General features: G+C 45.8%; 1 protein-coding gene across 1 annotated transcript; it reads right to left on the bottom strand.

The window, feature by feature from the left end:
* Positions 1-46,397: 46,397 nt before the first annotated feature.
* On the bottom strand, positions 46,398-47,897 carry Pou3f3 (POU class 3 homeobox 3). Its single transcript, XM_076832806.1, has one exon. It carries the CDS (start codon positions 47,895-47,897, stop codon positions 46,398-46,400), a length of 1,500 nt encoding a protein of 499 aa, XP_076688921.1.
* Positions 47,898-72,089: the final 24,192 nt, after the last annotated feature.

Raw genomic sequence — 72,089 nt, 5'->3', positions numbered from 1 at the left:
GGAGGATGAATATGAGCAGCTAGCCAGCCCCGAGCTCCGGGGTCCTTATGTTCATTTTCAAATCCACCATGGCCCCAGCTGGACCTTGTCGCCGTGGTGGTGGGTGTCCATGCTGCTTAAAATCCATGGGGTTGATTTCTAGGTCTTGAGTCCTGCTGGGAGCTGGGGATAATGACTCTCCTCCTGACATTTCCCAGTTAGTTAGCACCTGTTTTGTGGCTTCCGCTGGAGGCGCTGGCCTGCGGAATTCATCAGAACCAGGGACCCGGCCTCTCTCCTCCCAAGACTACATTGCCTGGCAAGGTCTGCCATCCTCTCCACATTCTTCTCTATAACCCATGGCTCTGTAGTCTTGAGAGCTCCAGCCTGTCCCCCTCTGAGAACTTGGATACATAAAGGACAAAAGCCAATAGCCATTCAGTACACCTCCGGGTGCCTTTCTATAAGAGATGCTAAGGAAGTGTGTGCGCCATTTTATATATCACACCACAACTTGGATAAGAAACACTGTAAAAGAACAATTAGTATTACCATATCTTATATAATTCAAAGGCTTAGTTCAGCTATTTTAAACATTTAAATGTTTTAAATATTCCTGTTCTAGACTCGTTTTTCATTGATGATTGATTATTGGCTTGGTTAGTTCTACCACATTGTCATTTGCCTTATATGATCATTAATAGTTTACCACTCAATTGTTTGGCCAATTTTATACAGCAGTCTACACTTATCTGCAGTTTCAATTTACTTTTGTCTAATATTAAATGATCAATTCCAGAAATAAACAATTCACAAGTTTTAAATTATGCACTGACCTGAGTCATGTGAAGAAATCTCAGGTCATCCCACCCTATCTCGGCTGGGACATAAATCATCCCTTTGTTCAATGTATCCATATTATGTATGCTACCTGCCCGTTAGTCACTTCTTAGTTGTCTGGGATATCAGATTAACTGTCAAGGTATGGCAATGCTTGTGTTGGAGTTATCAATATGTAGTAGCCTTATGTAGTCGTCTAAGACTGCATCACAATACCTATGTCATCTAGCTCACTTCATCTCCTTACATAGGCATGGTTTCATCCAACATTATCACAAAAAAAATAGGGTACAATAAGATATTTTGAGAGAGAGATAGAAATCACATTTATAAACATTTTATTACAATATATTGGTATAACTGTTATTTTATTGTTATTGTTATTAGTTTCTTACTGTGTCTAATTTATAAATTAAGCTTTATGACATATATGTATACATAGAAAAATGTAGTCAATTGAGAGTTTGGTACTGTCTGTGGTTTCAGGCACCCCCTGGGGGCCTTGGAAAACATCTCCTGAGGATAAGGGGTGGGGTAACTACTATATATAAATATCAACTCATTTTCCAGAAATTTTTTTTTTTTTACCTTTTTCAACCCACCTTACAAGTGGCCCTCTCAGCAGAACTGCTAGAATAAAATAGGTTTACCTGAACTGAAGGTATATAATTGGATCACTTGGCAGGGTTTTATAACTGTTAACTCTATGATTATTAACTGACCCTCCAACAGTCCCAGAGGAAAGGGGTGTCCCTTTAACATGCCACTTTGGACTACCTAAAATATTGACAACTCCAATTGCTAACAACTTGCTTTTCTTACAAAAAAATATCGCCTTTGTAGATCTTTGTAAATGCTTCACTCCCCATTGTACCCCGCCAAGTCCTGTTTCATCCATGACAAAGCCCTCTGGAATCTTCTCTAACCCAGAAAAATCTAAGGCCCTTCCATAGCGTTTGACCTGAATTCTCCCTTTGACTTTCAATCATTCCAACTGACCAAAACCTGTGCTTGAATTAGAGGGGCCCAGTAGCCCTGGCCCTGCCTCCCCCGGACCAACTGAGCGTTCAAGCAAAGTCAAAAGGTCCAAATCTTAGCATGGTCCATCTAGGTACAAGCCAAGTAATGGGAAGCCCTCCAGCCCCCCACAAACAAACCTCTCTCCAGCAGGAAGGTCACAGGAAGGAGAGGCTAAACGCATTCACTGTCTCCTTGGCCTGCTGCTGCTCGACTTCCTTTGGGCTCACCAGACGATATTTAGGCGCCAGACACATAGCATGGTGCCATTTGCGTGTCTGTGTTAAAGTTGACTTAATTAGGAGATTCTACCTCAAATGCATGCTTAAATGAATTCTCTTAGTGGTGAAACATTTTTTGTCTGCTGCCTATCGCTGTCCTGAAAAAGAACAGAACACACAAATTGCGCAGCAGCTCTGAAGTCATGTTTACACGCATTGATGTGCAGTAGGAAAAGAAAACGGGACTGGGGTCGAGTGAACTCCTGTAGGATAAATAGAGATAAATAATTCAGATTCTCATTATAATAGAGGCATATAGCTGGGGCGCACGGGAGCGCCGGGCCTTTGTGAGAATCGGTATGCCGCGGGAGTTCAGAGGCTATAGCATGTAATCTAGCATTAATATTAACATAAATCAGAGGCAGGAATTAGCAATATTTCTAAAGTCTTATAGGATAACTGAATTCACACTATATTGTCGAGTCCTCCTGGGCATTTTAGTAATCGGGTAATAGAAATGTTGAAGTAGTTGAGATGTTCTTTATATTACTCTATGAAAAGATCTTTAACACAATGTCTTTAGTAGACAGTTTTGATAGAACACGTTGAACAAAAAGAAATATGCCTATTTTGGTAATATGGGTATGTTTCATTAGCTCAGCCTGCAGCGATATGACATTACATTCTAAAAGGAATACAATTAATAACAATGAGAGATTTTTAGCTCTCAGAGTGTAGCTGGAGGAACGGAGCAGGATGTCAGGGCAATTAAGCGGAGGCACTGCATTACCTTTGTCTGCACACCCTTAACATCACCCTGTCTCAATGTGTTGAATAGTTATTTCTTTAGTGGAGAATTTGTAATTTATTTTGATGTTTCCTATAATTCAGACCACTATTATAAAAAAAAAAAAATGATTTCCCCCCCCCCCTCTCTCTCTCTTTCCAGGTAAGGAAAAAAAATCTTTTAAAATAACTAGCTAGTAGAAATTAACATTTCTTTGGATTGGCATAGCTTCCATTTTTTTTTTTTTCTAGAAGGGAATAAATGACTGCAAGGGAGATGCATACAATGACTGTTGGGGATGAAAGCCAACAGAAGCATCCTCCCCGGTGGGTGTGGCAGAAAAGTATACAACCACCCAGCAGCTCCTGAACTCTGTAAGAGCAATCCAGGGGAAAGAGTTGCACTTTGAGACTATTCAAATAATCAGGCAGGGTCGTGCTTTACTCAGTGCTCACCTTTAAGTTTTATGTTAAATGACAGTGAAGGTTCCGGAACACGGTGATTCACCAGAGTCTCGGCAGCAGAGATTTCCTTTATCTGTAAAGAGGCTTCATTCCACTTGGCAATTCCAGAACTGCTCTGGGCTCCGCTCACTGGTCAGTTTTATTGGGAACACAAGATGAAGTGTATCACAACATGAAAATACTGATTTTTCAAGACGGATGAGAAGGGGCCAGTTTGAAATCCCATTTGGGGGCTTCAAGCTTTCAGTCTCATGGCTGGTTTGGTCCAAGTGGAGGAGTCTTCAAGTAACGGGGGCGGGGGAGGGGACAAATGAGAAAGAGAGGGATGGAGGGCTGGTGGGGGTCGGGGGAGACCCACTAATCACCCCTGCTGGCCTTCCCTGGTGAGCACCCACAGTGGGTAAGCAGGTGTCTGGGAACCCTGCTGAGCTGAGCCTTGGGGGCATTCAAACGCAACTCCATTTCCACTCATGAGTAATGTATTAAAATGTTGTAGCTAATAAATTGTTAATCCGAGGAACTCCAGGTTATTTCTTCCTGGCACAGCGACTTAGTTAATGTAACACCAACCTGGCCATCGCTCTGGCCGCCTGTTATTTTCTGTGCTCTTTTCCCAAGGCTTTCCACACGCAGCCAAGTCCCCCTGCCTGTGACCACTGCTTAGTTCCTGCATATATGCAGACGCACACACCTCTTCAGACAATTAAATCACACCGCACTGCCCAGGGACGGGAGACTGCGAGTGTTGTGCGAGCGGTCCCCCACCCCCGCTAAGTATTATTGACGAATCCATCAAGAGCAGTGATGCATCGGCTTCCCCCTTACCTAGAAGGACACTAGGGCAACGGTGACATGCTGTCACCGTGGTAACTGCGGCTGAAGTGAACAGCCTGTTAGGATAGGTGACCTCTGTTGGCAGTGCGCCTAGAGATGTAGCACTCGCCCGGCTGCCATGTCATGGGGACCCCAAGGAGCAGCCCAGTGCCCTCAAATTGATTCATTAGGCCCTAAACGTATCGATCGCTCCAATTTGCAGGAATTTATTATATTGATATTGGACTGATTAACATTTTGTGCCAGACTGGTTCGATATGTGCTTGTAACAGCTTTTAATGATTAATTGACTTTTATGATTCCATCTCAGGGCTGTCAGTGAGCTGTGAACTGTGGGCAGGCTCGCTCCCGGGCTGTCTCTCCAGTGGCACTGGGCAGTGATTGAATACCTAGGAAATTAGTGTCCTTGCTGTCTCATTTTATGAAAGATAAATGCTATGACATTTAATGCAGACCTTAATTTAGAACAGAACTAAGCAGATCATTTTGCAATTTAATCATAAACAGGTAAATATCAAAACTTGTTTAGCATTTTACAAGTTAAGCACACAGAAAACAGAGGCAAAGTGGACCAGGCAACCAGGGAGCCGGCAAAAGGTAAAATAAAATAATATGGGTTGGAACTGTGCAGCATTTTAATAATCACGTAATTTATGAGGGCCAACATCCGAGCCCGTTTTTCAGCCCAGAATATACTGCTCTCATTCACTCGGTGGTGAGCCGAGGGCGTGGCGCCTGGCCCAAGCTGAACAGTTAGCATTTACCTTCCTGGCCTAGTGGGCCCTGTAATATTGCCTGGTGAGTCGAGGAAAATACATTGACTGATTTGCCTCAAAAGTAAATAGCAGGATAAGGGACAGGCTCTAGTTTAATATGTGCCCCTGACATGTAATAAGGGGAATATCACATTCAGCATGGTTTATGTGTTACCTAAAACAACCATAAACATTATGAAAAGACGGCAGGAAGAAGACGAGATTTTATTGTGTTCGCTAACAACAGAGAAAGAGGAATAGGAAGGCTGGGGGCTGTCAGCTCACACCTCTTGCATTCATATTTAAAGCATATTTCCTTCCTTTCATTTTAATTAAAAGACTTAAGTTAGGGAGAAACTGTCTAAACATCATGTCAAATTATTCATGTTTGTACATATAAGGAATAAAATGAAATGGTTCTGTGCGTGGTTCTTCTTTCTTCTTTACCATTCCATATTTTTTTCCCTATCTATTTGTGCAGACTGAGGACACCTTTATTTGATGTGCAGTTGTCACTTGCTAATGTGTAACCTCACCCTATGCAGTCTACATATTTTATGGCCCTCGTCTGAGGTATGCTCATTCCACGGCGTCTTTATTTGCTCCAGTCCTCCAGTGGTGCCACCCAATCCTATGGTGCATAGGCAACAGAAACCATCTTGCTGCCTTGCTCATTTTTTTGGAGGGGGGTGGTACAAGGAATTGAACTCAGAGGCACTCGACCACCGAGCCACATTCCCAGCCCTATTCTGTATTTTATTTAGAGACAGGGTCTCACCGAGTTGCTTAGCACCTCGCTTTTGCTGAGGTTGGCTTGGAACTCATGATCCTCCTGCCTCAGCCTCCTGAGCTGCTGGGATTACAGGCGAGTGCCTTGCTTGGTATTGATGGGTGGGGGGGGGCCTTAGGCCACCACCCTTATTCAATCTGTGGGCAAGCTACCTTATATGGCTTCTACTTGTGTTTGTAATGATGGTTTTTGCTTTTTTGATTCTTATATCTGATGCAAATCAAGGATTGATTTAGCTCCTGAATAGAGATGCACATACAGGCCTATCTGGGAATAGACGTATCTCACCTGTATGGTCAGGAGTACCTTGAACTTGCTGTCCGTCCCAGACGACCGAGTCCCACTGGGTATCAGTAGTCCTTGTCTAGCATGGCATCGTGATTCCCTGCCCCCTGTCAAATGCAGGAAGCACAGCTAGGACAAGAGCATTGGAAAAGCTCTGAGTGCCTCCCTCCTGTTTGTAAATTGGGAAATCACACACATCCTCCCTTTTTGTTGGATCACAATCCCAAACAGCAAAACAAACTTTCTCCCTGCCTCTAACCTAAACAATTATGTCCCCTAAACAATAATGACTGGCTTTCCACCTTCTCTCTTGATGGCCAGTCTTCAGTATCCCGCCTGATATTCATTTCTGACAAATCTTGTCCAAGCCAACATTTTCATATGCCGAAGGATGACCGGGATTTGGGGTATTTAATCCGATACAGCCCCCATGCAAACCCATTATAGCGTGTGACATGCCACATATAGACCGATTCTACAGAGACCTGTGTTTTGTTGCTTAGGGATCTGATTTTCTTCATTCTGCCAAAATACCATATCCCCAAGCTCAGAGGGGGAAAATTGGTCCTTTTCCAATTGCTCCCATTATTGTTAGAAAAGGGAAATGAGAAACAAGGGGCTGTCCCAAGGCTCTGCTCTGGAATCCTCTGTGTCACACACACACACACACACACACACACACACTGGCGCACACAAATACTGACTGTATGTTGGTTCTGCCCAGTCCTCCCCTCAGGGAGGGGTCAACCTCATGAGGGCCTTGTCCACATCACTTGCTCATTCTGCTCCTCCGAGTAGAACCTGGATTTCTTGACTTGGTCAAAACTCATTGGTTTTATCTCTCCTGCATTCATTCTGCAGGGAGAAATTTTCAGGACTCGCTGAATACTCTCCTGCCTAATTCTTTCCTATCACTAATGGAATAGCTTTCTGTATCTATTTTATCTTCTGGTTCTGCTGTCAGATACCTGTCATACTATTAGCAGGAAACCCATGAAAAATTTAACAGGGGAAAAAAAAAATGTTGATTTCCCCAAGTGGACTGCTAGAATACATTCTCCCTGTATCCTGTGTTAGCTTTCAAAATCCTTACCTCTTAGTAAGCACTTTAACTCAGAGAAAGGTACAGAAATTGTGGGACACGATGTTATTCCAATCTGGCACCTAAGGAAAATATTCAAAAGTTTAAGCAAACAAAATTCAAAGTTTCTTATTTAGAAACAATTTTTTTTTTTTTTGCTCCATACATTTTCCTCTATACAATTTTCCTCTGTCTTTTTAAGGCCTACTAAAGGACCATTATGTTATATTCTTTACTTCATAATCCTAAAATATGCAAAAGACCTGTATGGAATTATTTATACGTACTAAAAACCCCAGTGCCAAATATTTTATATTTTTGATTCCAGATTCTATTATATATTGAAATCTTACTTAATAATTGCTCCTAAAATTGATGACATAATTGGTCACTGGTTTGAAAATTTATTTTCTCTTATAATTATATGAGTGTGTCTCTAACCTAAACAATAATGTCCCAGGGGGGGAAATCTCTTCACTTAGTGTCTTGGTCCACTTGGACTGTTATAACAAAGTACCATGGATTAGGTGGCTTATATACAGTGGGTATTTACCTCTGACAGTTCCAGAGATTGCAATTCTAAGATCAGGATGCAGCATGGCTGGGTTCTGGTAAGGGCCCTCTGGGTTGCAGTCTGCCGATTTCTCCTTGTGTCTTCACATGGTGGAAAGGTTGGAGCTAGTTCTCTGATCTCTTCTTTGAGGACCCTAATCCCTTTCATGAAGGCTCCACCTTGGCATTCATCATCTCCCAAAGTCTCAACCTCTAAAAACCACCACTGGTGGGGAGGAGATTTCAACATACGTATTTTGGGGAGGACGTGGACATTCAGTCCATAACACTTAGGAAAACATATTTTTTTCTTAGCTATTTCAAGTAGCCACATAAGTTAAACCTCGCCAAGTCTATCTCTTCGTCTATCTTTATAAGGTCTCAGAAAGGAAGCGTTTATTGGCTTCTATGTTTTGGTCTTTGAAAAGATACTGAAATGTCGGTACCTATTTAGTGTTTCCAAATATCGAAACTTGGTGGAAATGCCTAGAAAACATCTGGCTTGAAGCGATGTCTCATGTTTGATCCAAGTGTTTCCACACTCTGCAGACGAAAAGACCGATTTTTTCCTGCCCCCCCCCAATTCTTCATTCCTTTCCAGCACCAACGGTTCCTTTGCCTGAGACCAAGAGGCAGCCTAATCATTGCATGGATGCCTCAGTGGGGCCAGCCTGCCTGGCTCTGGGGCTGTCCTGTGCTTTTCTGAGGACTGTGCATTGCTCAGCATGCAGAGGTTTGAGGGCTGACAGATCATGCTCCCAGGGATGGGTTGGCAGGCTGAAAGGTGGCTCCCATCCCTAAACTCCTCCCTCCCCTCTCCTCCCTGTTCTAGGTTGGAAGATAAAACCAGGTGAGCAAAGGAAAGCTCCTTTTCCCTCTCTCCCAGGTGTGCCTCTACCAAAATGAATAATTTGTAAGCAGCTGCGAAGTTTGGGCAACAGCGGCCTCAGGTCCCCCCGTTCTGGGTGAAGAGGTAACTAGCGGCTTCTCTAGGAATAAAGGCTTAGTACAATCCAGATCTGGGTTTTCATTCTGATCCTGAGTAGCCTGGGATCACCCTATGTGGCTGGATTCCTTTTCTTCTCTTTTTTCAACAACATACAAAATAGACAAATTCAGTTCTAAGAAGAAAAGTCAGAATTCCTTAGGAGGCTTGCTGTTGAGTGGTCCCGAATCAGAGAGAATAAGAGAGATACCTGGGAGGCGACACCAGACGTCTTGGTCTGAGTGACGGTGACAGACGTGCTCTAGAGTGAGGTCCCTCCAGCTCCCCAATGCAATGCCCGGTCTTACTTCTGTGCTGGTGCTAGTCCTCCCGCTGCACAGAGCTATTCTGGATACAGGTGGGCTGGGGTTTCAGTGATGAGCTGGGACAGAAAGCCTCTTGGGCAGGGGCTTCGGGGTGCAAATGCAGGTTTGTAGGGCTGATCCTGCAGGAGGGTGGGCAACAGAGTTCAAAGTTCCTGATGCCCCGAGGACTAATATGCGCTGCACCCACATCAGGAGGCCTGACTGGGTGACCCATGTGAGGCATCTGGATCCACAGGTGCAGGCCATGCCTGCGGTCAAGTGTGAGACCGCGGTGTTCCAGAGAAGCCATCTTAGTTGGAAGAGGTCTCTCCAGCAGGTGTGGGACAGAGATCAGCAGGGGCTTCACCCAGGTTCAAGGAGGAGTGAGGTGGGGAGAGGTGAGGTGGGGAGAGGTGAGGCAGAGCACTCAAGGCCATTAAGCAGAGGGGTAGACACAACCGTCAGTCAGTCTCTGAGACAGGTGGTGCAGTGGCGCAGTCTCACCATTTCCCCCCGAGGTGATCCGTGTGCCGCTGATGGACAAGGTGATGCGAAAAAAAACTAAGTAAAATGGAGGGAATAAAAAACACGGGGTGTTTGGTCAGGACTGAACTTTGGAAGATACCACAATCTCTCACGGGACCTCCAACCCAAGCCGCTAGGAATTGGAGGTGTTTGCTTGGGCTCTTAGTCCAGATGAAATCTGACCTCATCCGGCCTCCAGTCCACATTCTTCAGACTGTGCCAGGCTGGCTGGGGGTGCAGGCCCCTGGGACCATCATTCCCCCGAAGGCAGGCTGAGGGCAAGAGGACAAATGCAGGGACCTCCTTCTCAGCTAGGTTTGGATCTAACAGGCATGAGGATTTGGAAGGCTGAGAAACATAGACCTGGAGGAACATTCTGAGTCCTTACAGCTGCCTTGGAAGGGGAGGAAGCCCTTGGCCCAGCACCCTTTTGCTTCTTGCTGTCTCACTCTCAGTTCTCCGCTGTTGAGATCCTGCTCCCTGTAGCCAGGCTTCTGAGTGCTGACGGCCAACCCCTCTGCCTCCCTGACACTGTGCCCCAGCGACCTACCTGCCAGAGTACACTGATTCACCCACCTGCAGGTCAGAGCTGGCCCTCCTTGGAGACTGTTCTAGAAGCTTCCTAGCGAGGTATCCACTTTCTCCAGGATGGCCCGGCCTTCAACCCTGTGGTCTCTCAGGGCTGACACTTTATGGTTTCATCATGCTCACTCTGGACACAGCCAACACTATGTGGTCATAAGAACACTCAAAAACTTCCCGAATTAACCAGTTTCCTTCCCATATTTTTATCCAATGGACCCATCGTTACCTCTGAGGTTAAAAAGAAAACCAGGCAGAAAAAGTGGAGAGCAAGGTAAATAACGGCAGGAGCAGGGTGGCAGAATTTCCCATTTGGGCTCATTTGTCTCCTATGGCCGCTCTGTTCCTCCAATGTGTCTCTGTACCTGGGAATGAATTCTTCAAATGTGTTTCTGTACCTGGGAATGAATTCTTCAAATTGTGCCTTAACTATCACAAGTGCAACGTCTTCCGTATCAAGACATTTGCAGGAAATATTACAGTTATAGTTTCTAGGTCAATAAAACTGAAAACAATGTTGATCCGGTTGACATAATTTACTCCACTTTTCAGAGAGCTTCTGGGAAGGCCCTTCCAAAAAGACTCTGAAAGAAAATAAACAATCTTAAGGTGGAGAGCATCTCACAGAGACGAACGTAAAGAGGTAAAGAGGTTCATGGTGGCCTGGCAGTATCTGGTTGTTTACCTAAAATAGATGGGCAATTGGTAGTGAAGATTCTTTTTTTTTTTTTTTTTCCAAAAAGTACCCCTTGAGTTTCCACCCAATGTGATTGGTTTTGAAATTGTCAGGCCCTTTAGAGACATATAAAAAAAAAAACAGGGACTCTGAACTCAGCTCAGTACAACAGGTGTGGCTGCATGTGACGTTTGGGAGACACTTGAGTAAGGCCAGCAAGAAAACACACACACACACACACACACACACACACACGTGCATGCACACATAATACAGATCCATGTAGACACATATACACATATGCATGTGCACACACACACACACACACACACATCTGAATACACTAGCGATCAGGCTGCTAAGTCTAATATATTAGAATTCTTTCGTAAAGCACTAGATAAGGCCCCCAAGGAAAACAGTGCATTTTGGGGAACAGACGTACATTACATTTGCATAAAAATAGAAACTTTGGGTCCATGAAAAGACTAAGCAGTCCTAGGAGATACCTGGAACCCCCAGTTTGCTCACTGCCTTGAAAGGTGGGAGAAGGACTGAGGCTAATTCTCTAGGAGGCCCAGGTCCCTTCGCCTGTCTACCAGCGTAGGCAGGGTAGAAGGAGTCTAATCAGAGTTCTCAAGCATCAGCTTTTTACTGAAATGTCCAGGGGCCTTCATTGAAGGGGCTCTTGTGTCTGGATTTTGTTCATTTTGTCTTTAGGGGCACATGCAACTGAGCTACCCAGTGAGCTTCTTGGGGGTGCGTCTCTGGGTTGTGAGGGGAGCAAAGAAATGGTGAGGTGGTCTCGGTACCTCTTCTACCCCATGGTGGAGGTCAACCCAGAGGGGCCAAGGAAGGGTGCAGTCCAGGATGAGGGTCTGGCCTCCACAGGCCTGAACAATATGCCCCACCTGCCACCATGAGCTCACTGGCCAGGGAACTCACTAGGACTTACCATCTTGATTTTTTTCCCCTCTAAGTGGAAATTCTTGGTCTATGTATTTTACAAAAACCATGGGGGGGGGGAGAAATAAATAAATCTTTTCTTATAAAGATTAAAAGACAGTTGTAAAAATCAGGTCATTAATAAAAGCAATGTGTCCTTACAGTGAGTGCAGAGAAGGGCAGTAACCCAAGCTGTCCGTCCTGGGTTGAGTGGACTCACTGGGTGGCAACGGTAGGCAGGGGACGTGTGACTGGAGGCAGCTCACTGGGGTCCACCCTAGGAGGATCCATCTTTCCTGTGGCCCCTTCCTCTCACTCTGTTCCCTGGCCACCATCATGGAGAGGTGCTTCTCCACTTCACCCTTCCACCATGATGTTCTGCCTCGCCTCAGGTCCAGAGCAATGGAGTCAGCCAGTCATGGATAGAATCTCAGGAAACTTGTCCTCCTCTAAATTGTTCTTATTAGATATTTTGGGCCCAGTGGCGAAAAGGTGGCTAATACTTCCACCATCTCAACCTGTTGGGATTTGGATCTTAGATTCTCCAAAGGCTCATGTGTTAAAGACTTGGTCTCTGGTTAAGTGGCGCCATTGGGAGGCGGTATGACCTTTAAGAGGTGAAGTTGTGTGGGAAGAAGTCAGGTCATTGGGGGATGCCCTTGAAGGAGACACCGGGTACCTTCCTCTCCCTCTATTTCCTTCTAGTCATCATGAAGTGAGCAGCTTGGCTCCATCATGTGTTCCCCCGACGAAGTTCGGCCTCACTATAGGTCCAAAGTGATGGGGCCAAGTGACTATAAAATGGAACTTCTAAGACAAACTTTTCCTTCTTTAAGTGATTTTATCAGGTATTTTGTCACAATAACGGACAGCTGACTGACTCACAGCCTAAAGCGCGAATCTTTTAAGTGGCAAGTCTTCACAACTGAGATCATTAAATACTAAAATGACTCTAGTTGCTCAGAAGCTGAAGCTCCTCACTGATTCGTACACCAACCAAATAAATGAGCCTGAGGAAAATCACCTTGAATGTGACGCTTGGTGGTTCTTGGCCTCTTATGAAGGCTCCAGGTCTTCTAAGCACTTGCTCTCCCAGCTATGGGTCATCTTCACCCAGAACAAGACAATTAAGATGCTGGAGTTAGAAAGAATGCCTCCCTCCACCACTTGACAGGGAAGAAGCCCATGTTCCAGAAACCTAGAAAAGATTCCTAGCACAGTGGGGCATTAGGCCCAGGTCACTGTCACAGACTCGGGGTCCAGATGCATGGTACATAAAGGTTTGAAATGAGCACAAGTATATGCTCAAGTCACCTGAAAGAAAAACCCCCCGCGAGTATTTCTCTCTCAGTACCACAGGAATGCTATTTTTTTCAGTGAGCTCTGAGCATGATGTGCTCTAGGCTGTGTCTAAGTGATGTATTTCTTCACCCAAAAAGTGAAAACTCAGATGGTTTGCACCATATTTTTGGAAACAGCTGGCTGATTGACTAGATTTTTAATTTTTCACAGGAATGTTTGATGTTGGGGAGACTGTACCACTAAAGTCCTCTGAGGAAAGAAAAGATTTATATAATTTTTCCATAAATATTTCATATTTCACTTTAATGACTATGAACAGAAATCCAGTGACTGAAGAGATGATCCTTATTTCCCTACATACCCACCAACTAAAGATCCAGCTTCCAAACTCTTGGCAATCCTCTCCCACTTTGGGAATCTGAATTCTTTAGAATTCAGCTGTTTCCAAACTCATCTGCCACATTTTCAAGGGAACTTTCAGTTAATTTGTGATATGCTTCATTGCCATTTTTGAATAAACATGCCTGAATATTTGGTCAAAATGCTTAAGTCACCTGAGTTGCAATGAATGGGCCAATGATTTTCATGCTTCACACATAATAGACATCCAACAGATGTTCATTAGGTGTGTTTGACCAATATCAAATTTTCATTATTTTAATATAGTAAAATATTAACATATGATCACTGTATGTTACATAGTAATAAGATATTGATATAAATGCGTAATAACAAATATATTAAATTGAATTGAATGATATCTCTCAAGGCTACTATATATGAGTAAGTAAGTGATTCAAAGAGCTCCAAGACATGAAAAGGAATTAATATCTATCAGATATGTAGTAGATGTTAGTCATGGCCCTAGATGCTTAATAAATGATCTTACTTAATTCTTACAGAAATCTATGGGTAAAGCCTACTTTGTATAGCATGCAGATAGGGAAAATCCAGGCTCAGAGAGGTGAAGGAATTGTTCAAAATTACACAGCAAGTAGCCAAAGAAGCCTGAAAGTTAACTTGAGACTGTTTGGTTCCAAAGGCTCTGTCTTTATCCCCTGATGCTCCCTTAAGTGAGCGCTCTTCAGGAGTGTCTCTACCCTGCTTGAAAATTCTCCCACCAGGTTCTCCCAAGTTCACAGTGAAGGTGCATCCATGTTGCCCACAGATGAACAGGTACAGCTGAAGAGATGGAGGGGGGATCTCTCTGCCTCTTTCACTCTCTCTGTAAAGGAACACATCGGATGGGCTGCCTGTCCTCTTACAACCAAACCCGATGGGTTTGCCCCAAGCTGATCATCCCAACCATGAGTGAAGAGAGTAAGGAAAGGTGTATTACTTGCAGCAGGTAAGAAGTGCACTGGAGGGAAGTCTCAAAGCAGTAGCTCCCTGAACAAAGAAAGTAAAGGGCTGTTATGGGGGAGACTTCATGCAGATTCATGTATTCTACAGATTCATCAGCATACGTGGAGGTGGGCAGTTACTGTGCATGCTCAGTTCATGGTCACCCATCACATGATCAAAAAAAGTGGTGCCCAGAGATGCCTCTGGGTGCGCAATTTAGTACTACAATGGACAGAGTTTACACTAGGTCCCCTAAAAAGAGTGCATTGAATGACTCAGCCAACTTGGCCGGCTCCTCTAAGTGTCTCTGGATGGCTTTATCTGAAATAAATACAAACAACTTTGACTAAGCCAGTTAACAGCCTTTGAAGGGGAAGCAGCCCTTTCCCGTGGAAGCACAGGCAATCTTCTCTAATAGTACTGCCTAGTGACTAACACCTGGCATGTGTCCTAGGGTCCAGCAGGTTGGACAGGATGAGATCCTCACTTCCCAGCCTTGTTGAGAAAACACTGTATTAGGCCAGACTCAGACCAGAAAGGAGGAATGGGAACCACACAGAGGAGGGGACACCAAACACCTGTGCACCTAGCAACATTTGGCTCCATTCACCTTCACGGGAGTGCTTGCTGTCACTCTGTCAGACCCAGGCTGACCCTAAGACAGAGACCTGGGCTAATGAGGTCTGTCCCCCCTGACATTTTATTGTGACCAAGAAGAAGAAAGAGAAGGAAGGAACCGAGCGCAGTGGCTCATGCCTGTCATCCCAGCGATTCTGGAGGCTGAGGCAGGAGAATCAAGAGTTCAAAGCCAACCTCAGCAAAAGCGAGGCGCTAAGCAACTCAGTGAGACCCTGTCTCTAAATAAAACACAAAGCAGGGCTGGGGATGTGGCTCAGTGGTCAAGTGTCCTTGAGTTCAGTCCCTGGTACCATCCTCCCTACAAAAAAAAAAAAAAAAGAGAGAGAGAGAAGAATAGACGTTGGGAATTATGAGCTCCACAGGAGTCAGCCACCAGAATAGCCCACCCAAGGGAGCCCTTGGAAAAACAAGGTGGGTGCTCCACATGGGTAGGGGGAGGAAAGGCACTGAGATGAGCTCCCCCCTCACTCCTGGCCCAGCCACCAAGGTCCAATTTGTACTTGCCTCTTGAATTCAGATGTCAGTAAATGGAAACAAAAATTTATAAGAAAAGATTATTTAATAATAGGTTTGCCATTGTTAGGCATGCCAGACTTCTTCCTTGTTTCAGATTTGGTCATGCCTCTAAAACCTGTAAATATGCTCATTTCATGAGCATTTATCTGATCCTGGCCACAAGCCTTTCTGCATTGTGCCAGGTAGAAATACCAATCAAAGTGAAGAACTGTTCGCTGCTGGACAATTTCACCACAATGGTGTCTTGTTCGCTGTGGGTTTCAGGGTTGGGAATTCTGTGTCATCAAAAAGATGTGGCACTCTCTGGGTGTGGTGGTGCACACCTGTGATCCCAGCGGCTCAGAAGGCTGAGACAGGAGGATCAAGAGTTCAAAGCCAGCCTCAGCAAATCAACTCAGTGAGACTCTGTCTCTAGATAAAATACAAAATAGGGCTGGGGATGTGGCTTAGTGGTTGAGTGCCCCTGAGTTTAATCCCCAGGACCACCCCCCCCCAAAAAAAAATAAAAGATTTGGTACTCATTTTATATCTGGTGGCACATGCCTATAATCCCAGCTATGAGGGAGTTAGGCAGGAGGATCTCCAGTTCGAGACCAGCCTGGACAACTTGTTTCAAAATGTAAAAAAAAATGCGGAGGGTACAGCTCAGTGGGAGCACACTCACCTAGTGTGCGTGAGGCCTTGTGTTCAATCCCTAGTACCGGAAACAACCATTTCAGGCCTTCACAGTAACTGGGCTCAGTTTTTTCCTCCGCTTTTCAATGGCATGATATGGGAGGCACTGACTCAAAGTATTTGGATGGGTGAGAGGGAGGGTGTTGGTGAAGGAGAAAAGAGGGAGATCTCTTCGCCAAGATTTGCAGGTGTTAAATATAAATCCCAAATCGGTTACTGTGACTCTCCTGAGATTGGAGAAGGAAGTGGGTGGGTGGATTGGTGGGTAAGGGTGGCAAAAGCAGGCCAGAAACCAAGGACTCCATCTGAGGCATCTGAACAGATACTTCCTACATGGGGGTGGGATTTACATAAGCATTTTCTTGAGTCCTGATAACAAAGCCAGGCCTTGAAAGACATTTCACTTTCCCTGCCTATAAGCAAGGCCAGTACCTTCCAAGATGCACGAATCCCTCATCAACAACAACAAAATGTACTCACCATGTTTTGAAACCTTTCCAAATCACGGCAGAAGAAAGAGTAAGGAGATGGCAAGCCCGCTGCCAGCCGGGCATCCCAGCTGCCCTTTTTATCAGGGATGTTTTTAATCTCATCACGCATCAAGCAGAGCTTCTGGGACCTTCTATTCAGGACCCGCATTAGCTTCTTGATTTCTCCCCCAACAGAAACTGATCCGTTAGACCTTCCTCATCAACCTTAACCCTTTCAAAAAGTACTCAGGGTTAGAGATGCAGAGCTCAGGGGTAGAGCATTTGCCTAGATCTCCAGCAAACACACACACACACACACACACACACACACACACACACACACACAATTAATGTTTGCCCTCTAAGAACCTATAAAAAATATGCCCATTGCCCTGACAAGCAGCAAAGACCTACCTGCAGAAAGAGGAGGCGTGCGATTTTTCCAGTGAAAGTGTCTTTTTAAAGAGCCGCATTGTTACTAATGGTATATTGTATCTGAAATGAAATGGATGCACTTTTGAAAGATAATGAACATAGCACTTCCACATTGTCAGTACCCACTCTCCACTCTTCTGAAAAGTGCATGCTGTACGGTATTTGCAGGGATCCTACAAAAGAGAAACTTCAGATGATTTAAATACCTAACCATTCCTAATTGTTACTCAGAATAAAACGCTGTACTTCTTAAGTGCCCCCCCAACACTGTTTTTTGTACCTCTATTTAAAGCCTGAAAATAAAATGCGTTTGCATGTGAATGGCAGGTCCCTCCTGGTGGCAGTGTGAGCACTCAGCCCCTGGGGCCTGGGGAAGGTGTGTGGGTAGGGCACTTGAACCCACTTGTCCATCTGGGGCCTGGGGAAGGTGTGGGTAGGGCACTTGAACCCACTTGTCCACACTTCATGGCCACCCGGGGATGTGCTAGCAAGCTCTGAGATTCTGTAGGGGGTAAACGTGAATGAAGAGCTGGGGATGTAGCTCAGGGGCAGAGCACTTGCCTAGCATGAGCAAGGCCCTGGGTTCAATCCCCAGCAGCACCCAAAAATAAAGTGAATGCAATTTTCAGTGCCTAAACTACAGAAATTCAGTTTCATTGGCAGGTGGAACCATTCCACTCGATTGTCCTCTAATCTGGCCTTGAGATGCTGAGCAGTTCCACACCTGGAAGAATCCCAGGCCGGTTGATATATTCCAGTTTAGAGTCTTGTAAGAACAAAGTCTCCAGGGGCTCCTACACCATCCTGCCCGGCATCCTTATCTGTGCAAGTGCACTGTTCACAACAGAGAGGATGGTTTGTGAAGTTTTTGAAGTTGTATCCCTAAAATGCTTCGTTCACAACAAAACACTCAGATTCATGGCCCAGAGGAGAATATTTTACCTTCAGGTCACAGGATGTTTTTCAGTAACCACTTAACCCGAATCCCTTAGGCTTTATGTTTAAGTCCACTTCCTCTCTTCCTATTCTAATTAAGACTGGGAAATCATGGAGATGTTTGCTGTTACTGTTTTCCTACAGCAGTCCGGGTTGCGCCCTCTGCATTTTGCATAGGCACTGCCATCCTGGACCCCTCATTCAGCCCTTGCAGTTCCCCATTATACAAGAAGCAATTGGTGGAGTCAATACACGTCCCAGCTGCCCACTTTTCAACGATCCCAACCCAGCTTCTTTGCTCCTATTGAAACAACCCCTTTTTCTCCTTTAAAAAAAATAACATTCTTTGATTTGGGGGGATTCGAGCTTATTTCACTTAACATGATAGTCTCCAGTTCTATCCATTTACCAGCAAATAATTTCATTCTTCTTTATAGCTGAAAGTTCTCTCTGATATGAGGATGCTAACACACAATGGGGGGCGGGGAGAATAGAAATTCATTGGGTTAGAGAAAGGGGGATGAAGGGAAAGGGGGATGGGAATAGGAAAAACAGTAGAATGAGTTGGACATCACTTTCTTATGTTCATATATGAATACATGATCACTGTAACTGCACATCATGTACAACCACAGAATGGAATGTTATACTCCATGTATGCATATGTCAAAATACACTCTACGGTCATGTATATCTATAAAGAACAAATAAAAAAATTAAAATAGTTCTTTGGAATATCTATGTTTTCCCTGTCCTTTCTTGGGTACAGCTCCCCTACACAAGGAGAAAATAAGTGAGACTTCCTACCTTCAATACTTTTCAACTCATTCCAGTCCCTGGCTTGGCCCTTCTCTCGCAACACAAGAGTGAATGGCCCTCTCTCCCACTCCCTCTCTCTATCTCTCTCTCTCTCCCTCTTTTCCACATTATTTCCACTGGTGCATTACACTTGTACCTATGATGGGGTTTGTTGCTACACATTTCTACATGCACACAATGTGACAACATCATTTGGCCAATATCACTCCCCAGCACGTCCCCTCCCTCCCTGTCTCTCTCCCTCAGGTTCCTTTCCTCTACTGATCTCCCCTTTGATTTTCATGAGATCTGCCCCCATTTTTCTTTTCTTTTTTCCTCTCTAGCTTCTGCATATAAGAGAAAACATAGGACCCTCGACCTTCCTTGTTTGACTTATTTCACTTAACGTATGGCTTCCAATTCCATCCAGTTTCCTACAAATGACATAATTTCAATTTTTTCTTTATGGTTGAATGAAATTCTGTTGTGTAGATATACCACATTTTCTTTCTCCATTCATCCAGTGATGGACACCTCGGCTGGTTTCATAGTCTGGCTATTGTGAATTGTGCTGCTGTAAAATGGGCATGCATGTATTACTGTAGTATGAAGACTTTAATTCTTTAGGATAAATACGTAGAATTGGTATAGTTGGGTCATATGATGGTTCCATGCCTAGTCAAATTTTGAGGAATCTCCATTCTGGTTTCCATAGTGGCTATACAAATTTGAAATCCCACAGTATAAAAGCATTCTTTTTCCTCCATATCCTCTCCAGCTTTTATTATTATTTGTATTCTTTTTTTGGGGGGGGGGTGGTACTAGGGATGAACTCAGGGGCACTCAACTGCTGAGCCATATCCCCAGCCCTATTTTGTATTTTATTTAGAGACGGAGTCTCATGGAGTTGTTAATGCCTTGCTTTTGCTGAGACTGGCTTTGAACTCTCCATCCTCCTGCCTCAGCCTCCAGAGCCAGTGGGATTATAGGCGTGATGAACAGCCCATTAGCCCTTCTGAGTCAGAGAAGCTTCCTTAAGAGTCCTTAAAAGCTTATGACCCTAACCCTCCACGGGTTTTCATAGTGGGTGGTGAGCTGGGCTAATTTGGCTGATCTTGTGTTTCCTGCCATTATCCTCGCTAGCTATGAGGTTGGGCACATGGAAACTGGGGATATGTACTGGCTTCCTCAGAACACTGGGCTCCAAGATACCTCCTGAGTGGGATTGAGGCTGAGAGAGGCTTTTCTTAAATTGATGCACAGGCATTAGCAGGTGCTTGGAGAGTAATGGGATGCTTTTCTGGGCACCACGTCAGCCCTGTCACCTTAGAAAGCAGGGTGAGAGCCGTCCTACCATACAGGCAGGTTCAAAGTCTAGGAGTATGAATTCCTCAAGTTCTCAATCTACTCCTCTATTCTTGGGTGTTTCCATCCTCTGGCATTACTTTGTGCTTTTCCTCAACCAATTTCCTTCTGATCTGCAAATCAATGTGCTTTGCTTTTCACGATATTCTGAAGTATTTCTGCATTCTAAACCCATTCCATCCAGTGGAGTCATACTTCCTGCCACCCCTTCCACAGTCCTCTCTCTAAAAACCATGCAAGGTTGGTGTCATTAGTAACCTGATGAGCCTGGTCTCTATTCTAATCAGTTCCTACAGGTAAGAGCAATTCCATATCAGCTGTGGCAATTTGAAATGGATCACTGGGGAGTCATCTAGGGAAGAGAGAGTTGCAGAAAATGTTCTCTTTCCACCTCTTCCCATTTCCTGAACTTTCCTAGTTCTGCCCCTTAGCTATGGGCAAGTTTAGCCATTCTGAGAAGGGATCTCTCTAGAAAACAGACTTTCTACTAACCCAAGTACAGCCATCCCTCCATATCCATGGGAGATGGGTTCCAAGATGCCCCAAGGATACCCAAATCTGTGGATGCTCAAATTCCTTATATAAAATGGTGTAGACTTTGCATATAACTCCCACACATCCTCCTGCATAATTAAGATCATGTTTAGATTATTTATTTATTTATTAAAATATTTATTTTTTAGTTTTAGGTGGACACAATATCTTTATTTTATTTTTATGTGGTGCTGAGGATTGAACCCAGTGCCTCATGCATGCTAGGCGAGCACTCTACCACTGAGCCACAACCCCAGCCTAGATTATTTATAATACCTAACACAATGCAAATGCTACAATGTAAAAGTTGCTATATGGTAGTTATTATATGTTTAAAAATAATGCCGAGAGAAAAAAAAAAATCTGGATATGTTTGGTACAGACACAATTTTTTTTTTCCTGACTATTTTTCACCTTCAGTTGATTAAATCCACAAATCTAGAACCTGGAGATACACGGAGGTCGACTATGCATGCTGACTTCCTGCCCATAAAGGAGATCTGCAAATATCACCTTTATTCCTGCCCTCCACATCCTCCTGGCAGTCACAAACATAATGATATTTATTCCTGAATGTTTGCCACTTTAAAACATGACATGCTGAGTTTCTGACATCAAACACACCACTGTCTATGGGAGGGTCCTGGAAATATGGCCCCGCTCTCCTCTGTACTGAGAGTAGAGAATTGCATTTGTTAGAGTCTCCCAGCTGCTTCAAGAAGAGAAATGGGCTGAGAATGGTAAGCTGGACAGAGTCCAAAGCTGCTGTGTAATCTTTCTGACTCTCTTTTGCCAGACCCTCCGTGTGGGATAGTGTATTGTGCACAAGGCTCCCACAGTGGGAAGACCTGCCGGGTTCAGCCCTGTCTAATGACAGACCAATGTGTGTTCATGCCCAATTTGAAGAAGAAGGAGGGAAACACTGTCAGTGTGCAGCTTCTATTGCCCAAAGCTAATTCAAGGTCTTAAACTGTTTCAAAAAAGCTCTAAGAACAAGGCACCTCCAGCCTGGGGAGGGGATTGCTGCTGCCGAGCCCTGCTGCTGGCGGACTGAACACCAGGGCAGTTCCGCCCCTCTGGTGACCCTGGGCCTTCGTGGGGTGGGGAAGCTCTCACTGAACAGATCAGAAAATAGGGCCTTTCTCCAGGGGTTCCCTTTAATCCACTTACAGGTGGTTTCTGCAGTTCTCCCCAGGAAAGGCCTGCTTTCCACAAAGAAGCCAAGCTCTCACCCCTGTCTGTAGACTCACGGAGGAACACTGTCCCGGGCCCACCTCTCTGGTGCAGCATTACCTGGAGATGACTCTTACGTTCTGATAGCGGACATCCTTCTTACTACGCCCTGCCATTTCCCCTGCCTTCCGTTCATATCCTCACACTCTTGGCCAAGCGTCTCTGCCTTGTTCTGTGATATTTCTTCTTGATTCATTTCCAGAGGAAGAGAGTTACATTAAAATTTAAGGAGAGGAGAAAAGAATCCTGTGGGAAGGTGTGTTCCTAACTCCTAAAGCATTTCAAATATGGCTGTGTCTCTGAATTCAGATTTCCAGTGTTTCAGGCGTTCAGTGTCACAAACCATGTTTCGTCCCAGTGTGTACTCGGTGGAGGGACAGGAGTGGGGCTGAAGGGAGGCAGGGACAGGTAAAAACATCCAGGACTCCTTTCCAGCCAGAAAAATTGTACGGATGAAGCCAAGCCAGTACCTGAAACTTCAAACTGAAAACCTGAAACTTGGAAAATGAAGGAACAAACCTTTACTATGACACACTCTTTATATTACTCAGAGAGCCCTTCCTTAGAGTAGATTTTATCTGCTCTAATAATCTTTTAATGAGTCAGTAACCCTGCCAACGAGACAATAAGCAAAATATCAGCTTGCTTCATTATTTTCCTTTTAAGTATGGATTCCCCTTCTCCTTCTCCCCCCATTTCCAAAGAAGAAAGATAAGAAGAACAACTGTGAGAGGCAGTGGGGTGGAGGGAACGATGAGAATCGTTAGTGACAGATGTCCCTGGTGTGACATGTGACACTGAAGGTGGAGGTCAAGCCAGGCCAAGGGACTAAGAAAGGGAATTTCCTTAGGATGTGTTTACGGGGTACCAGCTCAAGTGACAATGTGGGACCTTCCACTTCAACCATCAGAACAAGTCACCACAGTTTAAAACTTTAACCAAAAGTATGTATTACTAAATTCTGGCAAATGCATTGGTTTTATGATTATATCCCAGGCTATGTCTGAAGCAAGTCAAAGCCACCAGTTGAAAAACCAGTTTGAAGTGTGTGTGTGTGTGTGTGTGTGTGTAATCTCTCTATAATCACTTTATATAAAAAGAGAAAAATCTGAGTCAAAGTAGGTAGTATGTGAAGTAAACTGGCTGTCCCTTATTCTCTAAGAATCCAAAGTCCATAAGCAACGATATTTCCACCCTATTAATGTAATAAGTTGTTTTTGATACACTATCTTTGCCTCATTGACTCTTTAGCGCATTTAAGTGATAAACTGAGTCTAATTTCAGAATCCCTGCCTCGGGGGAAAGGGCAGTCTTGTATTGGTTTATCTAGTGGAATTCCATCCAATCCACTCCTGCTCAGAGGAGATAAATCCTGACCCCAGCCCTTGGCCCAGAGAGAAGAGGTGTTCCTGTGTTCACAGGCATTGCTGGGGAAATACAGACCAAGGAGCTTTCAAAGAACTGGACCAGGAATACACACAGTCCCTTTAAGGAGAAACCCGGAAAGCAGAGTAGAGAAGGTCTTCTCTCTTTTCTGTACTCTGGCCTTCATTCCTTGGTACAAAGAGGCAAGTAAAGTAGAATAAATTTGGTGGCACAGCCTGAAGATAACAAGAGTCAACTTATATGAACATTTCTGGGGAAGCAGTCCCCAGTAGTAATTATAAAGGTCACCACCTATAGCAGCATGTTGGACAGAGGGCAAGCCTAGAAAGAGCAATAAATATAGATGTAGGGGGCCCCCGCAGCAGCAGCCCCTAGAATCCCAGGTTTCTCACCGTCTCCACTCAGGTTCCCCCCAGCCAAGTTAATTTTTGTACAACTGCATTCTGTCCAAGCAGAGAACCTGGAAGAGGAGCCCAGGGAGGGTTTTCTCCTCCCATAATGTTGGAGAGGGCATGTGACTACGTGAATGAAGGAGAGTCTGGCACCAGGCATCTTTTCCACCCTCCTGGTTGTGGGGAAAACAGGTGGCCCAAATCTGTCTGTGTGGTGGGGGACGGAGGCGGAGGGAGAAAGGATGAATCTGAAAATATAATGTCCTGAAACGTAAATCTGCACCACACAAAGGGGGGAATAAACTATAAGGTAGCATTCCCAGAATTTTCCACTGAAATATCCCTAATGTCAGAAGAAATCTCATGTGCTTGGATGAGAAGGGGCAGGTGCTGGCCGGAAGCCATCCTCCGCAGTCACATGGAGAGTCGGAAGTCCTGTTCTCTGCTTCTCAGTTGTATGATGATTTTGTATTCTATTTTATAATAGACCTGTGGTTGTTTTAATGTAAGTGCCTAGTCTGAAATTCTCCATTAAGCTACTTAGCTTGTTCCCCAAGAGAAGTGAAAGGATGCTTGTCCTGTCACTTACCCCTGTACCTCTCAGTGGGTGGGACCCCTCTGGACCAGGAAGGAGGCTGCTGCAGCCAGCCCCCTGCCACCCAGTGTCCTCTGCCCTCAGGGCCCCTTTGCCATGATTGTTGCACTATTCTGCTTGCCAGAGGACAAGCAGCTAATCAGTTAGCTATTTTCAAAGCTGCTGCTTCAAATGTGGAAAAAAGTTGGAGCTGGTGATTCCTCTTAGCCTAGCTGAATAGATCCCACCCCCCAAAAAAACCAGAAATAGAAAATAAAGAGGGAATACATAAGAAATTAAGTGCAAGAAACAGAAGAATGCTAGCTTCTGGCTTCTCTCACGTGCTGTCACCTGAGGTAACCACGTTTCATCTCTGAGGACTAGCAGCCATCTTATTCTAGGGCCCCAAGAGTCTTAGACCCCACAAGAAGAAGGAGCTGTGGTCAGAGCCCCAGTGTGACTGAGACAGAGGCTCCTTTCCTCGCCCTCGCCGTCTCTCACCCCTCTCTATACGTGTGTGTTCACAGGTGCTATGCACCTTGCATGTGTGTTGTTGTGTGCTGTTGTGTGAGTGCTGTTCTACACGCTGTGTGTGTCTGTTTGTGTGTGTTGTTTGTGCTCTGTGTGGAATAAGTGTGTGCTTATGTTGTATGTATGCCACGCATGTGCTACGTGTTAGGTGAGAATATTTAGTGCCGTTTGTGGAATGTGTGTTGTGTGTGTGGTGAGTGCATTACACACAACTCTCAGGACACAGTACAGTGAATTTGGAGATCCACTCCTGTCTACCTTTGCCAGCCACCCTAAGCTCCCTGACTCAGTAAGTTCATCTGAGAGCTTTACTTTTCACCAGGAGATTGTAAGGAGGGGATGACTAGCAGATTAAATTATCCCAACCCTTAGGCAAGATGTCAACTCCTATATATAGGATCTGCTTCGGCCCTGTATTCTACCAAGTGTAAAATACTATTAGATTCATTCAATACAAATAACAGTCACACACGAATTCTAACTGCAGAATTGCAAGGGTGCAGACTTATCACAAGAGCAGGATGCAGAATAAGATCATTGAACTTCCATTGAAAATACGTAAGAGGTTGGAAATAGTTTGATTTAATTATTTCATTGCAGCTCATATTGTGGTATGGGCAAGTAGACACTATTTATCTAACAATATCAGTGGAATAGCTGAAGCTTTCCCTGTATCATAGTAAAGACATTGGCAGAGAGGAAAAAGAATGCACAAAGTTGGAAATAATCCCTCCTGGTTTCCAGCCCAACCCTCAACTGAATTCAGCCTCTGAAATTTGGGTAAATTGCCTGATTTTGCCTCCACTCTGACCTTTGGGATCTGCCTGATGGAGGCTGGCTTCGCCTCGACAGCCGGTCAAGCTTCTTACCAAGCCCATCTACTAGTAACCAGCCAACTGAGCCAGGCAACCAGCTACTAATCAGCCAGCGTCTGGTTAATCTTTACTGCTTACTAGTTCTCGGAGTTTTTGTGCCTGCATCTTGGTGGGTGAAGGAGTCTTGTGTCCCCGCCCCACCTTTATCTTGTCCAAGAAGGACAGAAAGAACAGTCATCAGCAGGACTGGTGACTGTACTGCTTAGAAAAGAGCCAGTGACAGCAACTGGGCCTTGTGCAGAGGACGCATCCCTTGCTGCGGTGTGACTAGAAGAGAGCCATGTGCACATGGGTGGCATTAGTGCACAGGCCCTGTCTGTGGAGCCTTCGCTGTTGACTGTAAAACCAGGAACCAAAGGAGCCACAGAGTCCCGTCTGTGGTCTCAGGGTTTATGGCAAGGACATTTTGCAGGGTAACTGTGTGTTAAGGATCCACTTTGGCTATCTCCCCTGGCAGGGTCAGTTGGAGGGAGACCTAATCACTCAGTAAACAGAGAGAAGAGAGATGCTTATACTTAATAAGCCATTGCAAATGGAAAAAGCAAGCTCCTACCCAACGTGCTTCTCTCTAGACACAAATGGCTTGGATCCAAGTACTCCAGAGCGCTTCCCGAATGCTGAGAGGTCTCCAGGTCCCAGCGCCTCCAGAAGGTTCTCTTTCTCCTGGAAATAGCTTAGACCAGGGAAGAGGGAATGATGGGGTGTGTGTGTGTGTGTGTGTGTGTGTGTGTGTGTGCATGCCGCGATCACAATTTTTTCTTTTGTCTTAAGTTGCAAAGCTCCTGATGGGAGCACATCCCTTCTCTCTAGGGAGCAGACACATCAATTAAAGGGGAGGGCCAGACACACAGTCAGAGCCAAGGTGCTGGGAGCTGCCTCCACAACCCAGGGACCAAAGGGTGTTCCCAGCCCCCTTCCTCCACAGCCTCTGAGCCCCAAAGAGCAAAAACACCACAGAGTTTTCGCGGTTCAGCAAGTGGCGAAGTTGGCCTGGTGGCAGAAGGGAGGTGGACATCCCTGCCAAGGCTTGCTGCTCCGGTCTCTCTCATCTCTGTCCGGTGCCAACCATCCTGTCAGATGAAAGACACAGTGTGGTTCAGTGGGCCAAGTCGCAGCTCAGGCTGGGGGCCTCGGCCACCACCCGTCACCACAGCCATTTCCATTTCTTCTTTTGTGCCCACTCTTGATACTTTCACTTCACATGTGGGAAATAAAAACACTAACCTGTCTCCTCGGGTTGTAAAAGAGAATGACCAGCATAAAAACGGAAAAATAAAAGGAGAACAGGGCACTTTGTAGATGCACTATACATAAATGCTAAATAAGGTCGGCAGGAGGTTAGGGCAAGTGCAGCCGTGGGAGGAGGCAGAGGACACTGGGCACCTGAGAGGACTCCCAGACCAGGAGATCCAGGGGGTATGACAGCCCGCCCACCTTCAAGAGTTGTTACCGTTCAGCCCTTTCCTGGGAAAAAGGACTTCAAAGATTTCCACCCATCACCCAAGCGGGCAGTGTCTTGGGCACTAGCATATCTTTCAATTGCAATTTGAATACATCAAAGAATCCAGAAAGAAGACAAGTATTCTATATATACATCTATATACACATTATATATATAATATGTATATATGTTATATATATGAGATATATATATATATATATATATATATATATATATATATATATATATATGTTTAGTTCAGTCTATCCTCTTAAGAGAGGATAGATCTTTGTTTTTCTGAAAACAAAGAAAGAAATAGGGACTGCTAATAATATACCTGCACAATTTTCCAGCTTCTGATTAGAACAAGGGACCAAAACATGATCATCAAAAAATATTAATTCTGCCAGAGCAGTAATACCTGCCTGTAATCCCTGTGGCTTGAGAGGCTGAGGCAGGAGGATCACAAGTTCGAAGCCGGCCTCAGCAACTTAGCGAGGCCTGAAGCAACTTAGTCAGATCCTGTCTCAAAATTTAAAAATAAATAAATAAAAAGGGCTGGGGATGTGGCTCAGTGGCTAAGCACCCCTGGGTTTCATTTCTGGTACTTGCCCCCCCCCCCGCCCCCAGTTAATTCTGTATGCCTCTCTGTCTCAGTCATCTCTCTTCTTCCTGTTTCTAGACTTGGAAACAAAAGTGAAAGGTCAGAGATTTTCTATAATTATCAGGATTTTCCACTCTGTTCAAACTTATGGCTAATTTGCCTGGTTAGTGCCATTTCATGATGACATTTGTATATTTTCACTTTAAAAAAATGTTTTAAAAGTGTAATCAGATACTATTTCATACCGGTTAGGATGACTATTATCTAAAACAAACAGAAAACAACAAGTGTCGGAGGATGGGGGAATTAGAACACTTGTGCACTGCTTAAATGGGTGTGGCTGCTATGGAAAACAGTATGGAGGTTCCTCAAGTATTTTAAAATAGAATTGCCATAAGATCCAGCAGTCCTACTTTTGGGTATATACCTAAAGGGACCAAAAATAAGAACTTGAAAAGATATCTGCATACCCATGTTCATACCAGCACTTCTTACAATAGTCACAAATGTGTTGTAGGCCTACAATGGAATATTACTCATCCCTGAAAAGGAAGGAAATTGTGACACATGCTACAACATGGATGAAGCTTGAGGACATTAGTTAAGTAAAATAAGACAGTTACTAAAGATGGATGTTGCATGGTTTCATTAATATGAAGTCAAATTCATAGAAACAGAAGGTAGTATGGTGGTTGCTAGAGGCTGGGAGAAGGAGAGAGAAGTGAGAATTATTATTGAATGGTATAGAGTTTCAGATTTACAGGATGAAAAGTTTTGGAGATGGATAGTAGTGATGTTTGCCAACAGTATGAGCACACTGAAATATACGTTTATAAAGAAATATACACATATAAAGAGTAAAAAGGACAAATTTTGTGTTACACATATTTTACCACCATAAAATGTAGATATGACGTCACATTCCATTCTCAGCCATCTGTGAAGGAGGAGGGGCAGGTGGTCTAGTCCCCTCTGTACAGTCACAGGACAACTCTGGGCCTGGTTTGGTGGGATGCACAGCTTTCTCCTGGAATGCAGAGCCCAGCCCAGCACCCTCTGGTTGCATCACCAGGGCCAACCAACCTGGTGTCTTGGGGCTGCCCACAGGCCATTCTACCTGTGGCCCTTGGCTTACAGGCATGAAAATAGGTCCCCCAATTACTAAACCCCAAACACAGGGCAGCTGTGGCCTTGAAGCAGAGGCTGGTTTGGGCCTGACTCGCACTCTCCTCCCTTTTCTTTGTGGTTTCTCTCCTAGTCAAGGACACCAGCCCTTTGGCTAACTCCTCATACTCCACCAAGACCCCCACACCTGACCAGAGTGCATGGCCAATCTGGGCCTCCTTACACTGGCTGGAACTCTCCAGGTGGCTGACTCCTCTCTTGATCCATTCTATCCAGGGGTTCTGCCTGAGATGCCCTAGCTTGCCAGGCCACCCCCAGGCCACCCCCAGGCCACTGCTCTTAATTTCTAGGGCAGCTCATCAGAATCCCGCTCATCCCCCCGCCCCGCCCCCGCCCTCCCAGGAAATAAGATTTCAGCTCTCCAGGGCCCACTGCTGGACCAGATCTCTGTGAGTGGATCTCCCTCCCTTCCTCCCGTCCTCCCTCCTTCCTCCTTGCCATTATCTTGGTTTTCCTCCTTCCTCTCCTCTCGGCAGACCCCTCCATTGCTATTCCTTTAGAAAAACAGGTGCACCTGCCTGTGGCTTCTCAGGAATTTCCACCACGGGACAAAAGGAAAAAGAAAGAGCTTGAACGACATCAGGGCCCTATCAAGGCCGGTTCAAGAGGACCCTTCCTCTTCTGGGCGCCTAAGGGAGGCAAAAGCAGATTGGCCAGAGGACAGTCCCATGGCGCCCAGGCTGGGGGCTGCCCCCGGGGTCCTGGGAAGGTGGACGTCGTCCGGGGGATCCGGGGTTCCCAAATGCGTGTGTCTGTGTATGGTAGTGCTAGTAAGAGGAGGGGTGTCGAGGCCCGGGAGTGTGTGTGTTGGGGGGGGAGGGAATGGGGAAAGGATTCTTTATGCCCAGCCGGGACACCCCTAACCTCCACCCAGTGTCAACTTTTTGCTGCTTCCGTTAGATGGCGCTCAAGACTGTCTAACCACCTGTGAAAGTGCTTCTGGCCCGGAACAAAAAAGAACCGTGGGGTGCGAGGGTTGATTCTGTTTGAGTGTGAGTGCGCGCAGGGCCGGGCACAAGGCGCGGGCGTCGCCTGGCACCACGCGTGGTCCCGTCACGGCTCAGCCGGGCCCCGGGCGGGAGCGAGCTCCCTGGAGGGCCTGGCGCTACTGAAGCGCTCCAGGGATAAGAACTTTCGCCTTGTCCTTCTCCTTCCCCCTTCAGCTCGCTCCTGGGCCCGGGCCTCGCTCCCCGAGGAGCTGGGCAGCCTGGCCGCGGCCGCAGCAAGCCTGGGACGTGCCGAGTGGAGAAATGGGGGGTAGACGGGAGCTTCCGCGACGCGCGCACCACAGCCCCTTTCTCCGCGCTGACTTACCGCCCCAGCTCCCAACCACAGCCCCGCGAGCGCTCTCTTTTTAAGAGAATGGGGGCAGGTGCAGGTTTTGTTATTGCTGTTTGAACCGCTCCAGTGAAATTGTTGTTCAGTGTAAGATTTCCTAAGCTCACTGCGTGCTTGTGTTCTCAACAACACAGGGCAAAAACTTTCTCATCTCCCATGCCGGTGGAGGCCGGGTGAAGTCAAACAGCCTCCCTTTTATGAAAAAAAAAAAAAAAAAAAAAAAAAAACCTTTGGGGGACCCTGGAACGTCATCTGCGACCGCTAATTTTAAATAATTACTTAACGAGTGATCAGGGAGCCAACTTTTCTCTCTGCCACCAAGTTCATTTCTTCTCCCACACCTTCCAAGAAAAGTGACTCGATGGTAGGAGTAGGTGATCCCATTCCCCTAAGTCCTCTTCTTAATGTCAGCCTGAGCGGGCAGTGCGCAGCAGAACGGATGCGTCTCCCCACTTGAGAACCAGCAGAAACGGAGCTCTCCCTTTGTGAAGTCCCCTTGGCTGTGAACTTTTCCGCGCGGTAGGTTCTCCTTTAAGAAAGTAGCGATTCCTATGAATATTTAATGTGGAACTCCGGCCGGACCCGCAGACGGGAGCCCACGGGCCGGGATCCCCCTCGCGCGCTCTGGCCGGGGCGCGCAGCGAGCTCGTCCGCACGGGTCCCGCCACCGCGAGAACCCGGGGGTAGGGGTAGGGAGGGCGGGGGGGGGTGTTGATCTAGGAAAAGGTTGGCAGAAAAAGGGCTGGCGACCGGGATCCCGGCTCGGGGTGAGCGGGCCGTCGCGTTCATTTCCATAAGAAAGCTGAAATCGCGGTTGGAGGCAGGGTTTCTCCCCGCTAGTGCCCTTCCCCCATAGCCGGTTTTCTGCTTGGAGCCGGCTCCGGAGCTCAGAGCCCTAAGTGTGCGCTGTGGGCTTTGATGGTGTTGATAAAATGTGGTTTCAAATGTTGCCCCGAATGAGGCCGGTTTCCTGTCTGTGTGTGGAGTGGAAGGATCGCGCAGGGTGAGTCCAGAGCGCGGGGGAGCGGCCAAGGGAGTTGGAGAGAGCGGGCGCAGGGAACCCTGGCAAAGGGAGTCCTTCACCGGGACTCTGAAAGGGGTAACCAGGTTGAGACCAAGACCTCCAAGCAAAGAAATGGGGGCAGGGGTGATGAGGGAAGAGAGGTTACAAAGTCCCCAAATCCGGGCAGCCTACGCAGGGGGAAAGGGCTGGGCAGCCTCGCGGCACCCCTATTCCAAAACCCAGGAAACTTTTCGCTCGCCGCCTCTGACCCTCTTCCTGCGAAGGCATAAAGTGAACTTGCTCAGATGCTTGATTCTCCTAGCTGTTCAGTTCCTTTTCCTTTTCTCCTTGAGTTTCTTTTCGGGCGGGTCTTAGTGTGAACAGCAGCCGTGTGTCCTCCATTCTATATAAGCACGCACACACATCTCCTAGGTACTTTGTGATCTCATCTGGAAAAATTAAAACCCAGATCTGTAATGTTTATTCTTAGATAGTGGACAGAAAGCAGGAAATGTGTGAGACACATACCTGCAGATACAACAAAAAGCACTTTGCCTTCTGGAAAAAGTTGCCTGCAAATGGCTGGCTCCCTTTGCCCATTCTGGACCACCTGTACTTCCCTGGGAAAGGAAATCGGGTCACTAATAAAGCACTAATCAGATCAAGCAATTAAATACCAATTATGACTATCAATGACTTTATTACTAATGATTGGAATTGAAGACTCCAAACTGAGTCAAGGTAATCAAGCTGTTTTAAAATTCTGCTACCCAAGATTTTTACATCACTCTTTCCTCAAAAAAAAAAAAAAAAAAAAAAAAGGGGTGGGGGTAAGAAGACCAGAGATTACGTTTCAAGTTTGCCAGTAGGTATCCATGGATGATGTTCAATTTACTTCTCCCAGTAAAGTTTGTAGCTACTCTTGGTAAATAATGAGGTCTTCCTTTCTGGCCCTTTCAGGTTATGCAAAGTGTAATTGATGATGGTAGTTACAATATACTTGGTTTGGAATGTGAACCTGAGGTAGGGTGTGTGTGTGTTCTCTGTCCAATTAGTCCGTTATTGCTGAAAACCCTAGAAGATTGTAAAGAATAAATGTTTTAACTCTTCAGATGGGGTAATGGCCATAGGGAATGCTGGGAGGTAAGGAAGTGAAGGATGTGGGAGGCAAAAAGAGCAAGACAGAAATAAGAAATGTGGTCTACCTTTTTAATTTTTCTTTTTGCTGGTGTGTTGAAATGGCTTTGTTGGGTCGTAAGCCAAGTGACTGAAAAAGAAAAGGTTACTGAGAATAGTTTATCAATTTAAAGGTGACTGTGTGGCTGGGCTTATTTATTAATAAAGAGGATTTGCTACTGCTTTTTGCTCTTTATGGACAATCTCTTGTTATCCCAAATGGAAGTCCATGCTCAGCTCCTCGATGGGAGAAGGAGACAGGGAATAAACTGCTGGTGGAGTTCACAACAAGAAAAAAAGGGGGAATCTTGTAGGAGCTCCTCCGCCACCCAGAAGCAGGCAGGCTAAACACTGGGCAGTTGTAGGGGCCAGCAAATCATCCTGATGTAGGTTACCTCTTCCAGGATTCTGGATGTGTTTGGGCACTGTACCTCAATACCATCTTGCTCAGGACATCTGCCCAGTACCTCAGCTCCTGGGTGGAACTTCATAGCAATTGTACACATCTGGGTTTGATATATTTGCCAGGCTGGTATGGAAATGCCCAGGCTGCCTGGCAGAAACTTTAGCTGCTTGAGATGAACACAGTCCACAGCTCAGAAGCCATAAAAGTTTTGACAGTTTCAGAGGATGGGATGGCCTCTTCCCCTTGGTGTGATACGCACAGCCTTTTCTTCATTTCTACTTACTCAGAGTTCATTGCTCTGAATGGGGCATACCACACCTAAGATCCGTCAGTAAATAATGCAGGGAAGGAAGAGACCCACGGCACGTAATGGGATGGCATGGGATTACCTTGAAAACTCCAATAGCCACAAAAACTTGTTGGAATGAGATAGGACCGGGGTATTCCATCTTCAGTGGTTCCCAAGGAACAAATCTCTTTGGCCTGATCCAGATTGTTGGCAATCTATGTGTACCCTGAGCCCTGAAAGCAAAACTAATATCCCTTCTGTATATGAGCAGCTGGCCCTAAAAGCAGATCTTAACCAGAAAGCTTCATGTTAACAGTAAATTCCCTTCTGTGCCTAAGTACCCAGGGGCACCCTGAGAATAAATTTACTGTTGAACCTGAGGACCTCAGAAAAAGGAGGCAAGAGACCAGGACAGGGTTCTCATAACTTCCAGCAAGAACTTCCTGTCAACAACTCCAGTTTAGGGCCTACTCACCACTAAGTCTGGGGTGGGGTGAGGAATGGCTTGGAAACAGGATGAAACTAGTTGGTTGTTCTTCCTTGCATTAGGAGTAGACAAACCTGAGGCAATAAATCCCCTTAGATGGGGAAGGATGGAGGGAGAAGCTGGCCCTAAGTATATTGTCCCTGTGGACCAATCTGGCTGTATTCAAAGAAAGACCAGAGGTATCCCAAAGTGCCCAGGAAAACCGCAGAATACTAGAGGTGGTTCTGTTCCTTAAACCCTGCCATGAGCTAGCATCTCCGTAGAAGGTCCATATCACTCAAGTCTGAAGACCTGCTTTCTCAGGACACATGGCTTGAGAACCTGGGGAGAGTTGGAGGCAGATTTCTTCCACTTACAACTTATTTGAAAATTGACATATAAAGAGGAGAGCAAAACTCTGCTCCCAGATAGGGCCCCCATGGTGTCAGAAAGCCTGTCCACTCCTAGTGCACCTTAACATCCCAGTCACATTTTTCAGGATGTCAGGTAAACTGAGAGAAAGAGGTTGATCTATCCTCAGCAACCCAAGAAAATGCAAATGAGTTTGTTTCCTAAAAGGAAATTTTACAGCTTTAAACTTTTCCCAGCCAGAATCCACCCAATTTCATCACAGTCTCCTGTCAGCATCCATAACCTACTCCACTCTTTTCCCTTTCTTCTTTGTGGCTTAAAGTTGCATTTAGGAGGGTTTATATAATGTTGTTCATGTCAGCACATCTCCCGGTTCCCACTCTAACCCAGCTCCTTGTATGGAATCATACTTGGAAACCACACATATAAAATCTTTAAAAAATTTTTTTCCTGCTATTCTTCCTGACTAGAAGAATTGACAAGACACAAACACAGTAAGTTCCATAAAATACAGTGGTCTGTGATCAGCCAAAATGCATCTCATTTGCACTTGTATGTAACCAGGGGTAGGAGATCATGTCACTCATTGCTTCCCAAATCTGTCCTCCAAGGCGGACTGACTAGCTGGAATTTCTAGCAGGGGTGGCAGGGTCATTTGTGAGGTGGGAGGCCCAGCCCAGCCCAGGCCAGCTGGAGGTGAGGGACCATCGGGGAGGTGTCTAGAGGCCAGGCCTGAGGGCTTGAAGAAGTCTGACCCTTGGCCTCAGCAGTTCAGGGAGCTTGAGGGTGGGTGCCCACAAGTGAGCTGAGGCCTGTAGCCATCCCTGTGGCCTTCTACTGGGTTGAATTAAATCAAGGGGACACTTTAAAGTGGAGGAACAGCTACCGATCATATTTTACACTCACATCCAACTGCTTCCCAAAGTTGCCTCTCCCCACCCACTTTGTCATGGGGGGAGGAACACCTATGCCTGATGGATTCCTGCACCTGCTTCTAATCCTGAATTTGGACTCTGAGCAGTTGACTGCTCACCTGTCCTCCGCTGAGCCCCAGTCCTGGGCCCACAGGTCCTGGGTCCACAGGTTCCCGGAGCAATCGCCTTCCATCAGCACCAAGGGGAGTGTGCAAGCCGCAGGAGGAGCGTCAGAATCCAGTGGGGGAGTGGGTCCTATAGGGTGTTTCCACCCCCCCCCCTTCTTTTTCTTTTATTCGCCAATTCACCAATCACCAGGATTTAAACCCTGAGGGTCTCCCAGTGCTAAAGGGCCATTTTCTACCCACTAATTCCTACCGCGTAGTTGAACGCCTGGGCTGCGCCAGGGCTCAGGGTCACAGCCAGAATCGAGTGGCGGTGTGGGGAGTGTGGTAGCGGGGCGGGAGAAACTGGGGATCCTCCGAGAACCTCAGAGGGAGTCCAGGGCAGAGTGCTCGAGCTGAACCGCTGGCCAGTGCCCACCTAGGTGGCGCGCGTCGTGGGGGCATCCTTTCCTTCCTGGCTGGCCAAGGCCGGGGTGATGCAGATACCCTGCCAACCCCGCAAGCTCCCTGCTGCTCCAGCCCTCTTCCTCTCGCCCAGCAGGAAGGCCTGCATCTCCAGGCCAGATTGCAGTCCGCGACTTTCCCAGGGCCAACCAAGGGCGAGGCAAGCTGCCCAACCAGGCCATCGCCTCACTGAGCCGCCCGGGCGGGGCGGGGGTGGGGGTAGCCATCGACAAAGCCCTGAGGGCTCAGGCACAGCCACCCACCCGAGCTCGGCGGAGACCTGCGGGGCACCCAGGTCCAGAGGCCCGGCAGCCAGCCTCACACCGTTGATGGCCCCCAGACGTTTGCGGAGCCCGAGGGGAAAAAATCCACCGGCTCCACGTCCTGGGAGCCGGGACACGCTTACAAGGTGGGCGATCTTCAGGGAGCCTTGGTGGTGGTTTTGCACGAAGCCTTTGTTACAGCTTTGTCAGCGTGGGCGCCTTCAACTGCTCCCCCTCTCGGCCCCTCGGTTCCTCCCTCCCACCCCGCTGCTGCGGAAAGGGCCCGATGCAGGGGATCTGCCCTAAACAACTGCCCCCCTTCTAGATCCCCTCCTGCAAAAAGGCTCGTCCCCTGCTTTCAATCTGTCCTTCATGCCTGGGGTAGATAAACACCGTCGGCACCGCCTGTGCCTTTGGGGCCAGCCTTTCCCGGAAGAACCGACTCTCTGAATGTGACCTCGGGCTGCGGCAGGCCCCACAACCCTGAGGCTGGTGAATGAGCAGCTCTTCCTGCCACTGCCCAGGTGACTGGGGTGGGCATCGCTGGGCGAACCTGGGAGGGAGTGAACTGCCCTCCCAGGGCAAGGATTTGACGATTCTGACAGAAAGAGCTGGTTGAGGATGACACAGCTTTATACTAGCCTGGCTTGTACTGGCCACAGAGCACCAGGTCCCAGTGCTCTCGAGTACAGTTGCTTCCACCCAGTCCCCATAGTAAGCATGTCTCTTTCTTACCCAAGGTAAACTCTAGGCAGGCAGGCTCTCTGGAGGATGCTCTGACCCACCAGAAAGTGGAAATATAACTGTTCCTATGCACACCAACTCACATGTGCATACCATATATGGCCTCAGGATCTTCTTCTTTGATTTGTCTTCATGTCTCCCTTCCAGACCTCTCTGCCTGCACATAGTCACTTGGAGACAATCAAGGGTGTGCATCTCTCCCAGCAGAGGTTTCTGTGTGTTATGTAACACGCTCACATGGGGATGCCTCAAGTTGCCATTTTGCCCCAAATCTTCTAGCACTTGGGTTTTCTAGCAGGGGGTGTCAGGGTGATGCAAGTGGAAGTGGAGGCTTCATTCCCTGGGGGGGTTTTATTCCCCTCCTTGAAGCCCCAGTTCAAGGCCTAGGAACAAAGGGGGAGAAGTAACTGATCTCTATCTTTGGGTCTCTCTCTCCCCTCAAGTCCAACCCCCTCACCTGCAGACCTTCCCTTTGATACATTGAGGAAAGCTGTGGGATCAGGTACCTAAGTAAATACTGCTGACCTAGGCCAGGCCCTCCTCACTGAACAGCAGAAAGCCCATTTTTAGGAGCTGAGTGCTCAGTCCTTGGCTTATCCCCTCTTCCACTCCCCGAGTCTGTGGGGGAACTCACGGCTGCCTAACACCTTCTCTTGTTACAAAAACACCCAGGACAGGCCTGAGGGTGTAGCTCAGTGGAAGGGTGCCTGCCTAGCATGTGCAAGGCCCTGGGTTGATCCCCAGCACCATAAATAAACATATAAAGAAATACAACTTTTTCAAAATCCAGGACAAATATTAAATGGTTTTGGAAGAACTAAAGACCTTTCTCTCAGGGTTGAAACATTTTCAAAGCCCTGCTTGGCAGAAACCTTCATGGTGTACAAAGTAGAAACAGCAGATTTGCTGGAGAAATCCTGAAATTTGAAAGATTTCTCCTCCAAAAATGTAAATTAAATATACTTTGTAGGTGCTATTTTGTTTGCTGATGGCTTTTTCACTATTGTAACCCAAAGATTCTCAAGACTAAGCTACTAAGACATTTATTTTCATTTTGTTAGTTTCTGGGTGATACTATACTTTCTGATTAGTCCTTTTGAATGTATCTTTAACTCTGCAGGAGAGTTTTCAACCTTGGAGATGTAAATGCAAAATAGACTCCCTCCCTCTGTGATCCTTACAGTAGCAGTTTGGAACCAACCTGCCTAGCCCTTACTGCACCTTGACATTGTCCTATCTGAACCTAGGCAGTGAGGGTGGTGGGTTGTGACACCTTTTATTTCAGTACTGACACACACACACAAAAGGCTTTGAAATGAATATCTATTCTATTTCAGTGTGCACTGACTGTTCCGGCCGACTAAATGGGCTTACCTTCTACTGAGAGGCAGTCCCGAGGGCAGAACTACAGTGTGATCTCTCAGGAAGCTCTTCATCAAAACACCTCTTGTCCTTTTTTAAAAAATAAAATTTATTTTAAAAAGTTTGTGCCCCTCTCTCAGTGTTTGACCCATTATTTGGTAGCCACAATATGAAACTTGAGCATCAGTGATCATTCTTTTTGTCCTTTTGTAACCATGTCTAGTAGTGGGAACTTACAAAGTTCCAGACAAATTCAGGTATGTTTCATACTTTTCATGTTTAAATAAAACTCACTGGGGCACCCAGAAATTTCACACTTGGTTATGGCTTCCTCTGGCCAGCTCTTCCCCAAACAAAACTCCTCTCTCAACTTACAGGAGGCGAAGACTCACTTAGAGAAAACTTCCTGAATTCAAACAGAAGACTCAGGTGCTATAAATAAAGGCTCCTAGCTCTACTGGTGACCAGGAAGCCCTCCCCAGCATGGTCCCTGGGCATAACTTTTCTCAGAAAGAAGTAGTCCAATGGGCATTGTCCACAGACATTTTAAAAACTATGACCACAGAGTAGGTTTTACAGATAACAATTTTCATAGATTCTCAGCCAGCTCCAGCTGTCCAAATTTTAGTTTTGTTCACATGTAAATCACACACATACCAACTAGGACCACATTACCAGCTCCTTTCTACTGGGCAACTCTGATGACAGCAACCACAAGCAACAAACTTCTTTTCTGAAGAGTCAAAAAGAAAACAAAACTATCAGCATATGTTTTGATTAGCTTACAGTGTGGAACATCACAGACAGGAACTGGCCAGGTAGTTTAGCTTCTTTTTCAAGAAACAAGTAGGATAACCACTCTCCTTCCCTTCCCCTAAACTCCAGCTATTTTGGAGCTTTCCAAAGGGAAGGAAGAAAGGAAAAATTCTATTAATGAATTACATACATGGAATGTGGCTTGTCTAGGGCAATTGTATTTGTAAATAAATGGTTTCCTGTTTACTGTGTATGTTTTACTGGCAAAGGAACTAGGAGCACAGCCTAATACAACAAATACTTCAACTTAAGGCTTGTTTCAGTTCCATTGTTATTATTTTTGTACTCAATAGAAAGAAGCTGGAGTTGACTGAGTCAGTTGTGAGGTTTCCTATTCCTAAGTGTCCAGGATGACCCGGAGACATGTCATTTCTAAAGTTCCCTGTTTACAAAGGTTGTTGGACTGGGGGTTGGCTCTCTGGGAATATTAGCAGAATCAATGTAGGGTTTCACTTTTGCCCCTGGATCTTTCTAAAGCTAACGAAGGCCTGTTTTTACAGCTTTAGAAGCGAAACCGGCCAGCGATCTCATTGGCCCGTGCATTGGGCACAGACCAGCGGATTGGCATCTCTGCCTGACCTTGCCACCGGAGCCCGCACATGGCGTCTCAGTATCGCCCTGCAGGTCTGGGGCCCACAGTCCCCGGGCAGGGAAGGGGGGCATGGGGAGTGTCCAAGCCCTGACCAGAGAACAAGTAGCCTACCTTGGTGTGGCACCGAGTTTCCCACCGGCGGGAAGCTGAGCCTGAACCAAGAGCCCAGGGCTATTCCTTGAATTCCATGGCGAGGGCAGCGCAGGGCCTGGCAGCCCTTAGCTTCCACAAAAGCCTTCAGATGCCTCCTGTCTTATCCCTGCGCTGCCGGCCCAGCTGCTTAGACTGCGGTACACTCTCACACAATGCGACCTTTCTGCACAAGAGGCCATTCTGTTTTGACCCCTTCGGCACCCCCACCCCCAACCCAACTCGGACTGGAGCAAAGACGTGCAGATTGGAACCTTTTTCTGAGTCAGCGCATCACCTTGCACACACGGCATCCTTGGACAAGAGGCGCAAAGTCAGTCCCTCACATAAATAAATCTCAGGCTCTGGTCTCTGGGCTGGGCCACTCTTTGAAGACCCAAAGGGTCACGAGTCGAGCTCGATCTTTACTTTGTCCACAGTTCGAGGGCTCCAGAGCAACCGGAAAAAAAAAAAATAAAATAAAAGATTTCTCAGACAGGCAGGGTCAGCCCGGCCCTGTGAACAGAGCCCCTCTGAACTGCACGGTCGGCAGAACGGGAGGCCGCAACTATTTTCCGCAGAGAAGCGACACCACTCCAGAACGGAAAATCTGCAGATATGGAGCGGAGGGCCACAGGGTTTTCTTACCTTTCTCCCCACAAGCCTCCCCAAAAGTTCTGGCCAAATCCTTGGAACTTGAGCCACTTGGGCCTTCAGCAACTGCCCCAAACTTTCAAGAAACTTTCTGAAGTTTCCTTTGCTATTTCTCCAGCCACTGGGCTTGTCCATTACTCTCCTAACTGCTTTTTAGACCCTAGGGCTCCCAAGGCCTTGACATTTCCATAACAACACAACACCAACAACAACAACAGTTATTGGGTGAAGAAGGAGAACAGGATCCGAGGGTGAGGGGGTTTGGGGGGAAAGAGCAGAAATGTTGATGAAAAGGATATTTCAACCTGTGCTTCAAAAAGGTTTCAGTTGACAATTATCAGTAATCCCGATAGACAACTCCATTAAAAAAAAAGAAGAAGAAAATTTACTACTGCTCTTGAAAGCTGTTATTTTTTACATCGCTTTTAGGAAGATAGATGAACAAAACATCGCGTTTCAAGCCATTTTGATCTGTAATTAAATGGCAGGATCGGTTTGTATTCTCCTACGGCTTTTACAGAAGTTGCAGTGATCCAAAGTCGGGTTGCTGTGTCAGAGTGGCATTTTTATTAATGAGAATACAAAAAGCTTGCATATTCTTAGCCCTGCTTGAATTTAGTTGCTAAGCAACCGGTGTATGGTAATTCATCCGCGAAATTTAAATCTTTGAGAAAGGATCGTGCGTTTTGCTGAATGGTCGCCACGAGGAAAACAACTTGTGGGACCCGCGGCAGCTGCCACCGTCGGGCCTCCCGGCCGTGCCGGGCAGAGCAGGGACCCGGTCGCCCCAAGGCGACCGCCACCGCCCCACTTCCTCGCCTGGCTCTGCCCTCCCTCCCGGAGAGAAGCCGGCTTTGGACGCCCAAATGCCCCAGCCCCTCCCGCCCGTCTCTAGTGATCTCGGGGGTTTCACCCCAGGCAGGTCCTACACCTGACCCAGTCGCCTGCATCCCTAGGGCTTCTCAGTCCAGTCTGCGAATTTCCGCATCCCTCTCCCCTCGCGTGCACCCACATGCACTCTCGCACACGCGCGCGCGCGCGCGCGCACACACACACACACACACACACATTGTGCTGTGGATAATGCCTGTTGCCCTCTTCCCAGACCCCTCTGAGGTCACTTCCAGAGCCGACTCTTCCTCGAGGAAGACCGGACTCATCAAGAACGCAGCCCACAGCCCACCAGAAGGCCAGGCGGCCGCCGCTGGCCGGCAGTGACATCATAGGCTCCTGCTCGCCAAGCTCGCGCCCACATTTTAGGACACAGGAACAAACACGGATGTGAAATCAAGAATGAAAGAGAGAGTAATCTAATTAATAGGCCATGAGCCAGGCTAACAAAATCAAAGAATCTGATTACACAAGTACCCCTCTTGCTATCTCCGCTGCCCCCACCCCCAGCTCTTCCTTGCTATTTCCTTTCCTAGACTAGAAAGTTCAGGAGGTAAAAGCAGAGCCCTCCGATTTCCTTATTGAAATCAAGATCAAGCCTACCATGGGGCTCCGGGAGCCAGGAGGTCATGTGGATGACCTTCAGGCCCTGAGACCAGCGGCCCTGAGGAACTGAGATGACCAAGTAACCTACAAAACTGGGAGGGCTGAAGAGGCAGCCCCCACACTTCTTAGGTGCCTCACTCCTAAGAACAATAGCAACACCTGTAGTGATTACTTAGGCTGTCAGCTGCAGGACAGGAGAAAGGGCTCTCCACCCACAGTCATTTTAAGAGTTTTTCTTTTCTTTTCTTTTGTTTCTTACCTGGCACTACTCTTTCTCCTACATTGCCTCGCCCCTGGGTCACCAATAACCTCAAACTTTCAAGTCTCTTTCAAGTCCTATTCCCAGCATAGAGTACTGAGAAAGTCTGGTATTAGGTGCTATCACTGAAACATAGAATATGCTCTAATTGGTAGGGTCAGCCACCTGCATTTCATTCAAAAAGAAAATTCTTTAGTTTCTTTCTCCCTTAAAAAAAGAAAAAGCAGATCCACTTTCTAAATAAGTAATTTCAAGTCTGCATTCAGTGCCAATACTTGTTGCATCCATTTTAGAGTTGATTAATTACCCTGGAACTTGGGCAAACTAAACTCCATGTGGAGAGAAGGTTTCTTCCTTCAATTTAGTCCTGAAAGCTACAAGTTATTGATGGATCTTACTCTATTTACATACAAATTGGTACAAATATGCCCATCTCTTAAAATGCATTTTGTATAGATATATAAAAGTGTCATTTTTGATTTAGCTTGAAGAGGTTGATCATTTATTACAAAAATAAACGAATAAATACAACAATATATTGTTGCTTCCAACAGGATAAATACTTTACAAATATATAATTTAAAAAACAAATTTAATTGTTAAAATTATTTAAAATATTACACTTATCGATAAAACTATCAATAGTATATACTGCATTTGATATTAGAACCAATTATTCTCTGAATGTTGAAAACCATTCATACAAAACAGATTATGAGCATAGTAATGAGCAAACACTGGAGACTACAGGGAAGCGGAGGGAATCTCTAAGATCGATAATGGACAGTTCTATTTTGGAACAAAGAAATACAGTCCTTGGCTAAGTACTAAGAAAAAAAGGTAGGGCAACAAGAGCAAAGTGACTATTTTAAAACACACCTTGAATGATTTATCACACAGATTGCCAGGAGAAGATGGTTGGGTGGAATGAGATGACCACAGCCTGGACAACTGATCAAGAGCCACAGGGTACTGTAAACTATAAATGGGCCTAGTTTGGGATTAGCCAGTCTGATGGGACAGAACTTTGTCACTTTCCTTTGGGTTGGAAGGGGAGGTGGGGGATGGACTGAAATGGAGGGAACAAACGGGCACTTTTACGAAGCACAAGACACTTGCGCTGCAAAGGAACACAATGACCAAATTCATTAAAAAGATCTGGTGATATATAACAATATTTTCATTATTTACATGTGTAACAATATAAGCCTTAGCACAAAACCTCAGTTACATCTCCCCTCTTTTGTGTTTCAACCATGAATTTCATTTTATAAATACATTCAAAGGTTGATTAAGAAAAAAAAAATGTAACAAGAGTCCAAGCATTAGCTCACTTTATAAAATGCAGAATAATGAAACCAAATGGACTTGCTTGCCCAGCTTCTCCAATTAAAAGTTACTCTGCTACCCCCAAATCAGGGCTTCTTCCAAAGTAATCAGCAAAGGTTGCTTTTTAATAGAAAACAGTGTGAAATCTAATGTTAGCTCTTTTGTTGTCAGCTAAATCAAGTAAGAAGATACCTCCTAAAATTTTAAATAGACCCACTCCCTGTCTAATCAAGCACCACTATCCCAGCAGAAAAAAAAAACAAAAACAAAAACAAAAAAACCCCCCCCAAAAAACAGGATTCCATCTGATGTGCCAGGAGTGCACACCACATGCAAACGACCTGCCCAATTCTCAGCTTTCCAGTGAGGCCTTCTTTGCTCACCCCTCCAGACCCTCAAAAAAATGATGAACTTCACCCCACCCCCACTCCAGGTTGCAGATTCCCTGGGCTGGGCCATTACAATAGCAAGAGAAATGAAACAGGGAGGCAAAGAAAAGTAAATTGTAGTTCCCTGTCTTCATTTTTTTTTTCTGTTCTCTGTTCAATAAATATGGCCTTTTTCAGATTTCACAAATCAAAATGATTGTGATTTTTAGTACGATTTGGTGTTTAAAATAATGCCACCCAATACATGGCCATCTGGCTGGGCTTGATTGATGAAAGTGACACAGGGCCTGTCTAAGAGAAATAACTGTTCCTTGTTTCTCTCACAGTTTTCCGGGATTTTTTAACCCCTACATCGATGATATCACAGGCAGAGGGAGTGAAGATGAGAGAAGTAGGCAAAGAGTGAGTGACAGTTAAGTGAGATGGAGGGAAACTGGTCTATAAAATCATTGCTTTCTCACCCTTGAGTGCTTAAACAAACAAACAAACTCCAATACATAGGGAGTGAACCCAGTAGAGTCTCTGCATCTTTAGTACCCACAACCTAAGGCATTACTTTCATTTTCCCACACTATAAATATTGATACACTAACTTGATGTGATCACTCTGCAGGGTTTACCTAAAAAGTGACCCCAAAGCTAAATCCCCAGCACCAGTGAAGAAGACAAGAAGTCACACTGGGGAAGGACTGAATCACAGAAGTCTGAGCTGCGAACACAAAGGTGATCTGCAGTATGGACCAAAAGCAGGGATTGGGAACTATATTCTTTCATTACATAAAAAAAAAAAAAAAAAAATCCAAAAGCAAAAAAACAACAACCCTCAAACAACAGGAAAACTCAATAATTTAAATTTAATTACATATAGTGATAGGAATTGATATCAAAATATTTTATAGATTTATAAGCTATTCTTTACAACTATTAGTCTTCAGAAAAAGAGAAGAGATTTAATATGTTGGGGGTAGAAAGAAAAAGGAAAGGCTGAACTCAGGAGGGCTGTATTAACCATTAATGACCAGTTGGCCTGTTTTTACTGGTGATATAGTCCAATCATTCAATAAAGAACACAGGTAACTTCAAGAAAAGGGCTCTAGCATTTACAGATAATCTCACCTAAAAAACATTAAAGACACCCAGTAAAATTAAGGGAGAGAAAAATATTGTGAAATTTGTAGATTAACAAGGTATGACCACTATGTTAAAATGCCAGCTGTTTCAGTAATGCCTTTACTCTTAATTTCCAAACTTGCCCTAAGTGGAACAGGCGCTATTTCCTTAACACTGTTACTTAAGGATTTGTATAAGTAAAAAAAAAAAAAAAAAAAAAAAAAAAATCTAGAGAACTCTGTTTCTGCCCACACAGTGTTTACGCATCAGACACAGACTATTTCATTCTAACAAATTTATTTTCTCGATCAGCTCTTACGGAATCACTACTCAAATTAAATTACAATCAAATGATCACATCAAAAGATACCCTTATTACCTAACAACTGTCCATATTTTCATTTCATTTTGATTTGTGCTCGTCTGAAAAAAACAGGTAATACAAGATCTGGGGAAAAATAAATTACCGTTTTGCAGCAGTTCATAAGTATTCTGAATAAAATATTAAAAGAAGTCATTTAATGAAAATATAAAGCAAATATTTTTAGATCAACAACGGATCTAACAATTCTATATTGCCGTCTTTTGAAAAGTCTGTTTATTAAAACCTACCAAAAACACTGCTTGGAAATGGCAGTATTATATAATCACATCCACAGCACCCATTCAATCAAAGTTGGCAACGGATTGAGGACAGAAGTCAAGAGAAGTGCAGCGGCTGGTGCTCAGTCTTTCTAAATCCCTTTATCTGAGTCAGTCCAGAAATAAAAAATAAAAAATATTAATAAAAAAAATATTAGCGGTGGAATCTTTAGGCATGATGGTCCACCCCAACGGCTGCCGGCAAAGCCGGGGTCGGTGGCTGGGCCTCACTGGGCAGCCTCGCAGGCTGGGCCTCCGCTCCCTGTCAGCCCAACCGCGCTGGACTCAGCCAGCCCCGGGCCTCTGGCCACTTGCGGCTGGACGTCCGGATCTCCCTCGCCCATCCTCGGCTCTTTCGCGTTGCTTTTATTTCCAAGGTTACTTTGAGGATACTTTCTTTTGGCTTTGCTATTCAGTCTGTTAATTTCAGAAGCTGTGAATCTGTCTTTGCCCCGAGACTGTTTTTTCCCCCTCCTTCCCATTTCATCGTCGAGTTGCCACTTCCCAGACGACTTTAAAATGGCCAAGAAAAACAGGGTCCTGGAGCACAGAGTCAGACCCCGAGGAGGAGATCTGGTGCTTGCTTTCAGGTTCCTCCGAGAAGGGAGAGTTTCCGCGCAGCTCTTAGGCAGCCCTTTGGGAGGAAGTGGAAGAAAGAGGGGGGCTCTTTCTCTCTCTTTTTTAAGAGAGGGGGCCGAGGCAGGTGCTGTCCACCGCTGCCGTGTAGGACGTCTCAGGGTGGGTACACCTTAAGAGTGCAGTTTTGGTGCTGTGGGCAAAGTCACCCTTCTTTAAAATAACAAAACAAAACACCAACACAGCACAGACGGGATCTCACGGTTGCCCCCTTTCCTCTTCAGGTTTTGTTTGCTATGTGTGGATATAAAACAGTCTGGGCATTTATTATGCTTTTTTTCATTTTTTTGGTCCCTCCTTCCTTGGACTTCAAAAAAATGTCTCCTTGGTCCGTTTCTCCCTCGTCTTTTCCTCCAAGGGCGGGCATGCCTGTCTGTCTTTGGGCGGAGGGGAGGGCGGCGGAGGCACCCAGGCTGGGGCCCGGTGCGGCCCAGGTGCAGGGTCAGCGCGGCAGCAGCGGTGGTGGTGGCGGCGGCGGCACGGCGACGACGACGGCGGCGGCGGCGGCGGGGGCGGTGGCGGTGCTGACTGCGGCTGCGGAGGCGGCGGCGGAGGCGGCGGCCCTCTTCGCACGGCGCCCTTGGCCTTCACGGCACGCTCGTCTGCAGCCCGTGGTGCGGTGGTGGGGTGTCGGCGCTCACGGTGCCTACCTGCGAGTAGACGTCGTCCGGCGTCTGTTGTTGGATCCCGGGCGGTGTCATGCGCTTCTCTTTCTGGCGCCGGTTGCAGAACCAGACCCGCACTACCTCTTTCTCAAGTTGCAGGCTGTCGGCCAGGTTGGTGATCTCCTGCGCCGAGGGCTTGGGGCACTTGAGGAAGTGGCTCTCCAGCGCGCCCTTGACGCTCACCTCGATAGAGGTCCGCTTCTTGCGCTTGCGGCCCTGGGCCGCGATCTTGTCGATGCTGGTGGGGCTGCCAGTGCTCGAGTCCGCCTCCTCCAGCCACTTGTTCAGCAGCGGTTTGAGCTTGCACATATTCTTGAAGCTTAGCTGCAGGGCCTCGAAACGGCAGATGGTGGTCTGCGAGAACACGTTGCCGTACAGCGTGCCCAACGCCAGCCCCACGTCCGCCTGCGTGAAGCCCAGCTTGATGCGCCGCTGCTTAAACTGCTTGGCGAATTGCTCCAGGTCGTCCGACGTTGGTGTGTCCTCGTCCGAGTGCGGGTCATGGCTGTTGAGTCCGGGCCCGGCGCCACCGCCGCCACCATGGTGCGGGGGTCCTTGCGCGTGGTGCGGGTGCGGCGGGTGCGGGTGTGCGTGATGGTGGTGGTGGTGATGGTGTTCGGCCAGCTCCGGTGTGTCCCCGCGCACCAGCCCTGGGTGCACTAGGCTTTGGGCGCCGCCACCTGCGCCGCCGCCGCCTCCTCCGGGCCCTGGGGGTGCGCTCAGCATGCCGTTCACGGTGAAGCCCCCGGGCTGCGAGTAGAGTAGACTCTGAGGTGGTGGTTGCTGTCCCCCGGCCATGGACGGGAGGTGGGCGGCGGCGGCGGCGGCTGCGGCGGCGGCGGCTGCAGCAGCGGCAGCCCCCCAACCCCCGGGGTGGCCCTGATGCGGGGGCGGCGGTGGGGGTCCTAAGTGCGGCGGCCCGCGGTGGTGCAGCGCTGTGCCGGCGTGCAGGTCATCGCGCCCGGCGCCACCCTTCACGTCGGGGCCCTGCGGTGGTGGCGGCGGCGGCTGCGGCGGCTGCTGGGGGCTGCCGGCCATACCCACCGCACTGCCCGACCACGGCGAGCTCGCCTCTACCGCGGCGGCGGCGGCAGCGGCGGCGGCGGCGGCGGCGTGGGGCAGGGCCGTGACCCACTGGTGCGCGTGGCTCAGCATATGGCCGCCGTTGCTGGCGGCCATGGCCCCCTGCATGAAGTCACTCTGGACCATCTTGACCGAGGACGGGTCCCCTCGGTAGGCGCCCGAGGTCACGGCGGCGCTCCCCGGCTGCATGCCGCCGCCGCCGCCCCCTGCACCTCCCCCGCCACCGCCGCCACCGCCACCTCCGCCGCCACCGGCCCCTGCCGCGTCCGAGTGCACAATGGAGCCGGCCGCGAGCAGGCTGTTCCCCGGCAGGTAGGGGTTAGAAGCCGCCGTGGCCATGCCGCTCCGCTCCCGCCACCCCACCGCCGCCACCACCGCCGCCGCCGCAGCAGCAGCCGCGGCCGCCGCCGCCGCCGCTGCCGCCGCGCCCCCCCGCCTCCCGCCTCCTCCCCCCGCTCCTCCTCCCCCGCCCCCGCCCCGGGCCCCCGCCGGCCCCGCCGCCTTCGCCGCCTCCTCCTCCGCCGCCGCCTCCGCCCCCGCCGCCGCCGCCGCCGCCGCGGTCCCGGGCTGCAGCTGCAAGGCCGCTGGGCAGGGCGCGGGGGTCGCCGGCCGGCCTTGGTCAGCAGCAACAGCAGCAGCAGGAGCAGCGCTCTGGGGAGGGGGACTCGCTTCTCGGGGCGCGCTCCGTGGCCAGCCCTTTCAGGGGGGGTCGTGGCCACCCCCCAACCCCGGCGCGCTCGGCTTGCTCCAGCGGGGCTCACCAGGCGGGGCGGGGACCTGCACTTGGGGCGCTCTCCCGGGGCGCGCGGGTACCCGCTCCTCCTCCTGTCCTCCGGCGAGCGCGGACTCTGCCCTGCCGCGGGGCTCAGTCCACCTGCTAAGTGAAGGTTCAGGGAGACAACAAAGAAAGAAGCTGTCCCTTTCTTCCTTGGCCAAATTATGGATAACCAGCCACCGGCCCGCTTCTTTCCTGGTCCGCTCTTCTCTCCATATAAAACTTTTCTCCTTGAAGGCGTGGTGATGTTGGCTGTTCTCCTGTGTGGAGAGGGGAGGCTGGCTCCTGTTCTCCCCCTCTGGTCCTGTCGTTTCAAGTTTTGTTCTGTCCTAGGAAAACTTCTTGCGATGGTGCATTTCTCTGAAGTTGAGCTCTAGGTTGCCTCTGAAACAAGAGTCCTTTTTCATTCTCCTCGCAACAGTCACAGTCTGATGCGACATTTTTCCTTTTGGGCAGAAATTAGGAAACAAATATAACAAGGAAAAAAATTGAACAGGAAAAAAAAATGATGTCGAATTGCTCTGTTACCTTGTTGCTGACGGTTGGGGTTGGTGTTTTATTATTTTCCCAGCAGTTGTTTGGGTGTGTGTGTGCATATAGGGGATCCTTGATACACAACCAACTCCAGTGGGCACGTTGCGCCGCTCCCAGAGTGCACCGACGGCGGGCGCTGGCGCTGGCCGTGCCGGAGGAGCGGAGTTGCAGCGGGAGCTTGCTCTGCGCCCTCGTTCGCGCTCTCTCCCTCTCTCACTTTCCCTCTCCCTCCCTCTCTCTCCTGCTCTCCCTCTCTCGGGCGCCCGCTCTCGCTCCGATCTGACAGTTCGCTCTCTGTCCCTCCCTCTCAGAGCAGGGACTGTAGAATGTTTACCCTCCGCCGCGAGCGCGCACCCACCACCACACTTTCCCAAATACAAGGAAGTCGAGCACCAGGGCCCCCGCTGATTGGCTACCCGCTGGGTGATTGGCAGGCCCGGAATGACTGGCTCAGGACGCGCGGCCCCCCTTCCGGCCGTTCCGATTGGTTGCTTTTTAATTTAGGCAGAGCGTCGTAGAAGCTGGAAATCTGTCGTCCCCCCCCCCCCCAGTCTCCCTCCCTCTCGCCACTTTCCCCTCCCTCCCCCTCCCCCTCCGTCCCCTCCGCCCCCTCCGCCACATCTTAACTCTTAGTGTCCGGCCCAAACGTTGGCGTTCCCTCGGAGGCTCTAGGCGTTCACGATAGGTCTGGCAGGGGGGAGAAAAAGGAGAGAAAGGGAGGGATGAGGCGGAGGGGGGCAAATCAAAAAGCAATCGAAGAGGAGAAAAAAATCACGAAAAACAGTAGTCTACGCATCCCACCTAGTATTGCGTTGTGTTGCAACCCCCCCGGCCTTCCAGCCCCCACGTCAGAGATTTGTAAAGCGCGCGGCACGGATGTACCATTCAAGATAATACCTATAGACAGAGGTGTCCCCAGTGGTTTCAAAGTTTCCTCTTCCCTTCACCAGCCGGCCCCCATCCTCGTCTCGGCGGGGGTGGGAAGGGGGGGCTCGCCTCACCAAGAGCTCGGGTCCTGGCCACGCTCCTTGGAAATCCGCCACCGCAACTTTCTGCAGCCGCCGCGCGCCGGCGGCGGCCTTCTTTGTTTAAGTTCTCGGATGCCATCATCTGGGAAAACCTGCAGCCCAGGACCAGCGCGGTGCCCGCGCGTGCGAGACGGACCGCTCGCTGCCGCTGCTAGCGCTCTTCCCCACCCCCTCTCCCTCTCTCCTTCTCGCTCCCTCCCTCCCTCCCACCCACCCTCCTCTGGGATTCATGCAAGTAACGTGCGTGCCCTTGTGAGTTTGGAGGGTGCCGGTCAGCGGAGCCACGCGATGTATTTGAAAAGCAATCATTCCGACCTTCCCCCATAGATTCATCGTAAGTGTATTCGACCCCAATGCCTTTAGAATTCCTGTGGCAGCAGGAGTCGGCCCAAAGATCTGGGATCCACTGGCCGCGCCCTCCAGCGCTCCACCGCGTACTGTGTGTGTGTGTGTGTGTGTGTGTGTGTGTGCGCGCGCGCGTGTGATTTCAGTGTGGTTGTTATTAGTGGTGGGGTTTTGCTCCCTGGCTATTCTTAGGCATGATGGTGCTTTTTTCTTTCTTTTGCGTCTCGGATGGTTTTGCGTGGTAGATGGGACCGGCGGCTACAGATGCTTTCTCAGTCCCAGCCCGGCAGAAAGAGTTAAGGGAGATGGGAGGGGGAGTACTCGGGGTAGGCGGGAGAAGCGGGGGTGGGGTGGGGTGGAGTGGGGGGACGCGGCCAAGCGGAAACGCTGCACAGAGGAACCTCAGCGAACCAAGAAAAAAGAGAAAGTGGCAACGAAAACAAGGGCAAATTGAACCCTCCTCGGGGATTTCCAATGAACTAACCCAATTCGGACATTCAATAAATACATGGTTCCTAATGAGTGTGCGTGTGCGTGCACCCAGCACCCCCAGCAGTGGGTGCGCCAGCCCTGCAGCCTGCAGTCCCGAGACCCGGCGGCGGCCCAGGACGTAGCTTTGGAGCAGTCGGTGTGCTCCGATTATAATATGAACGGGTCTGCCCTTCTCTCCCGATGCACAATTCCTCTGCCGAGTGCAGTTAGGTAAACTCAGTTAAAGCCGGAGCTCTCCAGTCCAGCAGCAGCAACGTAGCCTCTGCGTGATCTCAAGATTAACAGTAGGCGCATAGAATTTGTGTAGGATCTCGTCCAGCTCCTGCTTGCCGGGTGAAAAGATACCATCGTAGGTAGGTTGTAGCAAAGCCATTATTGTCAAGGTATAGATCTAAAAGGCAGTGGTAACCAAGCCCCCAACAGAACGGATTTTTTTTTCCCTCTGCGTCCCCCAAAGGTTCCTTTTTATATTTATGTATGCGTATATGTATGTATAAAAGATGGAACACAGATTTCATTGAATAAATCTGAGATCTCCAGGTGCAGACTTTTGAATAGTCAGTGCCAGCACCCCGTGTTTTCCTTTCCTGCGGATTTTGCTTGGATCCGGCTCAAAAACCGAGAGAGTCTCGTGGTTTTGTTTACACTGAATGGGGAGGATAGGAACAGAGCCATGGGGCCGCCTTTCATTAATATACAGTGAGGATTTTGTCTAAATTACTGCTATGAATTTCACAGTACACGCTTTCAAAAGCAGTCTCAGGTGGCCTGATGAAACGTGATAGCGCCTCTGCAAACAGATCCACTTTCTTTCTTTCTTTGCAAGGAGGGTGTGTATGCTTATGGGAAGCCCCCCAAAACGCAGTGCTCCTCGATAACAGAAATGCACTTCTGTTCCGAGGTCTGTCCCCTTCTTACTCCCCCCTTTCCACGTACTTAGTTCTCGAATCCTTCCCCAGCCTCCCACCCCCGCCCCACCCCACCCCATCCACCCCCTCCCTTTGCGTAGTGTGATTGTTTTGTCTGGAAAAAAAAAATCCAAAGTATATAACAAGGGGAGAACAGTTAGTGCTGATTTTCATTTGCATACATTTTCATATATTTTGGTGAAAATAATAGACTAGTGAGAGCTGGGCTTAGAGGAGTCAGTGTAAAGGGAAGGCTAAGGATGCATCGGTTCTGGAGAGTTGAGAATATGCCTTCCCCTCCACCCCCCAAGGCACCTTATTTGAAAACAAAAACAAAAACAAAAAAAACTTCTTTTATTTTAAAAAAAATCTAACCTTGGAAGTTTGCTCGGTAAGTGTTTTTCATTTTCTTTCCTTGCTTTCCTTTTTCTCTCCTTCCTTTCTGGTCTATTTATTTATATTCTTGTAGGTTTGGGAGCTTATTTTCATTGCTTGGGAGGAGAGGGTTCACAGAGCAACTGTCTAAGGAGGGAAGGGAAAGTACCCTTGAGGGGGGAGTAAAAAAAATCCAACCCTGCTAAAATATTGCGTAGAATTATGGACTCGTTCCAAAGAGCCACACACAGCAAGGCACTTTACTTTTTTGGGTGGGTGAGGAAGAGAGTGCTATTAATTTTAATTGTGAACATGAGGGGGAAAAAGCCTTGGAAAAGAAGTGATTATCAAGCATGCAGAATATGAATATTTCTTGTTTAGACTTTTTTTTTCTTCTTCTTTTTCTTCAGAGAATCAGGACTAGAGGGGAAGAAACCCCCTTCTGTAGCTGGTAGTGATGTTCAGGACTGTGTGTGCCTGCCTGGGTTTGGGTGGGTGGGGGACTCATGCTGAGAGCAGGCAATGGAGTGAGGAGGGGGGCTTGGCAAAGGGAGGGCAGAGAGCTAGAGAAAGAGGAAGCAGATTGGGGAGAAGAGGCAGGAAGTCAATGCACCCCTGGTTAATGCTGTGTCTGGGGAGCAGGCGGTGAGTTTCAGCCTCCTGGCTTGGTAGTGAAAGCCCATCAGAAAGAGGGTGATCAATCAAAACTAACCAGGACATCCCTGCGCTTTATTCCCAAAGGACATTAGAGCGTCAACATTGAAAACTAGATTTTACTGTTTTTTTTTTTTTAAATTTCTTTATTTTTGACTGCCGAACTTGCCCCCTCCTTGTCACTATCTCTGGATTTTGTAAAAATTGAGGGTGTGGTTACTTACCCGTAACAGTAATTAGATAAATATGGCCGAAGGAAATAGCTAGGCCAAGTCCAGGCTGGTCTTACCTTAGCAAAATAGGCCAGAGAGGATTTAAAAAGATGCTTGGTTTTGTTCTTTTAAAGGCAGCTGAGACTGGGGTGATGAGGGGAAATCCAATGGCTGGAATTTTATTGCACTTTTGTACACAGAACACCTTACAATTTAGGATTGGTGATTTATTTGGAAACAGTTGATGCCAAATCAATGAAATGGTTTGTAAGGAGGGAGGAAGAGGTTTCAGTTGGGGAGGGGGCTAAGAATCGCCAGTTTTCTACTCCTTGTTTATGCGCCTGGCAGCGTCGCATTTGACTGGGGTTAACTCTGTGTGCTCCATTGGACCAGATGCCATATAGAGCTGCTCCCTGAAGATCATTTGTTTCCTTGATGGGGAACATTTCTGAGCAGAGCATATTGGTTGCCATAGAGAAAGAAATAAAAGGAAGAACACTAGTCACATTAAGCTATATGTTTGTGCACTGGGCTTTAGATAAAAGGACCTTGGTTCAGCCAAAGAGAAGAAGCCAAACTAGAGATTTCTAGTGCCACTAAAACTAGCCTTATTTTGTTTTGGACTTTTACAGTTGAAACATATAAGCTAATTTTATTGGTTGTTGTTAATTTTATATGACACGGTTTACTGAACAAAATAAACTTTGCTCCGGAGTAGCACTATTGACTAGTCAGCAGGGGGCGCACTGAGTCGTTGTAGCGGGTGCTGAGTAAAATGTAGCCGGTTCAAAAGCAAATCTGCTCTTCGAAACTTGCCAAAGGAACAAACACCCCTACCTTTCTATGCATATTCACAACGAGGAGTGAATTTGTTGCATAACGCAGGGTTTTAAAATACTAGGACAATGATTTTCCCATCCCCCACCCGCTCGTGTCTGTGAAACTGCCCAGCAAGATACACAGTGCAGAGATGATTTCTCCCTTTCTCTCAGGAAAAGTATCCATCGGTCTGTCTATAGAAATGTGCTATGAAAGCAAGAACACTTTTTTTTTTTTTTTTAACAAGTGTAATTTTGATTACTAATAGGCTGCTTAAGAAGCTATTTTTTTTTTTTCCTGTTGTAATTTTTGGAAAAAGGTCAAGCAAACAAAATGCATTCTAAGGTATTATCTGTTAAATAATGGACATTCTGTAACGGCATACAAACGTTGAGTTCTAAATAAAACCTAGGATTCTGAAGATGTGGTTAAAGCCCCTAGAATCTCTTTCACTCCATTTGATACTGAGTAGCTACTTTCATTCTCCATACAGCCTGTGGCTTTAAAAAGATTTTGGATTTGCCCTTGAAAGGCTATTAGAGAAAAGAAAATACAAACTAACCATGGGTTAGATCGAGATCACTGTGGGCTTGAAACTTTTAAGGACAATATTACTTAACCCAGTTGAAGAAAAGTTTTAATAGAGCACAAAGTTTCCGCCTCAAAAGATTTTTTAGATACTGCCAATGAAGACCGAAGTTAACTGTGGTAAAGGATGAAAGAGATATGTGGGAAACTTCCTAAAATAGTGAAGGGCAGATCCTGACTGGTTCGGAGGAATTAGTCAGTTTGTCACTAGCAATTTTCCCAAGGAGATTTAGGGAGCATGACTAAGAAAGGGAAGCAATGAGTTCCTGGAAGTGTGAAGCCCAAGCTGGCTTCCCCTGCTCGGTAGCCCCAATGCACCTGTGAGTGTGTCACACAGCCTGTTAAAAGGGGGGCACACTAAGTGATTGCTCTATGTCCCTCTGCAAGAGGGGCAAGCCACTTCATTATTTCTAACTCAGCTCCAAGTCATTCAGGTTCCAGACACCAGAAGAATTTTTTTAAAAAAGTAATTTTTGTAAGTTAGTGTTGGGATTGAAGAGGCATTTCATCTAGGAGTGTTGAAAGATTATGGGAATAATATAAACAAAGGAGACACCTTCAAATATATTTTAATTCTGTGATTTTCACCCTTGAACTCTCACTTTTGGAATCAGGAAATGTGTGTCAGGTTTGCACTAATAAAACAAAGTGGAGAATTGAGGAAACTGTAATTTGAGCCCAAACATTGCTTTTTCCTCACTCTCTGGACATTTCAGACAAAAGACTTTTGGGGGGAGACCCTCATGAACTGGACAGATGTCTCAAAGCTCTAGCTTATTTTGCATGCCCAGGGCTGTTCAGTGCATTTTTAAAAATATTAGTGAAAAAGGAAACTTTTTATTTAGACATTTTGCAAAACACTGGTGAAGCAATCATTATACACATTTAGAGCATATTTATGTGTTTGTCACTTTTCATGAGATCTGTGATTGTCTAGGCTACTGCTTAATTTCCTTTTTTTCCCAAATGCACTTAAAAAGAACCAGGGAAAGAAAAGAAAAGTGCTTACCTCTCATGATATCTATAGTCTTACGCAACTTGCAGTAAAAGAAACAGAAAATAAGAATTCTGAGTAAAAGTAATAAAAGCAACAAGTTTATTTAAGAAGAACTCACACATTATAGGAACCGCTTTAGCATTCTGTAATGATTTGGGGGTGGAAACGTTCAAGCTGGGTATGAATTAGGATCCAAAGTGCTGGGCAAAGCTACAGACTTTTAATTGTTGGGGATGGTGAAATTGCTTTTGCCAAATGAGAGCACGAAGAACATTACCTGGGTCAAATGTACCAAACACAAAGTGGGTATTTACTCATCTGCTTCCATTTGAGAATGATAAGGTGCTCTGATACCGCTGCAGTTTGGAAGCACATTTTCATTAGCATTTACAAATTAAAATGTTAAGCATGCTCACAATCCACGTTGTGTGTTTTATACAAAAGGGAAGGTTCTGTAATGGCAGCTTTTGGGTAGAAGAGAGAATTTGTTACGTTGGCAGTGGATGAGTAGTTGTTTGGTCTTGCTAAGTTTTTTGAGGTGTACTCCTTGTTCCCCATGCCTCTCTCTTTGTATCATTTTGATAACTGATTTATGTGTTCAGTAGGAAAGAAGCAAGCACTCAGTTTTTTTTAAAGATGGATTAGAAGTAGTTAGAAATTCAAAGATATTATGAGTACCCACCCTAAAGTAAGATGCTTTCTTTCTGATACTTGAAGGATGGCTTTAAACTACAGTGCATTTCAGATTGTGGAAAAATAAATTAAGAAGGCACAGTAAGTTGGTAATTGAGTATATGCTTTTGAAACAAGCCATTCCCAACAGTTTGCCCACACTAGCTGCATGTGTGCACCTGACAAGTATGATAATGAAAACTACCAATCGCTGGGGAAGCAGGAGCTGATGGACTAACCTTGCCTAAACCTCACCATCTTCCCTGCTCTCTACCCAACATAATGGTCTTCTTCAAATTTAAATTCATAGAGCAAGGCAATGTAGAGCCTAGCTGATTGACCAGAGATGATGTTCATAATGATGGTGATGATGGTGATGATGATGAATTCGTAAAAAATGTGTTTATGTCCTAGCTAGAAAAATATTCACAAGGTCAACTTACTGTGTGTGTGTGTGTGTGTGTGTGTTAAAAAACAAAACCCAGAAATATTAGCTTTATCAGAGGAGTGAATGAAGTTTTTGAGCTTGTGGTGGTCCTAACAGAATTAAACTGCTCTTTCCTTTGGGGACACTCCCTACACCAAACATTCCCTAAACACTTTACAGTGCCAGTGTTTCCTCTCTGGGTTGGAACCAGGCAGTCTTGAGGTAGGTAAGAAAGTCATTGTGGCATACTGGAAAACAATTCTTGCACTCTGGTGCGTGCATCTCTCTCTCTCTTAGATTTTTTTTTTTTTTTTTTTTTTTTTTTTTTTTTTTTGACATTTGAACTTAGCTATTGTCTGAGGAGCTGGGTGCAGATTGCAGCATATCAGGCTGAATGTTGCTCTTTTTGGTATTTCTGCCTAACAGCGCTTCTGTGGGGCACTGCCCCACACACCTCTGCTCCTTTCCTGGGCCCTACCCCTTCTAGGGTACCCCACCGAAACTGGCCACCCTCAGAGATGTTTTCAAGAAAGTGTGGCTATTGTTGTTCACTTTAAACAGCAAGTGCATTTATTGATATTTGATGCTTCAAGTACTCCATGTTTTGCAGCAATATCATTTCAGTACTAAAATATCTGGTAGATTTGTGACCTTACTCAGGATAGCTTCTTGCAGCTCAAATTGGTTAGCCCCTACTTAAAAGTTATGTGTTCAGTATTACTTTAAATGCTCACCCCTGTCCCTAATTTTTCTGTAGGAAACTTGGATAATAAAGTTCGAGGGGGCAACCCCCAAACTTAAGGTGGCACTGGACAGACTTCAAATGTCAATTTAGTATTAAATTGGGTGCAAAAAGCTTTCAGAAGTCAAGGTATATATTCTCCAAGTGGCTTGGGCTGTTATCCCTGTATTGGTAATTCACGTCCCAAAAACAACCAAGTAAAACTTCACATGGAATAATACCACTGTTCAAGTATCCTAAATTTGAAAACACTATGATTTTATTGGAGGGAATTGGCTAGAGATTCCCTTCCAGGGTTAGAATATAAGATCAGAACTTTTCCCAAAAGGGTTTGCCTTGGAAACTTCAGCGTTTGCGGATGCCTTTCCACAATGGTGGGGTCCTCCTTTGGCCCTGACTCTCGCCATTTGTGGTCTGTGGTCACCAGAGGGAACTTCTTCCGATCAGTGGCGATACTGGAGCCTCGGGCTAAGCTCAGCTGCCTTAGATTGCAGTCAAAAGAACAGCATTTTATTTCATTTAGAGCACAATTTGGATGATAAAACCCCAAAGATCCCATACCCCCCCACCTTTTCTCCCTGAGCACTGTCCAGTAAGGATTTTCAGAATATGATCTGAACATGTGGAGCGGCCTGCAGAAGTCGAATTAGCAATACTTTCCTGTATAAAAGAAAATGAAAAAGAGATTTAAAGGGGCAAAGTGAGAAGAGGGGTAAGGTGAAAGGAGCGAGGTGGAGGAAAGAGCAGGAGGAGATGGAAGAGACTGGGACAGAAAGGGACGAGAGAGGGACGGCGGCGGGAGAGATCAGATAAACGCTGAGTCACCCTAACAGGTCATTGGGTACACAGAAGCGAAATCTGCAGTCTAGGAAAAACTGGGTGCAAATCGCACGCATCTTCTGGGCCTCTTTCCCGCCCGGCCCCTGGAGCGAAGGCTTGGAGCTCGGCGCCGCCTGCTCGCCTTTGTCGCCGGCTTGGTGCGCGGCCGCGGGCTCCCGCGGCGGGCTTTGTTCTGGCAGAGCAGGGCAGGACCCCTCACTTCGCCGCGTCCCCGCCCTCCTCGAGCTGGGGACAGTGGGGGTGGGGATTGCGCGACAGGGACCCGGACCAGAGGAGTGTCGGCGGGCGCTTTAGTGCTTGGGATTTCGCTCCTCCGCTCCTTTTCGTAATTGAGCTGTTCTTCCCTCGGGGAGGGGGCCGGGGTTGAGCGGGAGGAGGGAGAGCTGCAAGGGGGGCGCCGTTCTCAGCCCGTACCGAGGGCGAGGTACAACTCTCTGTCCGGTCCACGGATTTGCCTTGTGTGCATGTAAGCGTGAAAGGATGGATGAGTGCAGGGATGGATGGATGAGGAAAACCGCTGAATTGGGACCCGTGTTCTAGGCTCCTTCCCGGGGTTTTGGCAACTGCAGGGCGTCTCAGGTTGGTGCGTACAGTTAACCCCTAAGGCCTACTCTCAAGGTACTTTGGGGCCGCGGGTGGGCGCTGTGGACGCACCCTGGGTCCGGAGGTTGCCCATAAGCAGCGCGCACCTCTCTTCCGTGGAGGCCTGTGGCGAGGGACAAAGACGCAGACACTCGGGCAAGCGGAGGACAGGCGCGTACCTGCACCCCTGCACCCACGCATCCTTGGGCGCACCAGGCCCCAGGCCCCTCTCCTGCAGCGTGAGCCCTCACGCTTCTAAGTCCAGGACTCTTAATATGGAAAGTTCGCCCCAGAGAGAGCCCTCTCCCTCTTCTCGCCATTGCATTTAGCTAGCAGCGTGTGAACGTGTGTCACCCTCTCCCCAGCCACCCCCAAAGGTGTGGGCAGATTGAAAGAGTTGCTGCTCTGTTATTGTTTGTCAAACAGGCCCTTTCTCCTGGGAGAGGGTCGAGGGGCATGTGGCGGATCCCGGGCCAGGATTACATTAATCAAAGCATTATTTCCCCAGAGAAGCCGAGCACAAATGAGAGTAAATCCTAATAAAATTGGATCGCGGAGAAACCGAACGCTTTAAATAATCTGTGTTGCCTGATCAAAATCTCACACTTATAAGACGTGGGTCTTCAAACATTTTTTTTGCCCACGCAGCCTGGCCTTGGCTGGACTGCAGCGCCTGGGTCAGACTGGGGAACGTCGCTACCCAATGCTCAGTTGAACTTCTTGAGAAGGGACGTGGCCACCCCCGGTGTGGAGCTTCCCCAAATCAGGTCTACTGAGAAGGCACTTTGGGCTCTGTACGTCGCTGTGGGGTACTTGCAGAACCTCTGGGCTGGATCAAGGCCCCATTGGTGCCTCAAGAGGTGTTAAACTCTGTTCATCTGGGAAGGTGGTCACCACTTTCCGCTTTGATTGAGGTTTCAAGGTGGGCAACATTCCCTGAGTGTGGGCGAAAATCCCCACCTTGCTCGAAGGCGGGCGGGATCCACGGATTGGGCAGGGGCCCGGCACCAGTGCGAGCGCTGGCAGCTGATTCCCGGGTCCCCCCATTCCTATACTCCAGACACCTGCCCAGGGCCCATCGAGGACTGGCCGTCTAGGGTCGGTCCCCTCAGTCAGCGAGGGAGTGTGAGTTTGGGGTCTTCAGCGGGGAAGTCGAGGGCTCAACTCGCAGGCAAGACTTCTGGTACTTTCGGGCCGTTCCATGCAGAGAGCCAGACTCGCACTTCTTCCTCCTCTACGTCCCCCAAGTGGTAGGAAACTTTCCGACGCCTTGCGCGGCTCTGCAAGGAGAGGAAAAGAAAGAAAGAAAAGAAAAGAAAAGAAAAAAAAAGAAAAAAACCCTCCCCTCCCAACTCCCAATCCGAGAGTAATGATGGAGTCAAGCAAAGCCACTCAGCCGGGAGGCAGTCTCCCCCGGTCACCCGAGGCCTCTTCCAGCTGCAGAGGCAGGAAAGCGGACTGCAACGCCACGCGGCCCCTCGAGGGTGACAAATGTGACAACACCGTCCCGACCCTACCGGTGAGCACCAGCATCGGAGCTCCTCCTGACCTTGAAGAAAGGTGCGGAGGGAACCAGCTCCAGTCTGGATCCGGTCCTCTGCCAGACCTCCGCTCGGCACCCCCCGGCTGGCGGCTGGGCCCAGCGGGGAGCAAATGCGGCAGCGCCCTCTGCAGGCCAATGCTGGGAGGGCCGGCGAGCTTGCACTGGCCGCGTGGGGTCCCGCAGCTGCCCACGTCCAAGCCCCTGGCGAGAATAAGCCCCGTCACCCGCCGGGTCCGCGGCCCCTGCAGGCGCTCGGTGCCCGTTTCCAACGCCAGTTCCCGGCGGCAAGGGACTGACAGGGCCGAAGGGGAAGGAGGGGTGAGAGCCACTGAGGGAGGCGTCAGTCCCCAGTCCCCATCCCCTTCCATCCCCTGTCCTCCGCTCGGTTCCCATCCCTTCTTTGGTCCACGCTGGGCAGCCCCGGCCAGTGCCGGCGGTCGCGCGCCTGGATCCTGGCCCGCGCGTCCCGCCGCCCCAAAGGCCTCGCTGTCACTCCGCAGGAGCCGCGCCGGGCGGGGCAGGGTCGCCTCACCTCCGGCGAAAGCTCCTCCGAGAGACCGGTTCCCTCCTGCTCCGGCGAGAGGAGCAGCTCGGAGCAGTGTGCGTGTGTGCGTGTGTGCGTGTGCGAGGGCGTGTGCGCGTGTGAGTGCGGTGCGCGCGCAGGGCAGGGCAGGGCAGGAGGCGCTACAGGAATGCTTTGGTGCAAACGCGTCGTGTTCAGCGTTGGATTTAAATCTGCAACCTTAGAGCTTATTATTATTATTATTATTATTTTCTCCCGGTTCTCCACACGTGCCTCTACCTCTTTCGCCTAAGTCTTCCAATCCGATTCCCGATGAAATCCCCCTTGTGGTCCCTTGTGGTCTCAGGATGATCTGGATACCCTGCCTCACGTGATCCAGGGTAAAGGGAGAGGGACAATGTTAGCTGGAAATGCCACCAAGAGCATTTCCATCACCCAGCTTGCTCTTTATATTGGGCTTCACACACCAGGAAGCCACGTTTTTAGGAACTTGTGCATCTGCTTTCTCTCTGCCGTGGCCTTAAAGAATTGAGATTGTTTTTTATTTTTGGAGGGATAGGGAGGAGCCAGAAACTGGTCTTTAGCTGACCAGTTGTGGTCCTGTTGTGCGCCTTTCCAACTTATTGGCTCCTTTCTAGTGATGGGAAATTTCGTGGTGGGGATGGTGGGGTGGGGTGGTAAAGAAACCCACACCTTTTCAATTCTAAAATAATGATTCCTCTTTCCTCCAGTCTGTGATTTCCATAATTTCATACAAAACAGGGGCTGTCAATTATCTCTCCATGAGAAAAGAGAAAAGCAGACTATTCGAAGAAACTTGGGCCAAAATAAATTCTTCCTTCATAAAACGTAAGCCAGGGACTGAATCCCTGCAGTGCCCCACCCAGTTTTTTAAACTCTCAAGGGGAAACCGGGCAGAGAAATTCAGAAAAAGGCTAAACATTTCTCTCCTTCACTGAGGCAATGAACCTTGTTGCCAAACTGTATTTTTGATAATCTGAGATTTGGAGGATTCTAAAAAAAAAAGTTCACATGCGCCTGTTTTTTTTCTATTTGCTATAATGTTTGCATCTGAAGATTTTTCACTAATTTAGAAATACCTTTGGTCTATGTTTTTTACTTGGTTTTATTAATGTTAGGTGGTTTTACTTGAGTAATATTTCTTTCTCAGACCTCCTGTCGGGGCGTATGGCTCTAAGTAACAGTGACACACACTTTTGAACTACCCCAAGAGACTTTCACCAGTGGAATCTCGACACCATTTCAATCATTCCTTTTTGTAAGATAATTTCGTGACAGTTACATTTTAACAAAGCATGTTAATACTAAAATGTTAGTGTTTCAGTAGATGAGCTTTTGTTTTTAGAATCAAAGTTTAGCTTTTCTTTGAATTATTTATTAGGCTATGTGCCCATGGGCCTTCACAGAGAAGGCAAATGTGGAGTGGAGAGTTTTACTTTTATTTACTTAAAGCCTATGTTAACATAATGTTTTAAAACTAGCCTTTCGGAAAACAGCAGATAATTGTATATGTTGACACTCACCTTAGGGACGGTGACAAAGCAAACGGGAATACAACCTAATTACTTTCATAGAAAACAGTACACAGTTTACAGTTAACTAAAATATTGCCTGGCTTTCCTTCGGAGCTCCTCCTCCTTAAGTACAGTACAGTTTGGTAATATACTACACATATTTATACATGATGTAAATATACATATGCACAAGGGTAGATGTTTATGTACATAACATAACAAAATATATACATACCCCAACTGAATACATTTGCATAGAACATGCCCATGTGTAATATACAAAACTTCTACAATTAACAATACATTCTATAACAGATAGTCTTCAAATAAGAAGCCAATCTTATTCATCCTGAAGAAAATTTTTAAATTTCCTTTGAAATTCCAATTGTGCTCCCTATAAATGACACCACCAGAATTAGTATAGAAGAGAATCACAGTACTATTTTAACCACACTCCATTTAAAAGTCCTGCAAACTTAAAGCGTTTTATGTAAAATTAAAAAGAATAGTAAATAGTTTAAAATATAAACATTCTATCTAACGTCTGGTGGATATTTTTTTTTGTCTTGTTACACATATTAAATACTCTTATCTTAGAACAAAAATTAGATTGTGGATGCAATAAAAACAAACAGTAGTTTTATTTTCTATTCTATTATAGGGGAAACATTTTTAGTTAGTTTTTTTATGGACTTTTATAATTCATTTAAAGACATTCAGTAGTCTAGTGATAATTCACAATGTAAAAGCAAATTTGGAGCTTATATTTATACTTGAAATGATTTGTATTAATATGAGATGACATGCTACTTATTTGCTTCTTTTAAATGGTATTTTGTATCTGTGGGCTTTTTTTTTTTTTTGTTGTTGTTGTTAAAATAAAGATTGCAGTTAAAATGAATATACTGGCATTCATTGACAAGAGTTCAAAAGCTCATTTGTGCCGAGCAAATGTGAAGAAATATTATACCTGAATTCTGTCTTTTAAAAGCTATTTATTCTAGTTGATAAAGGAATCAAAATGATAGTTTTGAAGTTTTCCTAAGACTATGATTAAAAAAGCTTTCTCTCATAAGGAGTTTTTTTTTGCTAATATTATAAAATATATTGATTGTTCATGTTTCCATAAAGGTATATTTCTTTACTAAACATATTTGTGATGTTTATGATGACATTTGTTTCCCATGTAATTTATTGTTATTTATTTCAGAGTATTTGAAGACTGGTGACCTCTCAGGGTACCTAAATACTAGTGATGAGCTTGTGAGAAGAAGCTCAACTGTTCTTGGAGATTTTTTTCTTAATCTCTTAAAAAGTTTGAAATTAAAATGATAGAAATATCAAGAGTAAAAAATTATTATTATTTTTTTTTTGGAAAAAGATTATTACTTGGAAAGAGGTTAACACATTTTTCTCTGGTTGGGGCTTTAAGATGAACTGCAAATATGCTAGTCTTTTATTTAGGGAAGTTTCTGTCTGATGGTGTGGCATGATCTGAGGAGACATAGGCTATGTAATGATTTAAAATCGCACAACATTCATTCAAAAATTTGGTTGAAGAAGTCATTCACTACAAAATTGTAAAATAATCTTTTCTGTCAATTTAATTAATGAAGTGGGTAAAGGACTATTTTAGCAGGCTCAAATTACATATGTAGAAAGATTTGTAAGAATAAATACTTTGGCATTCTGTGGCTTAAAAGCAGACAGAGCTATAATATAGCAAATTAAACTCCCCAGAATGTAGGCATCCAAGATTCAATTTCATTAAAAAATTTGGCAGTTACAGAAAAGAAGGAAAAATGCTTATTAAATCAGGGTAACTATAAAATGTTGACAGATCTCAAGTTTCATATCCAACTAGGCGCTTAGAAAACTGCTGGGATGTTGGTGGAGTATAAGTTATTCTGTCAAACCATTTTTCATAGAGAATTATCTTTTCAATACCCTTAAATTTAAACTCCAACTTTATAGACTAACCTTACTCTGTGTCTGTCCTGCTTTCTCTTTCTCTCTTCCTCCTTCCCTTCCTTTGTTCCTCCCTTCCTTTTTCTCTTTCTTTCTTTCTCTGCACCCACACGTCATTCCAAGTCAGGTGGGTGAGACTAGGAAGTCTCAGAGAGACATTTTGGGGTGGTGGTGGGGGGAATGTGAGGCCTTTAGCCTCAGTGGATCTACATTATCAATGACGTGCATCTAGGACACTGAGACATATTTGTGTTCTCTCAAAACATTGATTTTTCTTTCCTCACTTAATACTCACTTCTTTTAAAGAGAGAACCAGGCGCTGTCTACTGAAGACAAAATATCTTGGAAAATTGAGTTAATTATTTGTATAAATCAGTCATTGCTCCCCTACCATCTCCCTGACCATTGAGAAAAAAAAATTGTGAAATTTGAACAATACAGATTGACCATCTATTGTAATTTAATTTGTAAGATATGTACTAATTCTATAACATGTTGGTTCCTCATTCTACCATTGTTACAGCGAGGAGGGATATACATCACTGAATGGACTCCCAGTTGAGGTCATGATATGAGCTAAGACATTTACCCCAGATTTAAATATAGGGAGTTGAGGGGTCTGACTTGCCAGGTTTTTGCTAAGTACATTGATTGAAGTTATTAGATAATTGTTCACCTTCCTACTTTGCCCCTTGGGAAGAGATACATGCACATATTATAAAATACTTTAAATTAATATTAAATAGTCCAGCTGGGATCACTAAAGTTATTTACATTTAGCAATGAATTAAAATGTTAGCATTTTGCATTTAATGAATTAGGGTCTTAGTCTCCTTGTATGATCCGACTTGGAAACATTTGCTGAACAAACCTTCAAGGGATTTTTTGGAATGACTCCCCCCCCCCCCATGTCATTTGGTGGATTAAAAGGTGAAGTCCCTTTGCTTTCTGTAGGGGAAAAAGTTGAAAGAATAAGAGAGGATGGGGATAAGAATTGTGGGTGGTAATTAGGCCTGTGCCTTATTTTAAAGTAGTCTTTAGTAGAGTAGGGTAAGACTGAACATGATTTAAGTTTAATTAAAAAAAATACTAGTGAACGTTAATTAAGGCAGTTTTAATAGAGATATCTAGTTGCAAATATTATTTTTAATAAAGAGCACCTACACTTTCTATTAATAAACTTTGTTTTCTGTCTCAAAAATTTCTGGAAAATCATGTGCCTTCCATTTTGCATTCATCTAATTAAATAAGCTGAAATATTGTTCTAGCACATAAAGCATGAACACTCCAAGAATAAATAAAGCATGTGCTAGAGAAGAAGAAAATAAGGCCGATTTCATTTTGCTGTAATTTCAGGAGAAAGAGGCTAATGAAAATATGAGCTACTAATACTTTATATTTATTCATAAAGTCATTTTATTATACTAACAGAAATTGTGTTAACCTTGAAAGAGTGTGATAATTTTTTGAAATTTTTAATGATTTCTATTTCTAGGTGCATGTAAACACAGAGACATACTTAATAGATTTAAAGTTTGTTTGTACAGAAATTAGCCATATAGAAAGGGACTAGTGAATAAATGAAATAAACTAAATAAACTAGTGTTTAACAAGTACCTAAGATTGTACTGCTGGCTGTATCTATTAGTTATCCTTTGCTTTTTTTTTTTTTCATTGAGCTTTCAAAAACGTATACAGTATTAAATTGTTATAGAATCACTAATTATTCCTCGCCCCAGATCCAAAACAGAGTAATAAACTTATTATCTGGAATTTCTCTCAGCCTAAGTATTTACAAGATCTTCTAAAAAAAAATCATACCTATAGGGATGTTTATTTTGCCGTCTTTCCTCTTTCATTTTAGAGGTAGGGCCTGGTTTTTCCATGTTGGCCATTGAGCCTGGTAGAAGCTGTTGAGAGGTAGCCATGTAATTTCTTTATCTTTCACCTGCAAATTACACACATTATTTTGCAGCTCAAAATAAGCATTCCCAATGAGTTGCATTCAGTAAATGTCTTTCACAGCATTAGTACAGAACTGAGGTACAAAAGAATATTAATCTAATACATTCCAAAATTCAAATACTTGTGATTAATAAGCATTATTATCTATAAATAAGGCCCTAATGATACTTTGGCAGTGTTGTAAACACAAGAATCAGAGGCAATTATTGTCATTATTGTTCGGCAAGTACTTCCCATGAATACCAAATGGGTATTGCTGTCCAGCTACTTGGCAAGTAAGGTTCCTATAAAGAAGCAGATGTGAGCCAATCAGGACTGGCCACTATTCACTGCCCTTAACCCAAGACTCAGGGTCCTGAAAGAAAGAAAGAAAGAGAGAAAAAGGAAAGAAAGAAAGAGAAAGAAAGAAAGAAAGAAAGAAAGAAAGAAAGAAAGAAATTAGGATACCAAAAAACAGTTGCAATGCAATTTTAAAAATGCCCTTTATTATAAGTAGAAAGGCATTTTGAAAATAATGCTGTTTCGCAGTACTGACTTTGGTGAATTGGAGACACCAGCAACGATTATATTATTAGGAAGCAAAGGTCTCATTTGTGAAGTTTATAGGCCCAATGTGATGAGGCACCTTTGTAATAAAACCAACAAAGGAGAAGTTACAACAGTGTGAAAATCCCCAAGAGCATGGCAGTGACCAGGGCTCTGTTTTCCTTCCCCAGGCCACATAGAGTTCCCTCCTCTGTTGTTAAACATGACCTGCCCACCAGAGCCAGTGCCAACACCTGAGTGAGGTGGGGGCAGCTCCAGTACAAGTTCAAGTTCTTCAGTCTCATAGAAAACTTAACACAGGACCCAGGCTGCACATTTGCTCTGTACTCTGGGTCTTAGAAATCAATGCAGGGCCAGCTGTGCCCAAGAGCTGATTTTCCCTTGCAGTTCAATGGCATTGGATAACAGCTGAATTGGTTTACGTGCAGAGGAAAAGAAAAAAAAGTTTTGTGTACATTTTTCCTAAGGGATCAGTGCATTAAATATTAGATATAGATTTGTTTTCTATTTTAAGATTTCCTGTGCCAAGCATCCTGCTTTAAAGGTGTTATAGTTTTGTACAGCAGAGGCTTGAGAAAGCATTGGATTGGTTTCCCAAGGCAAGGGGGTAACTCAGAGAAGACAAGGACTGGGGTGGTGGTGGGGTGGGTGATGTTTCAAAAGAAAACCTCCTTGTCAATCATTGCTGTCGGCTGTCGAATTTAGCATGGGTGTGTACTTAAGGAGAATACTTGGTAGATTGAGAATTTAACCCAGTGGGGGTGAGTGGGATTCTTACTCTGGACTCCTTCCCTCCTCACTTTAAGTTTGGTGGGATTTTTTTCTTCCTTCCCTCAGAAAATTGAATCTGAAGTGAGTGCATTGTCTGGACAAAAAACAGAGAAGGGAGCCAGAGGGAGAATGTGCCTACAAAGTTTTCATCCAGGTCCTGGAACTGTTCTTGCACCCTTTGACCTGGACTTTGTCAAGGGAGTAAGGGGGTCAGGCCCATGAATGCTGGCAGCTGTATGCCAAAGTCACTGTGACAGAGGCAGTTACATTACAGCCTGGGCCCTGGACTTTTTCTCCTCTCCCCTCTCTCTTCCATTTTGAATTCATCCATTAAAATTTAGTAGCTAGCATGTGCTTAATCTCTGAGTTAGATGAGATGAGAAAAGTTCAGGTCTTCCACACCAATCTTTTTCTCATTCCCAAGCATAGTGAGTTAAGGGGGAATTTCCACAATAACAGTGACAACCATGATGACCACGACAATGATGATGACGATGACGATGATGATATTTTACTAAGGATGTATCATATATCAGATATTGAAACATGCAACTTTTTTAGGACGCTGATAGTTCTGCTAAATTGTAGTTGACATCAGATTTGACAGATTCACCAGCGGAGATATGTGGGGTTTAGTCACCCGTCAAGGTCATATGATGGTGGCACCAGATTCTGAACTTGGGTCTCGACTGTTGAAAACAATGTGCTTTGAATATTGATACTTTACTGCTTCCCAAATTCTAGGAAATGCTGCTGTTTTCTGTCCTTCTTGGAGTTCTCCAGACATGACCCTTCAGGATCATGTCTGTGAACGCTTGCAAATGGTTCTGGGACATTTGCTGAGTGCATCTCTTGCCTTCTCCCCACGCCCCATTTCATAGCACAGCAATGAAGGCAAAGGCCCCTAAGACCTCTTTATACACCTTCACTCCACTATGCTTTCACCCCCCCCCCCCCGCATTTATCAGCCCTCTGTGAGAATGAGAACAGAGTAAGGCTCACCATATTAACCTGCAATGATTGTCACGGTTTGGTTTGGGTGCGGCATTTACATGGAGTCATGACAAGTTACGACGAGGGTCTCAAAGTACCTGTGTGTCAGTCCACAAATTCTCTTGCACTTGATATATTTAGGGATGTGTCTGTTTTTCTGTATATGAGCAGCCCAAGGAAGCAGATAGACTATTGATGGAAAGCAATATCCCTAACCATGACATTAACTTGGGAGTTTGTCCTGGCTTCCAGGCTGTGAGGGACACACAGTCAGTGCTAATGGAAGCAAAAGGGGACTGCTTTGGCAGTTTTTCACCAAGTTAACCTCATGCACACCTTAGCAGGGGCTGTGTGGATGCCTCACTATACCCTGCAGGACCCCGACCGGATATCCTTATGGATTTCCTATTGTTGGAGAAACAGTGACACTGTTTTCAGGCATGCTCAGCATAACTAGGAGGACTGGCTCAGAAGTAGCCCTTGCCTTTATCCTTTTAGCATCACAAAACTCTGAGGCCTGCTACTCTAGGCACCAATCAGGTAGCAGGGTGTGCTAGCCAGGAAAAAAACAAAACAAAACAAAAAAACAAAAAAAAACCCCTTTGTTTTGGGCCTAAGAGGAAATATAGTCATGTATGGATCTTTGAGCAGGGACATACAGTTTGAAAAAAAACTTCGATAAGGATTTCATTTTAAATGAAATCTTCATTACTGCCACTAGCCCCCAGAGGGCAAAATGTTATTTTTAAAGGTCAAAGTGAAAAGGTTATTTGGCTTTCAGAAAATGACTCTTTCACCTAATTAATTCATTAATTAATATTCTGTCTCATTCCAGCAAAGAATTGGAGGCAGTTTACAAAAACATAAGGTAAAAAGAAACTAAGATGAGCCAAAGGGAACCTGGTTAGAGTTAGTGTACATACCAGGCAGTGCTCTACTCTCCTTAGAAATGTAAGAAAGTCCCAGAAGATGGTAGCAGACAGGGTTGTACCTTTTCCATAGCAAAAAAGAAAAGAGAAAAAGAAAAAAAAAAGGCTTTACTTAAGCTATCAATCTTTTTTTTTTTTTAAAGAGAGAGTGAGAGAGAGAGAATTTTAATATTTATTTTTCAATTATCGGCGGACACAACATCTTTGTTTGTATGTGGTGCTGAGGATCGAACCCGGGCCGCAGGCATGCCAGGCAAGCGCGCTACCGCTTGAGCCACATCCCCAGCCCCTAAGCTATCAATCTTGTTAACTGTTATTTGAGAAAAGAAAAAAAGACACTATTTTCAAGGTGAACTATCAATTATATGTGATTTGAAAATATTTACTAAACATCTTTGATATATTTAACTGCAAATAAAAATGTTCAGAGGGGAATTTACCACGACATCTTTTGTATTCACAATAAAAAAAGCTAATCTCCAGTCTCTTCACATTTTATTTTGGAGAAAGGGCATTATGATATTCTTTGACAATCTTTAATGCTAGCAATTAGTGTTTTGCTTCCTGTATTACTTCCTATAAGATGATTTGACAGTTTTCAAAATATACATCAAGTTCCGCTTCTTCCCAGTTACTTAGGAAATCAATAAATTATTTATGTTTTGCAGATTCTTCTATTTTTTTTTTTGTTTAGACAATCAAGGGGCAGATAATATAAAGACCTCAGTAAAGTTTCTTATATTTAGGAATATATATATATATATATATATATATATATATATATATATATATATATATTCATGCATCCTTTACTACCACTAGGTTAGTGACTTGGTTGCTTTATGTCACCTACCTTTTTAGTTTCAGTTTTCTCATCTGTTAAATTGCAGTGTGGGATTTTGTTGATCTTTAAGTTGCTGTGTAGCCATAAAATTTTGTTTTGAATTTTCTGTCATCTAAAGAACACATTAATGTAGACATGATTTTTTTAATATCTAGTTATATTTCAATTGATAGAGAACTTGCATGTAAAGAAGAATACAGGGCATTCTATTATGCAGTGTAAATCAATAAAATGAAAATGTATCCATTGACAACATTTGTATTTTCACCTATTACAGAGCTGTGCCATCTCTTTGAATACAATACACTTTTATGCCCCATTAAAGCACGCTTGACATAGCTTTCAACTACTTGCAAATGCTGAGAAGTTGAAAAACATAACATTTACAAAAGATACATCTGGTGCATATTTATATGACTTGGAATAAGGAATCATTTAAATACTGCTGAGCCATCTCCATATTAGGAGAAAAGATATTCCATGTCCATATGTGAAATCAGTAGTAAAATACATGTAGGTTTAAATTTTTCTTGCCTATTTTTTTCTTTGACACATGTTAAAAATATGAAAATATTGATTTGGGATTAAATCATCTCTTTGAGTTGTTGGAATTGCTTTTCCCTAGAATTTTATAGATTACATCATTAAAGCTAGTATATATTCTAGAAGTGATAAGTTTTGAATGAGACTAAAAATAGCACTCTATGCATAGAAAGGCTGCTTACTCAGATGCAGAACTTCTTAACCTGAGGGTCAGAGACCTGCTAAGCACTTAGAGTTGAGGTTCAGGGTCCCTGAGCACCCCCTGAGTTGATATGCAAACGTTTGTGTGTGAATATGCATCTAATTTATTCTTTTTTGGGAAAGGCCTGACTCACATGAGCATCTCAAAGAGGTTCATGACCCTGGGTGTAGTGGAAAAATGAGAACTCATGAGAAATACTGTAGGGGCAAATAGTTTTTTTTTTTGTTTGTTTTGTTTTTTTAACTTGGAGTAGGTAATTTACCTACCTTCTGTATTCCTCATTTGTAATATAAAAGAAGAGCACTGATAATCTCAGATATCTCAGCTTGAGCATTCTGGAATTCTGTGGCTGACATTTACCTCCATCTCCCTAAATCCTTAAGCCACCTCTGTCCTCCACATTTGTTCAATGAGACTGCACATATATCTAGGTTGTTACTCCTCGGGGGAGTATAGGCGAGGTTTTGCTAAATAGTGTAGAAATCTGGTTGGGAGAGAAGCACACCTAAAAATTGTACAGCTCTTCTAGAATGCCATGTGGTACAGCATATGAAATAGAACGTCTCCCCTCCAGCTCACACACACTTTAATTAATGTTATGGGCTGTGCTTTAAACTGAAAGAAGTGAGAAATCAAGGTTAAGGACACTCTGTTCTCTATGATGTATGAGAGAAAAAGAGACAGCCATGTAAATTCAGGATTTCATATCTCCTTGTCAATTTCTTATCTGTTGTCAGTTTGAATGATTTCTAAATCAGAAGAATGCTAGAGATCTGTTTTCCCATCGGTTCTGAGCCTAAGGAATTTGAAGCTGGAGTTCTGAGCCAGGAAACAGTCCTGTTTTGAATTCAGAGGCTCTACTGCTAAGCCAGATGCCAGTTTTATGATAAATTCCAAAAGGTTCTGCTTGATATTTCAACCCCAGAGGTCAGAGAATTTCTCAGAGGGGGAACAAGAAGAATTACAGAAGTGGCCAGGGAATCTCCAGTTAGTCCACTGGGAGAACTAATGCCTCCACAGGCTACGGTGATGTGGTCAGCTGGGAGAGACGCAACTTTGCCAAGTAGAAGACTGGCCTCAGGCTAGGAGTTACTTTGCATTTCCAACATTTAGTACTTTGTAGCTCCACCAAGTTTTTTACTTTACAGTTAGATACTGTGTCACAAAGACCCAGCCTCC

This window comes from Callospermophilus lateralis, chromosome 14 (genome assembly GCF_048772815.1).
Source record: "Callospermophilus lateralis isolate mCalLat2 chromosome 14, mCalLat2.hap1, whole genome shotgun sequence".
Classification (NCBI taxonomy): Eukaryota; Metazoa; Chordata; class Mammalia; order Rodentia; family Sciuridae; genus Callospermophilus; species Callospermophilus lateralis.
This window is presented reverse-complemented; position numbering and strand designations above follow the sequence as displayed.

Coding starts and splice junctions, on each gene's coding strand:
- Pou3f3 (XM_076832806.1), bottom strand. CDS start 47,897: ATGGCCACGGCGGCTTCTAACCCCTACCTGCCGGGGAACAGCCTGCTC.